At 39.4% G+C, this 69,476-nt stretch overlaps 3 protein-coding genes across 5 annotated transcripts in view; 2 read left to right on the forward strand and 1 right to left on the reverse strand.

Annotated features, from left to right (window-relative positions):
- UBE2Q2 (ubiquitin conjugating enzyme E2 Q2) overlaps nt 1-29,354 on the forward strand; it is a gene marked incomplete at both ends in the record, with an annotated part of 48,510 nt that extends 19,156 nt beyond the window's left edge. Inside the window, 12 exons of one of the 3 annotated variants that reach the window (XM_082005291.1) lie at nt 3,620-3,724; nt 5,382-5,438; nt 5,643-5,729; nt 7,533-7,673; nt 15,971-16,055; nt 21,255-21,315; nt 23,375-23,465; nt 23,820-23,878; nt 25,469-25,517; nt 26,373-26,468; nt 27,479-27,545; nt 29,323-29,354. In XM_082005291.1, coding sequence (XP_081861417.1) covers nt 3,620-3,724; nt 5,382-5,438; nt 5,643-5,729; nt 7,533-7,673; nt 15,971-16,055; nt 21,255-21,315; nt 23,375-23,465; nt 23,820-23,878; nt 25,469-25,517; nt 26,373-26,468; nt 27,479-27,545; nt 29,323-29,354 — 930 coding nt within the window. The remainder of the gene's footprint in view (nt 1-3,619; nt 3,725-5,381; nt 5,439-5,642; nt 5,730-7,532; nt 7,674-15,970; nt 16,056-21,254; nt 21,316-23,374; nt 23,466-23,819; nt 23,879-25,468; nt 25,518-26,372; nt 26,469-27,478; nt 27,546-29,322) is intronic. The other 2 variants (XM_082005292.1, XM_082005293.1) reach the window with 2 other exon arrangements.
- Nucleotides 29,355-31,253: 1,899 nt separating this feature from the next.
- On the forward strand, nt 31,254-36,524 carry FBXO22 (F-box protein 22; the record flags this gene model as incomplete). The annotated part of the gene is made up of 7 exons (XM_082005417.1): nt 31,254-31,357; nt 31,483-31,615; nt 31,803-31,890; nt 32,298-32,393; nt 33,407-33,571; nt 34,549-34,714; nt 35,962-36,524. The coding sequence occupies 7 exons, from the start codon at nt 31,254-31,256 to the stop codon at nt 36,389-36,391; spliced, it is 1,182 nt and encodes a 393-aa protein (XP_081861543.1). The 3' UTR covers nt 36,392-36,524.
- Nucleotides 36,525-45,710: 9,186 nt separating this feature from the next.
- Nucleotides 45,711-60,243, reverse strand: NRG4 (neuregulin 4; the record flags this gene model as incomplete). The annotated part of the gene is made up of 4 exons (XM_082005084.1): nt 45,711-45,804; nt 50,616-50,765; nt 58,688-58,781; nt 60,156-60,243. The coding sequence occupies 4 exons, from the start codon at nt 60,241-60,243 to the stop codon at nt 45,711-45,713; spliced, it is 426 nt and encodes a 141-aa protein (XP_081861210.1).
- Between the last annotated feature and the right edge of the window lie 9,233 nt (nt 60,244-69,476).

Here is a 69,476-nt window from a genome sequence, read left to right on the forward strand (position 1 = left end):
GTATGTGTATACTTCTTAAGTCCATGTGTCTTGGTAACCAGAAAACAAGGTCATTCATGGTGAATCCAGCAGTATATTAATATCATTAAAATTCTTAATGCTTTCATACTTCATTAGAAATATCTCTTTATGCGTCAAAAGACCTTCTCATGTAGGATAGGCTTCAGAAAAATGGTTCTAAACTGTTTTCAGATTTGTAAGATGTTAACACAGGAAATGAAAAATTGAGAGATGTTTTTGTTTTATAAAGCAGCATTATGGTGACCGTAAGAACTACCAACTTCTCAGAACTCCTGAAGCATTAAAAGTTATATTATAGATGTATACATTATATTTTTATATTTTGTTGTTACTTTAATATTAATTATAACAAATACCATTAAGTTATACATTTGTCATTGTATTTGGCCACTTGAGTGTTTACTTTATGCAGGCTATTTGCACTGGTCCTTTAATACCCTGTGGATCATGCATTCCCGTTGCTGCTTAGTTTCTGCTTTTTGTATTCCAGGGTAATTATTGATGTACCGATAGCCCACTTTTATTCAGTAGCAGCAAAGCGTGTGTTAAGCATTCATTTTACATTAGCCAGGCATGTGAAGTTAGCCTGGAAATACATTTAAATTATTAATATATGGCAGAAATCTGCTATCCCTTTTGATACAGTCTATTCATGTACCGTTAACACATGCCAAATCATGCTAGGCCCCCCTTAGAGCAGGGGATTGGATCAGATGACTTCCAGATGTGCTTTTCAGCCCAAATTATCCTATAATTTTTCATATGTTTGAGCAGAGCATAAACAATAACGGTGATGGTGATCCATGGCAGAAGGATCAAGGGTACGAAATGAATTCTTATGGAGGAAAAACGTAACAATAAGGAAGAAGGGTTGTAGAGACGGGACCAACTTCTTGCTCTGCCATCACCTTTGCAGATTGTAGAAACTCAGGTCAAGTCAAAACAACTTGGCTATAAAAATGAAGCTGCGGTTTGACAGTTGCATTAAGCGAACCTTGAATTGTAAACTGCTGCCAAGGAAGGGGGTCCCTGCTCTCAGCTGCACTGTCCTGCCTCCCCCTTTATGGTGAAATTGGTGCTTATGCGCTGAAGCACATTACAGCTTGTAAGCTGCTGCATGGTTGTGTGATCTCTGGTGCCCGTGCAAAGGAGAAGGTGAAAATGTGCTGCTGGAGGCAGGGAGACACCTCTTCGGGCACAGCCGCTGTGTAATGTGGTCCGAGTTGTGCCAGCAGTTTGTTGCTTTGGGAGTGCTTGTGTACCTCGCAGTGGTGCTGTGTTCCGAAGGAAGTGGGAGAAGCTTACAGTGCATGAAGTCCTGGCTGCAAAAGTTCCTTCTGAATGTCAATTCGGGTGGCTGGACTTCACGTGAAGAGGATGGGGAGTGGAGGAAGCAGGGCAGGAAGCAGTTCTTAACTTTTCTCAGCCCTTACTGTCTTTTTCTGTGGAGACACATCTAATACTGTGTTCATCTGCTCTTCCAAGCTTTGGACCAGCCATGTGCCGGTGGTGGTATTCTTCTTAGATTTTTTTTTTTTAATGCTTCACAACAGATGTAAACAAATTAATGGCTTGCTTAGCTTTATATAGCTATGTGAGAAAAATTACAGTTCCTGAAATTTTATAGTTTATGCTCCAGTTTTCCATGAGGCAGTGGTGTTTGTGCAGAGAAAAATTTTCTCACCAAAATGTGTAGCGGTGCAACTTTAAGCATCTTACACATACAAAGGATAGTTCTAAGACCTATGGTTCTATCTACCAACTGACTTTTTGCTTGATTAACCTGCTTTCTGTCTGCTAAAAGATATCCTGATGTTTCAGACATCCAGGAAGTTTTAAATGGGTGTAGAGTCTTAACACTGAGAAATTTGACTGTTACAGAAAGCTTCTGGCAACATAAACTGTCACATCTCATGTATATACTCACAAGAAATGTGTTGCTGATACATCAGTTCTTTTGGTGTCATCGCTTTATTTTTGACTTAAGGATGACTGTCATGAATGATGCAGAAACAGCGAACGTGGCATGATAGGAGAGAACATCGTAATTCTTGTAATGCAGGCTGGTATGTCAGTTCATGGCCTCTGATGAATAAATAACATTCCTATTAAACAGGAGCGTTGAATCCTACTGGAGAAGGGAAAAGCGCTGAAGCTTTCAGATAGCATAAGGGCAGCATTTGCTTATCACTGCTAGTGATTTGGGCTTGGAAATGAGTTCTTAACCCTGGAGAGGCTGAATTTTTCCCTTGCAGTAGGGTAAGGTAAGAGCATTTAAATTGGCTAATAGTAAGGTTTTAGACATGTGGTGTATTTTGGAGTGACTAGGTTTTTCTTGGATACCTTAATTTTTTGTATATTTTAAGAAATACAGTATACAAACACCGAATAGAGTTGCAAAGGTCTTGTTCTTTCAGGATAATACAGTCTATGCTGTACCTTGGGTGAGGCAACATTGCTTCACTCTCTCTCCTTTATGGAGAGATACTTTAAGGGGAGTGGGAGTTGCTGCTCTAAGCATAATTACTAGTAGCGCTGAAGGGTATGTGTACAGAAATTACTGTCTTGCACGCTGCCTTCTAGAAGTGGCAAGACAAACTCCATTTGGTATTTGCAAGAAAAATCCATAAATGAATGTATAATTTTTGCAAGCTTCATCTAGCATATTATTCTGCAAATAATGAAGTGTTGACCATTTTGCAAATATATTCTGCAGTCCTTTCTTTGCTTTTTCTGGCATAGCTATGCAAAGACCTCGAAAACTTAGGAAATGCAGTAGTACAGTCTCTTATGGTCTTGGCCTTAACTAGGAATCTGAGGTGGCCTAGAGAAAGCTAGCAGGAACTCCACATAATTAGCGTGCTGATCAAGAAGCAAACTTACTGTTTCTCTATTTTTGCAGAACTAAACTTATTTTCTGGGTAGCGTTGCAGTGGGTGAAAGGTGTTCCATATTTTGCAGCTAACAGAACACAGTCAATGTAATGCTGAAAGGTGGAAACAGAAATCAGTGATAGTAACAGCTTGTGCCTCAACCTGATACAAGATACGGCAGGCAGACTGCTTGGGCTGTAGCTTAGAGGTTGGCTGGTTTCTATGCCTTTTACAGGGTTTGTCTTGCTTCTAGTGCCTCGCTGGTGTGCCTTAGAAAGGGATTCAGGACGTGGAAAATCAAACTGTTTCTCCTTGGTTTTTTGAAGACAGGGTCTTTTAACCTAGGAAACTGGAATGGACCGTCTTGTCTCATGGAATATGACCATGATTATTCCCTAGTGATTTGTGACTGAGACACCTATGCCTAGAACGGATGATGCTGCCAGAGCAGATTATTCTTTTGCTCATGACTTTCTTCACATGACATGAGGACGTGAATGGGAGGCATCTATAACTTGCCATGGCCTTGATTTCCCATTGTGGGGATTTTATTACAATGACTGCAGAGAAAAAGAAGGTTCTTTAAACTTTATTCCAGTGTCTACAGTAGTTTTAAATACTGTACACTGACTGAAAGTTCAGTACCAACATGGGAAAAAAATTCAAAGTATGTTGTTCTGTGCTTTGGTTTAAATGGTCATTTCCACGTTTTCTTTTTTTTATAGCTTCTTCAACAGCTGAAGCGATTAATATGTGACCTCTGCAGATTATATAATCTTCCTCAGCATCCAGATGTTGAAATGCTAGATCAGCCATTACCAGCAGGACAGGTAAACTAAAAAGCTGTGGACACCTCCTTATGGCAATGAAGGAGTTGTTTTTTCCACTCCAAGAAACAAGATAGTGGGAACGATTAAACCTTGTGTAAGCCAGAACTGAGATATGAAGCACTGTTGCTTTATGGTGTCCTCAATCTGAATTTTGTTTGCAGAATCCTTTTAATAATGGTGTGATAATATTACACAATTTCCTTTGCAGTTTCTGTGTCATTGAGAGGTGTGTATATGATACCAGTTATGTCAGTTTAATTCCCTCCTAAATATTGTTCAAGCCAATCGCTGTGAATTCCTAGTGCTTCCCGAATTTACTTTTTTTGGAAATGTAAGTGTGATTAAACACTGTTTGCTTTTTCTTGAAGAGTATGTTTTACAGTGTGCACTTGGATGAATTACTATTGATGTTTTCCTTCCTCTTCAATCCCTTGCAGAGACATGGGATATCAAGACCATATGCTGCTTTGGGTAGGGAGTATCTGGGGTGCCTTGTTTACTTTTTGTGCACTTGACAAATTAAGAGTTGTGAAGGACTGTGAAATGTTCTGGTTAACTAAAATGTTTTGTCTTGTGCTGAAAACAGAACTGGTAATTGACAGTAACTGTTCTTTTTTGTATATTTAATAAGATCATGGTATCTTATTTTGCTTATACATGTTAAGATGACATGATTTCTAAAAACTCCTGTAGCGTAACAGATGGTTTTCCTGTGGTGACAGTACTATAGTAAATGACAAATAACTTGCTTAATTTTGGTCATGTGCCAAATTGTAATCCTATAGGTCTTTTCTCTCAGCCACCCACGTAAGAGTGGAACTATAAAGCAATAGGCTTGTAATATTAAGAAGTTGCTTCACTGAAGAGTCTTGCTTATGCTCTGAAACTCAGAACCAAACTCATGGAAGGTTTCTTAGCCAGAAATGTCAGATAATTTGTAAGTTAAATAAGAGTGGCCTTAGTAAGCCAGACCAAAGATCTGTCTAGTCCCTTGCATTGTCTACAGCAGTGGTGTCCGTTCTTGCCAAAGGAAGAGTAAGCAGAGCACAAGCATATCAGAATGCTCCTGAGTATTTCTGCAGCTCAAACTTCCTGAGCTTGAAGTGATATCCTGAAATGGAAAGCCATGAAAAATGAACTCAATGTATTGTTTTGGTATTTTACCAAATAATCTAATAACAATGGCTATATGATTATAGTAGCTGTTGCCTAGAAGTTCTAGGCCGTGACACAACAGTCCATTTAGTTTGAGAGCTCTAAAGTTTGTTGTTTTGGGGTCTAGAATGTATATGGATTCTAGTCAGAGCCATGATCTGATTTCATGGTTAAGAGACCATGAATCATAACCCGCTTAACTTAGTGCATTTGTCACTGTCTCAGAATAGGATATCCTTATCTGAATCTTAAGTTTCCACTTAGAACTTATGTGAAATTAATTGTGACATTCTGTTTGTCTTTGCTTCATGCAAACATCTTTTCACTCTCATACTCCAGGAAAGCATCTTTGTGTATCTTTCATGTTAAAGTTCAGTCCTTTGCAGACTTTGATAAGTGTAAATTTTGTATATACCGCTTTCTCTTTGATAGTAGACTTCCTGTTTTTGAAAGAAAGGAACATATGCACAATTTATGCAGAAACATCATTGTTGTATTGCAGAACGGAACAACAGAAGAAGTTACATCAGAGGAGGAGGAAGAAGAAGATATGGGTGAAGTATGTGTGTATATGAGATTGTTATCCTAACCTAGTAGAATTCTGGCATTTTGCTCTGCAGTGGCTGGGTAGTTATTGAGAAAAACTGTAAAATGTGATCTCCCTAGAGTTCAACAGAAAAGATAATTTAAAATTTGGATGTTTACCTTTATGACAGCTTTCACTTCAATCACAAAACTAGTGAAATTTTCTTCTTAAACCTAGATCTCAGCTGTGAGGTGCTTGGATACAGAGAATTGGACATCTGTTTGTGCTTTAGTCAAACAATGCATAACATTGTGTGCCAAATCAGTAAGTTTGCATTGTTAACTCCTATTTCAAGCAGCATATGAACTGGCTCTGATCCAGTTGAAAGTGTCTCCCAAATTGAAGCAGACTGGCTAAGAGTAGATTGGTTTGCAGATTTATTAAACAGGTGAGCTAGTTTTTAACTATAATACATTGATGGAAATAGAAGGACATCCAAAACAGGCATGCTAAACTTTAAGGGGTTTATGTCACTGTCTGGCAACACGGTGCTCCTTTTAATGAGCTTTTTACTCATTAAAAGTAAGGTGTGAGAACCACCCCTTTCAATTAGTTCTGCAACATGTTAGAATAGCCCCAAGATGCTTGCTTTTTAAACCACTATAAATAGCCTTATTATATGAGAACTGTTCTGACTACTTCAGATTAGATTTTTAATGAAGCAGGTGTGTAGTAAGAATGAACAACTCATTCTTTGAATAGAAGGTCTTCCTTTAGAACAGGTTTAAATGTTACCCATGTTCTGGAATTAATTTGAAGCAGCCTCTCTTATACCATATTTAGCCTGATCCAGACCACATTTGTTGGAGCCAGAGTTTCTGTAATGGTAGTATGGTATGTTCCCATATCCTGCTCCTTTTTGCTTGCAGATTTGCAAGTAGCCTTTTGCAGTCCGTTTGGTCTACTTTAGACAAAAAAATGGTCATGTCTGTCATTATTTATAAGCTGTCAGGTGGCACTCATATGTTCAATTTGTAATCTAGTCCAGTTTCTAAATTGAAAAGCAGCTTAGGGTTCCTAGGGCTGTATCATTATTTTGAGGAACATGAGCATTTTAAAGAATACTCAGTCTAAAATGTGTGTTACAGTTGGAGGAAGCAGGGTTGTCCAAAGCACCAGTTAGATGTGTTTCTTACTATGCAAGGCTTTCGTGAATTTGCATTTATGGCCGGGTTTTCCTGCCATGCAAACAGATGGTGCATAAAGAGTAGCCACAGGTATGGTGGAGCACTGCATATTGGAGCATATCTGATAGTTGTGTACTCATAGCTTGCTGGTGTGGCTGCTGTAGCGCTTCCTTTTTCATCTCAAGGTACTTGCATCCTTCCCTTCTCTCCGCAAATAGCACTTGAATCACCTTACAGGCAGTTAAGTTCAGAGTGCTTCTCTGCAACAGGACAGCCCTGTGTCAGAATAGAGGGGAAGATTTTTTCAGTGTCTTAGTCTAGAACTCAGAACTGAAATGTTGGCTCATGTGATCAGGATATTTGACCACATAATTTTGTCTCCTATCCTAATGCTGCATCTAATCTTCAGCTGAAATGTTCATTTTGGATAAAATATGTGCAGCTTTCTAATATTTAACTTTCTTGAAGGGTTGCTGTAGCCCTGCCAGGTATGTTAATCATTGTTTGCCAGAAATGTAATACAGTGAGGATTCTAACTGAAAGAGTCTGCTATTAGAAACGTCTTGGAGACACCCTAACTTTGGGTACTTTTGGATTCTCAAGCCCTGCTCAAAATGCCTTAACTTCCTGTTTTCTACCGACTTAATGGGCTAATTCACCACAATCTTAACTTCTTGCACAGGTTTTATTGTGCTTGTTTCTGTGACCAGAAACATATTGTGAATTTGGGTATCGTTTGTATTGTGAAGGCTCCCTACACTTCCAATGAATACTGTTGGCTGAGAGAGTAAAGCTGGAGCAGAATAGAAATGGCATCCAGCAATCATGAATACATAGTGCTGTGCAGTATGTGACTGTAACCCTAAATGCCCTTGGAGAAGCTTTTGTTGAACGAAGACGTAGTTAAGTTGTTTACAATGAATTTTCCTCTATCCTGTAGGACATTGAAGATCTGGATCACTATGATATGAAGGAGGAGGAACCAGTTGATGGGAAGAAATCTGAGGATGAAGGCATTGAAAAAGAGAACCTTGCAATCTTAGAGAAGATCAGAAAAAATCAAAGGCAAGATCACTTAAATGTGAGTTAATGACTTAGGTTTTTTCTTTGTAATACTTCTAGCTTTAACATAGAAACGATTTTCAGCAAATAAAGCCTACTGCTGTGCACTTATGCATAAATTCACCTGTAGCTGACTTCTAGCATTTATAGGACAAATGTCTCAAGTTACAGAACCTAAATAGCTCTTTTTAGAGAAGTTTGGATAGGCCAGCTAATATTCCAAGGTTGTTTAACAAATGGACTCATATTTCATCAAAATCCTTGGCACAGGAAGTTAGTTGCTGGTCCACATCCCACAGAGGCACAAAAACTACTTCAAAGCACTCTAATTCAGCCTGGGAGAGTGCTATCATAATTTCTTTTGTAAATTGGGTTAGGATATTCTTGGCATTTCGGATGAAGAAGCATCTTTCAGCTTTTCACTAGAGTCAGCTCTTGCATGTAGATCCAGGTTTCACACTTGTTAATGATATTTAACTGGTGGTCTGATTTCCAGGGGTATCTATTTGGTTGTCTTTTGCTTGATGCCTTTCTTACAAACAATAGTCCTCCTTGCAGAATCAGCAGAAGGCTGATCTAGATATTAAGCATGACTTTTGTTGCTGAGCCCTTATTAAAATAACGAAACCCTATATAAAATTGACTGTGTTAAGTCATAGGTGACTTAACATACTTAGTAAACCTAGGAATTTGTGCTTTAAATCCATTTTGTGCATGAGTTTGGTTTTTTAGTAATGTCTATGCTGCTTGGAAATTATTGAATTTTTTCTTTGACATACACAAAGCAAGGGGCCTTCAGCAGCTTTGCAGCTTTGTTATCACAATTTTCTGAGTGATCCTGCCAGTAGGCAGTTTTAAAAGCCTGTTTGTTCTCCAGAGGCTTAGAAATGTTTTGTCACAAGTGCCAAGTTCCAGAGAAGCTTCTGCTTCTCAAAGGTGCATGTAGGAGGGAATGATGATGTCATGCAACCTTAATTTTATTTAGCCTGGCTTTCAAAGAAGTTGAAACTTCTGTTTCACAGAGGCTTAAAATGTGTAATGGATGAAATTCAATACTTCTGTTCATGACCAATATCAACCAAAGGTAAGGGTTCTAAAATTTCCCTAAGTCACCTGTAGGCGAAGAAGGTGCTTAAATTGGTGCCCTTTAGTGTGTGAGCTCATAAGTTTTTATATGCTCTGTGGTAAGTCAGCAGATGTGTAGATCATGTCCAGAGACAAGATGCGCTATTTCTGTTTAGGATAATAGTTGAGGATGTGAGCAGTAGTTAGGTACAGGGGAGGGACCTGTAAGTATTTAGGGAAGGAATAAGGTTTAGGATTGGTATGTAGGGAATACCTGGCTTTTTGCCCAAGGAATCAGCTTTGTTCTATTTCTTATACTTGATGATTTTTCCAGTAAATATTTTCTAAGAAGCCTAAACTGCACTTAAATTATGTTAGAATCAAGAGAATTGCTATTGTAAACATCACTTCATTTGTAGTGAGAACTATATATATTCAAAGTGCTTGGCACTAGCCAAGCCAATCCACTTTTAATATTGGATGCACTCTTGATAGGTCTCGTTATCATAACAATTTAGGGAAGAAGCTCCTTTTGTTACCAGAATCTTGACTATGTCTTGTCATGAATTACTGGCCCTAAATAACCTTACCTAGTTTAGGAAAAAAACCTTCTTCCTCTTGATTGCTGACACTTCAATATGGAAAAGAGATTCAGGTTGTAGCCCACTGGTTTGCAAAGGAAATAAAATAGAAATGCTTCAATCGGAGTTCTTCAACTACAAGTCTTCTGCTCCTGTCCCAGTGCTGTTCTAATATGACTTCAGTGCAAACCTGTTAAAAATACCTTAGACTTATGTTCTGCTTCATAGGCAGCATGAGATAGCTGGCTAGAGGAGATTGCTTTTTGATTTGTGTATGAATTCAATAGTTCCCTTCAGACAACCTGATAGGTAAGTGTACAGCCACTGGTTCAAAAACAAACAAACAGCAAAAAACTCAACAAAACAAAAAACCAATCAACTGGAAAAAAAACCCCAAACAAAACCTGATCAGCATTTCAGTACTTAAAAGCAGGTCAACATAAGGTGCCAAACTGCTTTTGCTATATAGTCAAGTCTGTTTTAAGACTTGACTAACCATAAACACAATGGCCACTTACTGTTTTTTGGGTTTTTTAACTTAACTGTTTGTTCAGCGTTTGAGAAGATGCTTATTCAGATTCTGTACATCTCTGTACTTACAACTCAGACCTAATGGTAAAGACTTCTTAATTGTTAAATAAAATAAATCCACTTGCAGCCTGAAAGGCATGGTCTGCTTTACCATCATCTAAAAATTAGGTAGAACTGAAAAAAGGTGTTTATAGTGTCAACATTCTTCTCTGATGTGGAAAGCCTTTTAAAACTGCGGATTCTCTTCTGCTGTGTGTTCTTTCCCATTTGGCAAATACTGCCTTTCCTTTTGCTTTTTCCTTCCCCATCTAGTGGAGCTGAAATGAGCACTGCTGAGTGCTTTTTTTTTTGTTTGACAACAGCAGATTCAACTTACATAATAGCTGTTTCTCATGCCAAGACACTCTAGTTGATGCTGGTGCATAAACAAGGTCAGCTGAGTACAGGGAACAGGGTATTCAAGTGCTGCTGAGGAACTGTGGTATTTTTGTGGGTCACCAGAAATAGCTGTGCTGCTTAAATAATTTCTCGAAGGACCTGTGAAGGTTTACTCCTAAGTGCTTGAGAATTTAAAACTATAGCTGCACTACTAACCTGCAAAATAGCTAACCTAGTAGCACTTAAATGCTCCTTTTTGCTGCCAAAACAGCACGGGGGACTTGTAACAGAACATGTTAAACATGGTCTAAGATAGCAGAAGTTTGCTCAATATCCTAACATAAAGCAAAATTTAAATCTGTACAGTCCTTCACAGTGAGTTTTCTGCAAGGACAGCAGGAGTTTCATGAACTTAAATATAGTGGCTAAAAATAGTCAGGTTTTCACACAGCTCTTTTGGTCTACTTTATTTTGTCAGCAAAGTAAAACAAAGCTGTGCCATTTACATGCTTGTTGTTGGGAGAAGAGGGAACATGAAACCTAATGTAGGGTTTTGACTAGTGCCCAATGCAACCAGAAGACTTTCTGGTTTCTTTACATGTTCATTGGCCCAAATCCATGAGTCATGCTCTCTCCCCTTGGCTGAAACGTAGGTTGAAGATACGGATCATGCAAAAGGTTTTTCTGTAGGGAAGGAGTGCATGCAGTCCTGTTTTTGCGTACGCAGATTAAAGACTTTAACAGATTAAAGATTCTTTTTCTGCTGCTCAAGACTTTTGTCATAGGCGTTTTTAGGGTTTGTGTGTTTTATGCAAGTTAAGAATCTGTATCTACTAATTTTGTAAACTAGTTCTGCTCCTTGGCAGTATCCCTAATCCTCTTCTTGCTGGCATCAGGAAATAAACTTAAATTTGGCTTGCGGTACAGTATGTAACTTGGAGCAAGAATTAATCCTCCTCTTAACATTGTAATAACTTTAAAGAACCACTTGCTTACTGGGAATAAAAAACGGTCTTTGAACTGGAATCATTAACTTCAGATATTTAACGACTTGCTGCTGCTTGCTTTTCAGAGGTCTCTCCCCACATAGTCATTTTAGAGATTAACGCTTTTCTTATTTAGATAATGCTATTAGCCTTTTCCATTTCCTACTGAGGAGTTTATGCACTTTCCTTTAGAAGTCTCAAATGTTTCCACTTTCATCTTCAGATGTTATGAAGTCTAAGGCGTCATTTCCATTTTCAGTCTAATCTTTGAAGTAAGTATGAATCTACTTTAACTTCCAAGAATGAATGTACTTCTGCACCAATACTGAGAAAGTTCAGTGACAATAGAGCAAGCTTGTATTCTTTAGGTCTTTTGGGTCACTTCAGATTTTTATTTTATTATCTTGGAAGAGTTTCCATTTTTTGTGTTTTGTTTTAGCAGGCAATTTCTGGTCTTGTGGCTGAATTATCTGAAACGTGTTGTGAGGCGATTTATTGTACTGTTTCGCCATGTGACAGTATTTTTCTGATTGGACAGAAAACAAACAATCCAGTCTTTGGATTTAAAACTGCATCGAACTGCACCTCCTACCTCAGATAACTCATATAAAGAGCAGGCGGTGGTTGTGTTTAGAGGGATGGAAGAGGTAAAGGAAATGTCCAAAGGAGAAGGGCCGAGGCTGCAAAACCTTGTGTCTCTGGAGGCTTAGTGCAGCAGATGGCTGGGGCAGTGGCATGTGCTGCGCTGGTTTCTGCATGGTTAGGTGTGCCCTACTGACTTGGGAATGCAGAAGCTCGGTTCTGAACTGAGTTTTCTTGGAGGTTGCTTAACTGTTCTATAAAGTATTTTACTCAAACTTGTGCGTTCACACTAAAATACTAAATAAGGATAGAAATGCTTCTGAAAAACAGAATGCCTGTACTGACTGGAACCAAAGTTTCACGTTTCTGACAGTGGCAGAAGCATGTCCTTAGGGAGAAGAGTTTGAGAACAGGACAAGCTTGTAGTGATGCATCTCATCAATACTTTTCATGTCCAACAGTTTTGTTTCTGGGAATTCCTGCAGCAGATGTTTCTGTTGTTTGCAACTCTAAGCAAATGGCATGTTGTCCACATAAACGTTTACCTCCTGTAGCAGGGATTTCTCCAGCTTACCTGCTCATTGTTCTGGAGAACCACAGGTATGCTTGTTCATGAGGGGAGGAGACTTTTTGTGCCTATATGATTACTTATTAGGGAAAAAAGTCACTTGGGGCTTGTCTGGCAGCTTTTTTAACTGCTTCAGTTCACAGATCAAACAGTTATGCCTTTCAGCTCTTGGCATCAACCTCACATGACATGTAGCTGTCAGATCCCGTGATTGACCGGTTATTTCTAAGGCAGCTGCAATTATAAGTCTTGATTCCACAACAGGAGAAAGAGGAGCTTTATCTCCCTTGGAGTGGTAGGGCCTACTTTTCCAGAAGGATACTCAGATATTTATGTTTGAATTCAGTCTTTGAAATTATAACTTGTATATAGCGAGTTATTGAAAGTTAAAAAGGTTTTAATTTTAGTACCATTATAGTCAAAACTAAACTCGCTGCTCTGCTACATCATGCAGTGGTGTGATGCAAGTCGTACTCTCTTCTAAACTGCACTTTAACAGTAGTTATAAAAAAACAAGTGACACCAGAAAAAAGACTTCGTTTCAAAGCAGTGGTGTTTGGCATTAAGGTTACCATCAGGTACCGCAGTTAATCTCTGCGGGCTTCCTCTTCGGCTTCCTCCAAGGGTAGTTCCAAGCCTGTAAAGTAAGCTCCTGTGCTAAACTTCTTAGGTTAAGCTTACTAGCCTCTTTCCCTTGATCATAGATTACTGGTTTGCAGTCCACCACTTCTTCAGAGTAGCAAGTCTAACTATATTTAATGCTGCTATATAAGGAGTAGGCAGCGCAACTAGAAACTCCTAGGAAAAAGAGTGAAAAACACTGTCATAGACAAAGTCTACTGAGGCTACCTCACACACACTAAAATTAACCCCCCCTTTTTTTTTTTAAATACCACTTCAGTTTATCAGCAGTTGTAATGGCACTCCGGAGTGTGTGGGTGTGTGAAGTTTTGGGTTTTAAATTATTACAGTACAGAAGGTACTTAAATTTTCATTATGCAAAGGTGAGCTTCCAACATTATATACAGAAATTCAGTAGCTTAATTTGATGGAAATAAAGATGCAGTAAGGGAACTACGTTTTCCACAAGGATGCCTCTGAGAATCGAAGTTGGTTTTAAATTGCCTGTATTTAGAGGTTGATACTCTGTGAAAAACGTAAGAAAATGCCTTCTTCCCATAAGCAATACAGCAGATGAGGCAAGGATATTGCACAGCTCTGCACAGAAGAAAGCCGAAATCTTGACACTTCTCTATGAAGTTTCTTTCCTCAGGACTCAACACATTCATGACTCTCAACCTTAACACTCGCAGTACAGGTCTGAAAAAGCACAGCAATTTTACAGAGAATGGTGGTTTAAACTGAGTTGTGTTAACTCTTTAAGTGTAATGCTTGCCTTTTCAGCTAATCTGAAAATAGTGGGTATAAATAATAGTAATCTGCAAATAATGTACACAAACAACTTTTTTTCCCATAAAACATCATTTGCTTGCTGTTAAAGGAAGAACAATCCCTCTCCCCTGCTCTATAGACAGGGGCTTTGGTAAACTGAGAAATGACTTGTCTGGAGCCCTGTCTTTATCTAGCTTTTGTTTCATCAGATGAAAGGAGTTGCCTTTTATTTACATAGTTAATTACAAAGTTCATTCTACATACATAAGAAAAACTAGTGGAATTTCAGTAATCTGCATAATTACATCCAGTGGAATATGAAAAACCTAAAAGAATACTCTACCGATTATAGTGTGAAGCTAAGCATATTATATGATGCTACTGAACAGAGAAGACAAAGGACTATGTGGAGGCTTTAGCATCAAGTAACTATTACTGATATTTAATCCTCATTAAGAAATAATCTGATCCTACAATTAAGAACTGGTAGAATATATAGTGTTACTGTTTACTTCAGGCAAACAGGGCTGACATTTCAGGTATTAGACAATGGTCATAACTGCATCAGATTCCTCCAGAAATACTTCTCTGACACTTCTGTCCAAAAAGGATCTGTCTGTAGAAGTTCATAGTGTCTGAAAGGAAACTGAGGAAACAAATCTCTTCAAATTTTTAGATGCAGTAGAAAAACAGACACATAAACTAATCATTCAGTATTTCATATAGGGAATCTGAACTTAGCTTTATTCTAGGTGGGGGATTTTTTTTCAGGTTTTGATTGTTTTTTCTTTCCTGCTCCTGAAAGCATGATTATGAGACTCCTGTATTAGCCTGTATTTCAGTGGGAGTGACTGAAGTCCAAGCAGCAGCGGGGGACTGTGTGTGCCTCATGAAATAATCTACCTTTGGGAAACTGACTGCTTGTGAAAGCCAGAGTTTCACAGGGTCGGGGTTTGGGGTGGTAGCTACCTTACTGCATTTGGAGTCCTCATTCCTTTCCCATATTTTAAATCTTGTAACACTAATTTTTATTTCTCTGTGTTCCAAAAATCTTGACCGTGAAATGGTATTTTGTGGGGAATATATAAGCAGTGTAATCATGTAACATCTAAGGTTTAATATCAAAATTTGTCCTGCTATCTTCGGCGTTGAATTGGAGAGAGGAATCTAGGTACTTTTCTGTCATGGTGTTATTCTAAATAAGCACTTTGATTTTGTAAGAGGAGAAAGTTCTGTCCTCACTTAAAGCTCAGAAAAAATTATTACCAAGGTTGCAGAACTATGAGCGTTGGGGATGTGTGCAGAATACATCCCGTGCAGCAGTTGTTGACGTTAAGTAGACATCAGTTACTTGGTAACTGGTGTGTTGGTTAGTTGGTCAATAACTCGTGGTTTTTAGAGTGAAAAATTTTTTTTTTCTCTCTAACACTGTATCTCAGGCTGAAATAGCAGGTTCAGAAATTATATGCTATCACTTTGAGATACTGAGTAATACAGAACTGATCTCTGAAAGAATGAAAAGATTTCTGCCCAGGTTGCATAAACCGCAGGAACTATGACAAATCACAACAAAGTATTTGGTATTTTGAAGCTTACTTACCTTAGTCTTCCTCTGTGTAGTTGTTGGTGGTTTATTTATTTATTTATTCTATTGCAAATAACAGTGTTGCTTTGGTTCTGCATTTTCTAAATATATTGGTTGGTCTTACTTAATCCAGAAGCTGGTGTTCTATAGTGGATACTTCCCAACTCCTGTACCTTGTGTCCTAACCAAATAAAAATATACTTCTGACAAAACAGCAAAGCCTTGTGTGCAGAAGCTTGTTCTTAAGGGTAGTCTTGTTCTTCCTCCCAGTGCGTCAGAGCAGAAGGTAAAAGGAAATATCTCCCTATTAGAAGTGTACTGTGGATCCATCTTGGAAATCAAAATGCCAAAGAGAATTCAACTCCTTTAACAGAAAAATGTCTACTGTACCTTGATTAAAAGCTTGTCTCACCTATACCATGTAACAGTATATACTAGAGTGCTGCTTTAGAGGATGTGTCTTGTTTCTTTTGAGTAGTCTTGAATAGACTTACACTAGAATACGTAACTTTTCAAAAACCTAATCCTAATGCAAAATTTAATATATTCTTAATACCTTCTAGTTAGTGTACCTTTGTAATGGAAAGAAATCTGTTTGATGTAAGTATTCCTTTTCACTTACTTGGAGTCTTTTTTTGTTTGTTTCAGGGTGCAGTCTCTGGGTCAGTTCAGGCTTCAGATCGACTTATGAAAGAACTCAGGGATATATATAGATCACAGAGTTATAAAACAGGTAAAATGCTTCAGATTTCCCTTCTTAAAATACATTTTAAAAGAATTCTCTTAGCAAATACTTCCTGCTAATCCTTCTTTGTTTTGTTGTCATATGTGTGTGTATATATGTGTGCACATATATAGAAATACATAGATACATACATTGTATATAATCTCATTATATAAAATAGTGTATGTGGAGAAAAAGGAAGTCAGGATACACATTCTCAAAGTTCTTCCTTTTTCTTATGCAAAGCTTCATACAAGAATTAACAGGACTGGTGTAACTATGAGAATGCTCTTGGGGTGGATGACTACAAAGAACAACTCAAGATTACTCCTGCGGGACTTTTTGATTTTTCATAACTACCTGAAATTCAGCTCTCCAGGTATATAGGGCAAAAGCTTTGACTACTGCCAGTGGGTAGTACTGCTCACAAGAATACGCTTGCTGTAGGGGGATTTGTGTCCAGCAGCAGGTTTTGGTATTTTACAGGCTTTAGCCTTAATTACACTGCTGTTATTTTTCTTATTTTGTGATGGTCTTAATCTGATCCTGAGCTCCATGTATTCCTTGAAATAAGGATGTAGATGGCAATAGAAAACAAGCTTGTCTTTTGAATTTGTTTGAATAATAAACGCTGATTAGCTTTAGGTAGGTGGTTGGATGTTCCATTTGCTCCATATAACGGGTATCTAAACTAGCTCAGCAAAGGAATCGGTATATTGAATTGCCTGAGTGTTACCATACAAGAAATAGATATTGCATAGATTTCAGGCAAGATGTATTCCTGGAGGTAGCTGAGTAGACAGCTCCATCACTGCAGTTAGGTATGAGAACCTGGTGCAGGCCAGGATGGGAACAGGAGGAATGCCCGATTTAGAAAGTCAGTCTAAACTTTAATCCTCTGTGTTACTTTTCTCCCCTAGTTTATTTTTAGGGGGCTTAAATTTCACGTGGTGGCTATGGCATTTTAACTTGTGTGTAAAAGGACAGACTTGAAGAGGCAAGAGGCTCCTGGTTTGATTTGCCATATTTACCTTTTAGGTAAATAGCTTTACGTGCTGAAGTACTGTGGACAGTGGTAAAATGTGTGAACTATAAATTTGATTCAGTAACCTAGTGTTGATCTAAGGTAGCCTACTTCTTTTAGGCTTTATTGCAACTGAGTGCTTGCTAGTGTGCCCTAATCACCATCTATCTGGTAAAGAATGGATTAGTGGGTCTAAGGAAGAGCCTAGAAATGTATCTGTGTTAAGTCATGAGAGATGCTTTACTGCCCATGTATGATCTTCAGGGTTTGTTTTTGTGGTTAGAACAAAGATGGGGTATAACAAATCTGCTCAACTCTGAAGACTCTATGGTGCTTAATCACATAGCGGTACTGCTGGAGGCACAACCAGGAGTCCCTGTAATAGGTGTACTTTGAGGTGAGGATTTGAGTTGCTTAATAATGCCATTTCTTGGCTTTAGATTAGTAACAAGTCTTAACTAGATGCAAAAGACTGAACTCCTGATGTAGGAAAGCATACTCTAAGTGATGAGGAAAAGTAGATCTTGCTAAGCTGTAAAGGAAGTTGAGATACTAAAGGGTGGGTATAAGCTAATACTTTAGTAATTAATTTAATACTGTAGTATTAGCTTATGACTGAAGAATGTTTAAAAAGACAGCAGCTGGATGCCTCATTTTGATCTCTAAACACGTTAATGAAGTGAAGTGTCAAGTGGAGGCTGATGCTATAAAACTGATGGCAATCCTGCTTTGAAACACCATGCTATTGATACATTTATTAATTTTTGCCAGTAAACGATGCTGTTTATTATAAAACTTCCACAGATTCATTCCTTATGGCTTTGTTTAGTCTTAGGACTTGAGTGAATTTAAGTATCAGTTCCTCTCCTTTGCACAGAACTCCTGCTTTTATAGCCTAGTTCTGTCTTTTGATGTTAGATAACTGTCACCATGTGAGCAGGGGCATATTAGATAATTGACTTTTTTTAATGCTATCTTTGTTCTGAGTACTTGCTCCACAGTCCATTTTTCCCTTAATTTAATTTCTTACTGTTAACACACAAAGGGAACCATTGTGAAACTTAAAGGTTCTGGTAAACTGTTGCAAGGTAATTGAACACTGTTTTAATTTTTTGCAATGTAAGCCAGAAAATCTAAGGCTGCTTTTTAGTTGCATAAGAATCACTTTATTTAGTGTATGTGAGGTTACATGTTTTCAGGATTGACAATAGGACAACACTGGGACTTCTGACATTAATACCTGTAGTAATAGTGCTTTAAATTTTTTGTTTTCTCTTAAACCATTTTATAAAACAGTAGCATTAAAAATCACTGTCAGGACTTCAACTATGGGTGTATATTCGGTATTTATTTTAGAACTGAAGTTTCTTTAGTGATTGAAATACTGCTGTTGGAATTCAAGCAAAAGATGACTGCAAGATTGCTGTCAACAGGAAAGTTGCTTATCTGTCTGGAAAATGTAGGTGAAGAACTACCCTTAAAAACCAATAGAGAAACCATTTTCTTAGAAGCTAACAGAAGCAAAAAATAGCCAGCAAATTAAGATATTTTGCTATAAATTAGATGGAGTTTAATTAAACTGTTTTGATAATAGGAGTCACAAGTCCTCCAGACTAAGATGATCTCGTTTCCAAATACAAAGTTGGATATTTGGCTAGTTCATATGGAAGAATTCACAAAGGTCCTAAAATAATTTGAGGAGGGGCAGGGAAGGAGAAGGAGGAACAAAGAATTTGGGGATATTAAATGCAATCTTTTCCGTTCATATCTTTAGCAGCTGTGCTGTTCATATACAGTGACTTCAACTCACTGTTTTTATCCAAACACTCTGGGATTTACTTCTAGTTGTAGTAAAGTTGCTATTAAGTAAGACATTGCCTCTATTTTGGAAGGGCCTGTTTTTCTTTGTACCTTTTAATCTCTTAATGTTTTCCTTGCTTCATGGTTCTGTGTGCTTGCTTTTACTTCAACTCCATGGATGGCCTTTCAGAGGAAGAAAACAAAAAACCTCCTGTGTTTAAGTGAGGGGAACCTACCTTGATTCCCTTCCTTACCTTAAGGACCTCTCAGAAACTGGTACTAATCAGTTAAATTCTTCTGAACAGTAACTTTTTTCCTCTTATTGCCTAAATTAAGAAAAAAGTATATGAGCTTGTTCCAAACAACACCTCTTGCCTATTAAAAAAACCCGAACAACCCCCCTTCAGCGGTGGATAGTGGTGTTAAGAAGTTTGTATCAAGGCAGTGAGCAACGCTGCTGCTGCTCTTGAGGACATACAGATACTATTCAGCTCAAAATCTGGGTGCTTGAAAGGTTGATTAAGTAGCTTCCTGTTCTGCTAAGGTGCATTCTTGTCAGTCCTGAACGTGCGTATCTTTCTGAAGAACCCTTTTACAACTTCTGGTTTAGGTACAGTACAGCTCTTAAGACCAGCAAAAGTTGTTCCTTTGGGCAAGCTAGCAAAGCATGTGGACCTTGCTAACCCATGGAGCTGGAGGGCTGGTACGTGAATTCTGGGTAAGAGCAGGACTCTTAGGGTGGTGGAAGGAGTGCAGGAATAGGGGTAGAGGCTTAGCGAATAAACAAGCTGATGGAACTTCTCTTGTGATCTTCTATTACTTAGGATGGTGTCAGAATCCTTACTGCAACTTGTTCTGTGGTCTGTAACAAGTATTTTGGACTTGTGATAGGTGCCAGAGCCTTACTGAGTGGCTGCTTCTTCCAGTCTTCACTCCCTTTTGTATGTAGGTGGAGGAAGATAGCAGAGTTCTGAATGTCAACTCTTCTGGTGTTACATCAGAGCAGTACAAATTGAAATTCTTATACTTTGTGACTTCCACTTATACTAAGGGCAATTCAGAAAATAGTGTCCTTGGACCTGGGAAATTGGAAAAAGGCCGTAATAGCTCTTTCTGTTCATCCTCGAACAGAAAAGTGTGGCGTCTCTGAACTAGCTGCTGATTAAAAGGGACATTGAGAGCACCGTAAGTTTTCAGACCTACTTTGTTGTCCTAGACTTAGAAAAATTTGAAATCATGATCATGGCTGCAGTATCCACTTGTTTGTGGCACTGTGGTAAGGAGAAATAAGCATGATTTCTTTACCTTGTTTACTGAGTTTTGGAGTGCTTTAGAAATAAAGGTTACTGGAAATGTCATCTGCACTCCAAGTACTAATGCTTAAAAATTTCAACTGCAAGATAATGTATTCTAGAATAGTAAAACTCAGGAGTGAATACTGTAATTCCTTGGAGAGAATGTGGTGACTGCAGTCTATTGGTTGTACAGCCTTCAGAAATCCTAGGCAGATTCCCAGTTAGCATGTGTCTTCCAAATAGTTACGTCAGCAATAGATACTGTTAAATATTAGCCCAGGTAACAAGTTTAATCATAGCTGTTTAGTGTATATGCGTGAAGAGTCTGCCGGGGAGGAGATTAGACTTTGGAATGTAACTCATACCGTTTTCTAAATCCTGTCTGATGGTTAAAGAGCTATTGCTTTTTCCTGGGCTGCTTGTGAACTTCTGCAGAGAGGAAGCCTGAATATACAAGGAAATAGCAGATAACCTTTGATCCTTCCCTTTGAGTGAAATGCATAACTATTGTTTAATGTGCTTAAAACAAATGGACCACTGAAAATCACTAGCTGGCTTGCAGAGACAGCTGGGTTTTTTGATGCATCTTTCTGACTGCTTTGGTCAGCTGTTGGGAATGTGCTTCATCCAGTGCAGTATCTTCTTTTTATCTTTCTAGTCCATACACTGTTCGGTGTCCTGTCCTGGTCTGCCAATACTGATGAGAACCTGTGAAATACAATGCTGCATACTCAGACTGTGATCAATTTTTTTTAAATGTGTTGGTCAGATACTGGGTATAAAATATACTGAGTACTAAGCAAGCTGGAGTTGTTGCTGTGGAAAGTTTGAAGAGGAAGTGGTTAGGTGTCAGAAAAGCATTTTGATTCATGTAGAATTTTTTTAATGGAAACGAAAGAACTTTTTTTTCCTTGTAGTTGCTCCAAAATGCTTCTGCTGTTGGAGGATGGATGTGCCTCGGTATCAGTATCTTATCTGTTGCTTATGTCTACTGACAGTGTTTGTACTTAAAAGCAAAGAACGTTTTTGTTTAAAATTTACCTTGTTAAACTCTTAGTGCATAATTAATTCTATCTAATATTTCTACAGGGATATATTCAGTGGAACTGGTAAATGACAGCTTGTATGAATGGCACGTTAAGCTTCTAAAGTAAGTTGTTAAAGTTTTTTCATGTTCTGAAGAATCCTTTTTATTATTGCTGCAGAGAGTCTTACTTTTGATAAATCAGAATCTCTAGCCAGAGCATATAAAATAGTGCGTGGTGGCTACAATTCTGGTATACAGAAATGTGTACAGAGATTGAACTGTAGTAACTGAGCTGGCAAAAAAACAAACCCTCGTTGCACAGCCAACACAGTGTGTGTCACTAACTTTCATGAGTGTTCAGTTCTCTTTCCAAAAGTAGTTCAAAATATGATGCCTTAAATGATGACATTTTTTGTCTAGAGTTTTTCTGGGTGGTTCTAGTTTGGGTTTTTTTGTTTTAAATTCAAGAAAATGCAACTTCTTATTTTTTCCAAGATGTAAGAAGCAACACAACTGCCTTAGTGTCATTAGTTCTTTATTTCTAGTTGAGCAAACACATAGGACTAAAAATTTAGGTATAACATAATTATGACTTAGATAATTATATACCTTGTTTTCTCTTATGTACCGCTTTTCACTGCGTGTACTAGATGATAAGTCATCTTGTTGTGTCCATATTCCAGTAACTTTAATTCTAGGGGTAGTATATTGAAATTATTCCTGGGAATGGGATCATCTGCCATCATCCTACAAGATAACATATAGGAAGGAAAAGCCTATCCAGACTAGGCTGGGTGGCTGCAAAAGACGGCAAGAGATGAAAGAACTTCCATCAGTTCAGATATGTCATGGTGAATAAGTATAAGGACATAAGCTGTTTTGGCACAATACTTCATCTGCCAGTAGGAATTGTTGCCTTGTCCTGGTGGTAAGACTTGTACGACTACGTCTCCAGCTGCTGAAACACGGTTTTGCTTCCTCCTTAGTGTAATTGTAGGCATGTGAACGTTTTGAAGCTGAAAATGGCAGGAATGACATCTGGCAGAAAATCTATGCCGTATTACAGGAGGCCTTGTCTATAGAGTGCTTCTGTAACAGAGTGCTTAAACTACTGTGCAGTGATTTGAAACCTCTTTTCAAGTGCTGTGAACAGGCCTGATTTTCTGCCTTCAAGAAGGAGAAAATGGAGTGCATGCAGCAAATGGCTTCCAGAATGACTAAGAGAAGATAAGAAGTATTGTGTTTGTTTATCCCAGCAAAAAGTGTCTGAAAACAAATGAACTGCACGCAGGCTAGTTGAGGGGGTAAATGTCAGAGAGAAAAGAGCCTATTTGCCTAAGGAACAGTGTTGCTACGAGAACAAGTAACTCTGAGCTGGCCTAGTGCAAGCGAGGCTGGAAGTGATAGGTTTCGAAGCATTGGGAGATTTTCTTCTGAAACAGCTTCCTGTTGGTAGAATGGGGACAAACTACCCAAATAATTCTGAAATGAGATCTAATAAGTTTCACCTGTAGCAGAGGATTGGATTTAATAGCCCATCATTTTGTTTAACATCTGCATTTGGCTTGCTGCAGGCATTTTTTGGCTAGTCTCTCTTAAAAGCTGGTGGGGTGTCAGAGCCAGGGTGGGATTAACCCCGTAGCATTTGAATTAATGTCTAGGCTGCTCACCCCGAGCATTTTGCAACAAACAATTGTTGAAATTCTGCTGAGCAGAAGCTGCTGGCTTTAGTGCTTCTGCTGATGCAGATTACTTTTAACAGCTGATACAGAACTGTGATCACATATTCCATAAAGGATTCACTAACTGTGCTGAAAACTAGATTGCTACAGTTTTCCTGTTAAAACATAGCTCTCCGCACCGCCCCTCCCTCCCCCCTTGAGACATACATTTCCAGGAAACTAAAAAGAATTAAAATTGCTGTTTTAAAATAAACAGGTGGTTTTGTGCTATCTATGTTCAAGTAACACTTGATAGCATTGGGAATGTAGTGCGTTGCAGCAAGCTTTCATGCTGATCTCATGACAAAGCGTTTACTTTGTAAAAGGAGTTTTCTCAAGTTCACTTCAAATTACAGTTTGTAAATTACAAATACATAAAGGAACTCTTTAAGGGTAATTACTGTTTACAGGTGGTGAAAATTGAAACTTCATTCAGGATCTCCCCCCTGCTTCTTTTATAGAGTTGATCCTGATAGCCCACTGCATAGTGATCTTCAGGTCTTAAAAGAAAAAGAAGGTGTAGAATACATTTTACTCAACTTCTCTTTTAAGGTATGTGTCTATGGGAAGAAATGCTGGGGTAAAGTTTGTTGCTTACTGTAGGAAGTGACTGAAATGACCTGGCTGTTAACTTTGGTAAAGATAAGAGGTGTAGCATTTTTTTAAAAAAAAAAAAAAAAAAAAAGCGCAACTTTAAGCGTGACACTAAAGCTTCCCAAAGATTGATATTTAGCCAGTACTGTAGAAATGTGATTTTTACAGAACTGAAAATTGTTACTACTTTTTGATTTTTTTTTTTTTTTTTATTTAAATCAATTTGCCAAGTAAGGCTATTGAAATACGTTTTGGTCAGGAAAACACTGTCACAGTATAGTTCTTAACCTGTTTTTTTGTTATGCTTTTCAGGATAACTTCCCTTTTGATCCTCCTTTTGTGCGAGTGGTATCTCCTGTGCTCACAGGAGGGTAGGTTTGAATTGCTTTATAGAAATTTTACTTTGTGGTGAAAACGTTACAACTTGAGATTGGTTGACTGAGTTTGCAGGGAGCATTTTCAGACTACCATGTATGTGGACTTCAAGAAGTTTCCCCTAAATGTGTATTTATGAGCTGCTGTAGACCTTGAGTTTGAAGAGCTCGAAGTGTGATATGGAGACTTGCTGCTTAAGCTTCACAAACTAATAGGAGCCGAACAGCTGGGTGCATATTCCATCCAGATGTATTTCCTCTTTGAATTGCTAAGCTTGTGTCTTTCAGCTTTGAAAGACTCTGTGCCTGCCATAATGTTTAAGAACTGGCCTCTCTGTGGATGGTTAACATCGCTGTTACTTCTCCTATTGTTCAGAATACTAGGGTGTTTTGACTTAGTGCTTTCAAGGGGTCTTGATCCCTGTGTTGCCTTAAACTTGCTGTACGATCTTAACCGAGTCTCTTTTGCTGGTAACACTGCTATAAAGTTTGTCTAAAATTTCCTCAAATGCTAATCCAAAGGTACTAAGTTTAATTGATGCTGTGCTCCAAAAGTCATCTAAAACATGTTTGAAGTGCTGTCTGTGGAGTGGAAACTTGTGTATATCCAAAGGAGAGAAGGTTAAATTCACCTTCCAAGGCTTTTATGCACCTCCTGCTGACAGGGAATTATACATGCACATTTGAAAATGCAGTCTGTAATAGCTGGTGCTGATTCTGATTTGATTTTAATTGCTGCGTGTCTTTTTTGCATTCAAGAAATGGTTAGTGCAGTTAAATAGCATTCATGAGATTGCTGCTACCAAAAAAGTAAACAAGCTGTGCCGGACACCAGAAAACTCATTTGGATTCTGGTTTTGTTGTGCTTGGACTTCTTTGTAGAATGAAAGAAAGAATGGCCCAGGTGTGGATTTCAGTGATCGTTTGCTTGTGAATGTCATACAGATCTACATTGTTTGAACATCTTGATCATAGGGGAGACTACATTTTTGGAAGGGTAAATTCTAGTCCTTCAGTCCAGGTTTTGTGCTGACTGCCGAGTCCCAATCGGTACGATGTATGAGGAAGTGTTACGGAAATTAGAACGTGGTTTCTAGGAAAAGAGCAAGTGAAGATCTGCTCTCATTTGTCTACATCTTTGATTTATAGGTGCACCTACATTGTATGGAATTATGTTAAATTTCTTTGCAGAAGTGAATTTTTGTTTGTGTGTTTTTATAACAACGTATCAATACTACATATAGACAGTGCAGCCATAAAAAGCAACTTTCCTTTTTTTCATGGTCTGTGTACAGTTGTGTAAGCAGTTGTACAGACTAGCTCAGTCACTGATTTTAACTAAATGTATTTAGCAAAGGAAGGGCTTTTTGGCTTTTTTTTTTGGGGGGAGTGTCTTACAATGCTAATCTTCTTTGCATAAGTATAATATGGCTAACTAGTTACAATGTGTTACTGGTTAAAGTGCATTTCAGCTTTATGTGAACAAAAAATTTAAACTAGACTGCAAAAGCTTAAAGTGCTCTGAGCAGTTTCATCTTCTGACTAACTGATGATGTCAAATACATTTTCTTTCACATTTGTCTCTAGGTATGTCCTAGGTGGAGGTGCATTATGCATGGAACTTCTTACTAAACAGGTGAACACAGACTCTTGTTATCTGGATAATAACAAAGCATGTGTTAAAATACTGAAAACAGGTGTTTCCCCTGAGTTGAAGAATCCCTGTGTGGAATAAATTACATGCTCCAAAGGGAACATGGTGGAATAAACCTCAGTTCCACCAGGATTTGCCTTGCTGATCTTGTGTAAGATTGTCTTTTCTGCCTTGGATGGCTTACGAGAGGTCTGAGGAAGAGGCAAGAAGTGAGAGCGTATCAGTTTTGATTTCTTAGACTTTCTGTGAGGAAGCCAGTGTAAAGAGTGAGTTCTGAGGAGCAAGACACATTGTTTTCTTTTCCAGCTTTCATGCTGCTGCATGAAGCCAGCTCTGGAGAAGTGTGGATCGCAGAAAGTTCTAGGCATAGATGACTTGTATAGACAGGGTGATCGATCTTCTCTGTAAAGTAATGCCACAGAGAAGCAGTAATTTTCATGGGAGCAAAATTGTCATAGCTCACTCAATGGCTTCATTAGATAGCAGACTTTTCTGCTTCTTACAACAAGAAGTTTTAATTTCTGTTGTGACGTTGCTGAAAATGTGTAAATGCTACAATAACAGAGCTGCTCTTGGTTTTGTCTTGCTGTATTTTGGAAATGTGATTTCAGCCTTTCCATTTCTGTTACAGGCTCTTAGTGCTAATATTGTATATCACTTTCCAGATTTTCTCTGGACAACAAAAGTTGTTAACTGAAAATGAGTAGTTAAAACTAAAACTGGTGTGTGTGTGTCGGGGAAGGGGGGAATCCCAAAGCACACCTTCCAAAATAGATTTGCAATGTGAGCACAAGAAGCAAGTACATGTTATATAAAAATATTTTCTCCCTCCTCCAGGGCTGGAGCAGTGCCTATTCAATAGAATCAGTCATCATGCAGATCAATGCCACTTTAGTGAAAGGAAAAGCCAGAGTACAGTTTGGAGCCAATAAGGTAAATGCACTGTAATATCAATTTCAGAGATTACTGTTAGACTTCCATTTCTTTGCTGACTTGCATAGAAGATGCTGAATGACAGAATTGTCATTGCAAATATATTTGCAGGTTGACTTATCTTGATGTCTGGTGCATGTATGAGTATTTTATTGGCAGTTAACTATGAGTTTGTTAAGAAGCAATGAATGTATGAGGAGGATAAAACCTTGGGAAGGGCAGGGTGTGTAAGTATTTGGACTTGTCCTATCCCCATGTTGGCAAGGAGGGAGGGAAGGACGATTCAGAATTGGGAGTCGGTAGGATTTGGAAATTCCGGCTCTGACGAGGGCTGTATATGACAGCCTGACTGCCAGGTTCGCATACACTGATGCGGATTAAGAAATTCTCCTCCTTTTACTGGACTAGACACCTGCAAAGTTTCGTGAGATGGTGAGAAATAATACCATGCAAATACTTCTGAACTAGCTATTCAGTAGTAATTGAAATCGTAATTCAGTTCAAGTGTGCATGCTGGTAATGGACTGTAACTTAAGACTTTAAAGTAGTAAATGCTGTTTTCAAAGGATGTTTAAATACTTAAGTCAATGAAATTGTCACTTGGATGCCAGTTTCTAAGTACCGAGTCAAGGATAGTGAACTAGATAAGATGTAAAAATGTATGATCGCAATCCTGTCTAACAGAGTAACTCTTCAATTGAGCAAGACAGAGTTACGGTGGGGATTGCTGGAAGCCCGCCGTTCCGGTTGCACACACTTCTGACTTACCTCAGGTGCTGAACCCTCCAAATAGAGGGCCCTTTCCAGCAGCAAGGGTGTGCAAATTATTGTCATTATGATGGAGGAGAAATGAGGAAATAGGGTATTTGACTTGAAAATCTTGTACTGTACTTTAAAGCCAGGTATGTTGTAACATTGTGCATGGTTTTTCTTTGTAAGCCCGCTGTAGTGTTTCTTCGTAAAACTGTGTTTACACACAGATTTTTTATGTTAGCTTTTTCTCCTTTCAGAATCAATATAATCTAGCAAGAGCACAGCAGTCCTATAAGTCACTAGTACAAATACATGAGAAAAATGGTATGTATATTCTTGTGACTTTATTCTTGTCTGCACAGCAACCTGGGAATTGGTATTTGGCTGCAGTAAAACTTGAAGTGCCAAAGGGTCTTATGTTGGCTTGGGAAGACTATAAAAGGTGTTTCCTTTTTACCATCTTGCACTGGGAAGACGATAGTGCTTAAAGTAACTTGCCTAACAATCACTGCAACTTCTCCAGCTTACATGAATGTTCCATGTGTCTTTGAAAGGTAGTTCAATCTCATTTTCAGCCAGTTGATCTAGTAACCCTATTGTTACTGTAGCTTTTGAAGTGTCTTATTTTTCCCTGAAAGGCTTTGTTTCAGTGTGGCAGGACCTTAGGAGTAGTAATCATGAAGGAAGAGATAAAGTGGAAAGACCACCCAGAGACTGAAAAATAGAAAAAGTCCAAGTGAAGTGCGCTGGCTGGAAAAGTGTGCAATAGAAATGGAACGCGGATTTTTTTTACCCTATTTAAAGCCAGTTAATGGTCTCTCAGCTGCGTACTTGTTTTAACAACTATTCTAGTGCTTTAGGTATAATGGCATTTGTTGTGCCAGGAGGAGGAGAGACAGCAAATGACCTGAGGCTTTAAAAGGTTTAAGTGACTGATATGTTATGTAAAAAAGTAGTCAGCAGAGTCAGTACCCTGGTCTTGTGATGAGGGAGTTAGGCCCAGTTAGCACTTCCGTGGTATTCCTTTGATCCAAGTTGGACACAGTGTCCTCTGGGAATTCATGTTGTGGTGAACATGAGAGCGTATTTCAGTGTGACTGTAGTGAGCATCTCGGTTTCCCTACCTCTAAAACTGAACATAATGCCTTCTCTACTGCTGGAAGATCAAGGATAACAAGTTTAAAATGCTTTCCGCTTTAATGATATTTTGATCTTGCCATTAAAAGTCTTTTGCTTTTTTAGTTTGCCACAAAAGCCAGCACGGCTGGCTGTTTACTTCTAGCTATGTGCTAGCCTTGACTACAGTGATTACTGCTGTGTCAGGAGCCGTACGGAAAGCATTCACAGCATTTATTGCTGCTGTGGAAGGTGTCTTTAACTTAGAGCTGCTACCTGCTCAGTGGGACAACAAAAATAGGCCCTGTGCAAAAACTTAGAGGATTTTTTTTACAATAGTGGCTGGGAGAATTAAGATTGGGGATCTGGAGGTGGCTAGGAAAAACTACGCACACTTGATCAGGTATGAGTCAGCTGCTAAACATGCCAAATCCTACCGGGAGGCAAGTTATTCAGCTGATGCTTCTGAGACCTTTTTCCTACAGCAAGATTTGCGGAAGTAGGATAAACCATTCAAATGCCTCTGCGCGCCTAACTCCAGTACGCAAGGTGGGATTTATGTACAAGTATCCTGGTGTAGTCAAGTTCCGATGTCTGTACATTAAGTGGCTTGAAGGCTTGGGGGTTTTACCTATGTTCCGTTTGGTTTTGTTACAGCAGTGTTCTTCCAGCAGCTTCCTCTGTTGCTGTCCAAGCTTGTCCAACTCGGGATAGCTGCTGCCACCAAAAAAAGAAAAGAACAAACTTGGAGGTGCTTAAATTTTCATGCCTGTATACTGGATCTGATCCTGGAACATGCCACATGCTTTATCTGCCACTGCAGACCGCTAGCATTTAGGGCCCTGGGTCCCGCTGAGCTGGCCTACTTTAAGAGGGAAGGAAGGAGTCAGATGAGGCTTCCATCTCCCATAGGTTCAGAACAAGACGGTAAGATCATCTTGATGTAGCAGTGTCGGTACCTAACACAATTCTCTGTTCTCCATAGGCTGGTACACTCCTCCGAAAGAAGATGGCTAATACAGAGGACTGTTGCATACCTGGACCAATGTCAACAAAACAAGCTCTTTTTTATGTTTTCCAACACACAGACTCAAGCTATGAGTGCCCCTATAACAGCTGTACTGAAGACTTTAGCTATTAGATAAATTAGTGGATAATCTGTCAACTGACACGTAAAGTATAAGTTACAGCCTTACCATTCCACTCTTAGGTATCTGGACTGAGCAGTTTGGGCCTTTACCGTATTTGTTCTTCTGGATTAAGCATATTTGGGCCATGCCCTCCCTTTCCCCGCCCCCTTTTTTTTTTATTTGAAAGCGTGAGCTCCCTACAGCAGGCTATCGAGTTACTAAAGATCATTCAATAGGAGTGAGTTGTTCACACACTTTTGTGTATTTCTTACCTTTTGCAAAATGCAGACTGCAGAGACTTGCGTTGTATCGTTTCATTTAAAGCCAAGAAGTTTAATACATTGTTTAATACTGTTTTAGGAAATGTCAGGTCTTGCAAATCACAGTAGTTTTTCTGGTCTAAAATGACAGCATTTGTAGTATTTCCAAATTAATGATATAGGAAAAACACATGTATGTTAAGTCATTAAACATTTTTCATGGCTGTATGAGAATATGAACTGTTTCTTGGAAAAGATGCTCTTTGTTTAGATTCTGTTAATTTTTTGTTTTCTTTTTTGTTTGTTTTTTTTTGTTGTTGTTTTTTAAGCAGAGCAAGGCTGTGCCAATAAAAAAACTTGCAACTAGTCACTTCCACTGGGGCATCAGAACTTGCTGGGCTGTTCCTGCTACTTGTTGGCTCAACCTCCTTAACAAGAAGAGCCACAGTATGAAGCTTGAAGTTATTTAAAATACTAAAAACCTTTTTAGGTGTTCCATTTTATTAACGGGTTGTTGCAATCATTTGTAAACTAATGAACTTATAAAGTGATTGGCACAAATCAAGATGAAAGTCCTTGAATGAAAAATTTTTATATAAAAGCTACAATAAAGAACAAAAACTCGTCATCTGATTCAGAGGTTTAAGAAATGTTGCCATAGTCACGACGGTGGTTTTGTTATTGAGAGACTAATGGGAACTGTTCTTTCTTTGTTAGGAAATGAATCTGGGTCTGTATAATTACACTATATTTCATTGCCTTACCTAAATCAATTCTATTTTGTTGTAGTACTTGGCATTAGGCCTTTGCACCCCTCTGGGGCCAAGCTAAGGGTGCGCACCATGGATTAAGCACTTTTTAGAAGCGCAGAAGCATGTTTTTGTTACCGTTTTTCAGTTGACTATCAAATTTGTGCTCTTTTCTCTGTTAGGCACCCACGGGTCCTTGTGCGTTTGCTTCTAGATCAGTTTTTAGCTCAGAAGAAACGATTGGAGAGGTTTGGCGCTACATCCAATAACGTATTGTTTCAAATGTATGGTGGGTGACTCCCCAGCCTTTCTGCTTGCGTGGTTCTACCAGTATTTGTATAAACCCTGGTCGCCAGGCGCCGAGGGGAGCGGCAGCCTGTGGCAGCGGCTCTCTGGGGCTGCCGCTTGCCAGCGCAGCGCGGGCAGACCCCGCACCTCCGGCGCACGCTTTGGTTTGGGTTCCATTTCTCATTGCAGAGCTACTTGGCAATGTACAGTAATTTGTAAACTTGCATCAAGTTTATGAATAAAAACCCATTTTAAGAAGTGCGCTGTGTTCGTCCTGGGGTCCGGGCCTGGGGTGGTGGGGGGCTCGGGAGCGGGGCGGGTCCTCCCGGCCGGCAGGCGGCGGAAGCGTGCCTGCCTTGCTGTCCCCGCCCCCGCGCGACCGGAACTCTGCCCTAGGAGCGCCGGCGCGCGGCTGACGCAGAGCGCCGTCGGCGCGGCGGGGACGGGAGGCCGCGGAGGAAGGGGCGGCTCGGCGGTGGTGCCGGTGCCATGGAGGCCACCGCCAAGGGCGCCTTCGTCCTCAGCAACCTGGCCGAGGTGGTGGAGCGCGTCCTCGGCTTCCTGCCCACTAAAGCGCTGCTGCGCGCTGCCTGGTAAGGGGCGGGGGCCGCGGGGGCGGGCGCCGCCGTAGCGCTTGGCTCCGGTGCCGAGGTGGCAGCGGGGCCGGGGCGCTCCCAGGGCGGCCCGGCCGACGCGGTGTGTCCATGGTGTATTGCAGCGTGTGCCGGCTGTGGAGGGAATGCGCCCGGCGCATCCTGCGGGCGCGGCAGCGCGTCGCCTGGGTGTCGGCGCTGGAGCCGGGCCCCGCCGAGAGCCACGCGCTGGTGCGCGCGCTGGCCCGCGAGCTGGAGGTGGGTGCGCGCGGGGGCCTCGCGCCCGGCGGCGTTGGCGTGAGGGAGAGCCCTTCGCGAGACGGGCGGCCGCGCGAGGGCGGAGCGGGAAACGGTTTCCCTCAGCTTCTGCTTCGGGAGCCGCCCGCGGAACCGGGCCCCGCGCGCACAGCCCTGCCTCCCCTCCCTCCTCCTCTTCTTCTTGCAGCAGGTGCACGTGCTGCCCCAGACCGTGCTCTACGTAGCCGACGCGGAAACGTTCAGCGGGCACGAGGAGTGTCACGAGCAAAAGAAAGGTAAACCTTGCAGTAAGGCGCCTCAGCAAGCCCTCGGGATGGGAGCACTGCGCGCAGGGGAGGGGCAGCCGAGCGGGCGTTCTCTGGATTGGAATTTCCAGGGAAAGCAAACCTTTCGCAGAAAACGTGACCGGGTAGTTACACGCCTGCGGTGCGAAGCACAGCTGGTACGTGCCTGTTCTTTCATGTGGACGAGCTCCTTGGCCGTTCTCTAGGGGTTATGGATTCCGTTTGCGTGCTGGTAGCCCTGAGATCTTATGGATGAGTACAGATTTGCCACGTTGTTAAGAGGGCAGCCACTGATGGGTTAAAAAGGATGGATCTGACTGCAAAGTCTTGTTCCAGTACCGGTCAGAACAACGAATCTTTACTTCCTTCAACTTTTTTGCTGCTTTTTTTTTTAACAGCCAGGAAAAGAAACAGTAAAGAAACAGCAATTGCACTCGAAAAACTGCTGCCAAAGCGATGTCAGGTTCTTGGACTCGTCACCCCAGGCATTGTAGGTAGGAGGAAAACGTGATTTTTGTGAGAGATCAGCTTGAAGGTGTGCAGTGTATCGCGTGGCTATTCTGGTTCTTGTTTATTGCAATTTCGTTCGTTTGTGAAGGCATAATCCTGCAGACTGATGGGATAGTTCTCACAGCGATTACTATGTTCTCCCTCCTGGTTCAGCAAGGAGTTTACAGTGTTGCTGCTAAGTTATGTGCAGCTTAAATTCTTCATGGGATGCAGTTGTAATTAAAAGGGTTGATTTAATTGAGCGGGCAGCTTATTGCAGTTTTTCCTGGTACCTTAATGTAATTATTGAATGTTTTTTGGGTTTATCTATATTTTTCAGAGTCACATTGTGACTAATTGTACAGGATGTTCTCAGTATGTACATGTCATGGTCTAGTAGGAGGCATACACAACAACTGTCGAAAAGTCACAGCCTCTTTTGGCAGTCTTTTTCTAATGCTTCACTTTTTCTATCATTAGAACGTTTTTTCCTAGTTTCTCGCCTTAAATTCTCTTCCCACAGCACCAGTAAGGTGTTTGATTGTTGTCACTAGCATAAGTCAATAATACAATCCCGATATTTGAGTCAGTTTGCGTTATACTGTCATCACATGCTTGTGTAACGCCTTTCCCTCTTTGACTTGTGGTCCCTAAAAATGTGAGCATGTTTGCGTACCCGCAGAAGTTGGCAGGAAGGCTTGAGACAGCCGTATTGCCCAGTACTTGTTTTCCAACTGATTTGTATGCGGTGTGGCTGGGGGGAAATGTCAAGCTATATCCACGTCTCCTTGTCCAAAGTGACTTCACCACGGTCTGTAGCCAGCAGGATTCCTACATGCTTCCATTACCGAAACACGAACAGAATTCACACCAGTTGTCAATTAAATATGTTGTTATGGAAATGAACTGTCACGATTTATATTGTCTAAGCTGTTCTGCCTCTTTTAATCTGTGTTCCAGTGTAGATGAAAGTATTAGAACCACGGAACACAAAATGTCTGGTTTTGTATCTTTGTAGTTACCCCTATGGGTTCAAGCAGCAACCAACCTCAAGAAATTGAAGAGGGCGAAGCTGGGTTTGCTCTGTTGTTTCCCAAAATCGATGGAGTGAAAATTCATACCTTCCATTTTTCAAAAGACGTGAAGAACAGGGTCTTCGATGAAAGTAAATTTGCTGAAGCAGGTATGTCCTTGTTCTTCCTCTGTTTGGGGTTTTATGAGGTGTTGTATTGCTCTTTTAGGCGTCAGTGCGGAAGCAACAGCTTCTGTGCTAACTCCATTCGTAGAGCACACAGTGGCTCTCTAGGGCTGCAGCTGGTAATGATACATCTCTTCCCATACTTGATATTAAGGTTAAGTTACCCTGAGTGTAGACCTCAGACTACCTCAGTTCCAAGTGGAGCTGTTCAGAGGGAGCCGTTAGGTTTTGAGCATTCTCTAATTGGTTGAAAATAACTATAAATGAATTTGTGCCATTGGGAATAATTCCCATCACCACAGTGTAGAAACGAGTAGGGATGAGCTGCTGCTTTTCTTCTCCAAAAGAATTTTGCATTTAGATCCTAAGTCAGGTGTTGTAGCAAGGAAAGGTAGAACAGCAGGCAGCACGTTTCAATAAGTACAAGTTTACCTTCCTCACGTTGTGTCCTCAGCAGGGTAGATAATTTATGAAGAGTAATACAGTGAGGGTTTCTTGAGTCTTCCAGAAACCTGTGAGTTTCTGCCTTGCGATAAGTAACTGGCTGATGTATGTAATGCATTTAATTGGCAGGTGAAGCTATTTACTGCATTGTGCTTCTTGTTGAATAACCTATACACTCAGTTCTTGTCTGTGAAAGGATGATGAAGGTTGCTAATTAAAGAGCTGTGCCTTCAGAAGCTGTGGTAAAACTCGAATGCTCTGCTAAAGAAGTTTAAAGCTGGGGGAAGCAGATGCCGTTGTCTTTTCCTTGCCAGGTTCTTTTCAGAAGTCCTCACTTACGTGGGGAATGCAGCCCAGCTCCTGAATGCCCAGGCAACTTGTGTCTTGTTTTCCCAATTGCAGCAATGGAAAGCCATTACTAAAGATGTGATATATTATTTGAGGAGAGACTAGGATGGTTGGACTTCAGGGATCAGATTTAAAAATAAGAGGAATGGTGTTTCTGTTTTTTTTGATAGGTCTGAAGAATAACCCAGATCTCCGGGTGGTTCTTCTGTTTGGCTACAACTCCTGGAAGTCTGGAGCAACTCGATTCCTTCATCAAATAGTCAATCCTTTGAATGAGAAAAGTATCATCCTGGCTGGGGGACAAGTGGAGAGTTTTACATCACTGACCTCTGAGAAGTAGGTATCTTTTTTGAGGTAAATGGTAAAGAAGATTAAAAATGGGAGAAACACTGCAGAAACCATAGCCTTTCCGTTATGTCATATTAGAAATGCCCATTTAACAGTAGTAAAACGACAGTTGATTTTTTGTTTTTTTAAGAGAGACTGAAGTCCAACTGCTACACTGTGATCTAGCCAGAAAAGCTGGAAGCTTTGTATGACAACTGGTTACAAATTGGGTTCTGGTAACCCAGCTAGGAGAAACCCACTGCAAAGGAGATTTCCAGCTTTGGATACCCTGTGTGTGTTTATTGCAGTATGTGTTTACTCTCTGGCTAGCAGATAAATTACCAGTTATTGTGACAGAGACCATTTATGTGAACGTTTTGTTGCTATATTGGCCTCGTTTTGGTTCATGTTACGGAGCAGTAGCTTTTGGTTCATGTTACGGAGCAGTAGCTGAACACAAAAACACGACTGTGCCCCGAGAGCATACCTAATATGCTGCTGCTGCTGAAGGACGTGGCACTCACAGGAACAGGCTAGATCTCATCTAGCCTAAACGCCTTCCCTCTGCCAGGATCCCTGCAGGGCAGATTTGGGCTCCAGCTGCTCTGCTGCACAGGGAGGGCCCGTTGTGCTGCCTGACTGGCAGCTGCTGGTGCGTCTTCACTGGATGGTGCATCCTGTGCAGACCTTGCCACGGGCTCCTCATGCCAGCGTAGGTCTGGACTCCATAGTAAACACCAACATGTTTCTTGCATCTGATGTATGCCAGCTGCACCATTACTCTAGATAAGAGAGCTGACCATATATTAAATTATTGCTAATAAAGCATAAGCAGGTAAGTACTAAACCCAGTGTGTCCTGGCCAGCCAGGGAGACTTAAAGCAACATGAATCTGAAGCTGTTGTTGACAGCTGCCCTAGTTTGATATGTAAATGCTGAGTATGCTTGCTTAAGTTCAGCATTGGAGTTACAGAGCTGTGGCATACACAAACTGCTGAATTTGGCACATATTCGGCGGGTAGGCTTATGCTTAATCCCTCGTAATGGATGTGAAAGTTTTCTCTCATGAAAGGTTGCTATAAAAGAAAAGGTTGCTAAAATTTGAAGGCTTTTGTTTGTTTTTTAACTTTGGTTGTCTTTCAAAATCACTCGGATGTTGTCTGCTTTGAAATCTACTTGTGCCACAGCAGCGGTTTGTTCAGGTTGGAGGTGGTCTCTCTGGAACGTTCTCTAACTCAGTGCCTGTTGCCTTTCAGTAACAATGCCCAGCCCGGCGATGCCTGCGGCGTGGTTGGGCTGGCTTTCAGCGGTCCCCAGATCCAGAGTGCCACTGTTTTGTTAGACCAGGATGTAGCTGATGAGAGGACAGCAGAAGCCGCGATGCAGCGTCTCAAAGCAGCAAACATCCCTGAGCGTAACACCATTGGCTTCATGTTTGCATGTGTTGGCAGAGGATACCGGCATTATAAAACCAAAAGGAATATGGAAGCAGATGCATTTAGGAAGTTTTTTCCAAACGTTCCCCTCTTTGGCTTTTTTGGACACGGGGAAATAGGATGTGATCGAATAGTTACGGGGAATTTCGTATTAAGAGAATGTAATGACATAAAGGATGACCTGCTTCATGGTTATACTACTGTTATGACTCTTATTCATCTTGGTTCAACTAAGGCAAACCAAGTGTAAATATGTTCTTAATGCTTCAGTGAGCTGTTTGTTTCATTCCAGAAAGCTGCGAAGTCTGGAAGAGTGGACATCTTGCAACCAAAGCCCCTTCCCAAACATAAACATCACTTTGGTAATATTATCGAACCTTGTAGTTGGGATAGAGTTTACTATAATAGCTGCGAGAAAGCTTTGCATTTTGTGTAATCCCCTGTCCACATCAGAATTGCAGGTAAATGATATTTGATGGAATTCTGCAACTGAAGAAAGCCTCTTTCTTCCAAAATGAGAATGGTTTGCACCAGTGCCAGTTGGAGTTCAAGTATAAACATGTAGAAAGAAACAGTACTTTGATGTGCTCTATTTATGTATGTAGAATGGTCTAGAAAAACTACTGATGCATATTGAAATCCTGATGCGTAAAATCCACTATTTCTTGGATTTTATCTCAAGAGAGATGCACAACCTGCCCAGACTTGAGTCCTATTTACAGAACTGGATGGTTTTACTAGATAAAATAAATGAAAATCTTTAGAGAAAAAATAACGAAGTGCTCATTAAATAAAGATGAAAATACGTAAAAGTACCTTGCCTTCTATTCTTAGAGAAAAAGCTCTGATTTAAAGAGGTGTTGTCCAGTGTAAGTTCAACTTATCTCACCGGCTTGAACTGAATTTCCGTTGTCTTAAATATCTGGTTTATAATCTTTTCTGGTACTTGATGTGCGCCAGCGATTTCAGTCTTAGTGTATTTAAGTTTACACAATCAAAACGCACTGGTTCCTTTCTTTTAGATTCTCTTGTAGCATGATGCTCTCTATTATAAACCTTTAAATCTAGAGGGCTAAAAATCAAGACTACCTGGTATCTTTAGGTTCCTTTAAAAAGTTTTTTTGCTTTTTAATTTGAAATTGTGGGCATGCTATGTTCTATTTATATGGAGCCTTTAAACAAGACTTGTGCTTTTGCCTGGTTTTCCCATGCTTTTACTTCAGTCACCCATTTTGCTGCAGCTGGAATGCAGTATTGCAAAGTTCAAGTAAGTAAATCCAGCATAGTCTCAGTATAGCTAATAATATATTTTCTTCCTTTTAAATTATTTCCTCCTTTTTACTTTCATTTAGTAATAGAACGACAAGAAAGTAAGATTAGTTTTGCACCATTTCACTGCACTTAGCTGGCCCGTTTCCAGTGTAGTAAAAATACTTACCTGTATGTTGTGCAACCAAGTAATGATATTTTGCTTGAAATGTACTAATGAAGACTATATTTGCCAGCTTTTTGCCTGTGCGTAGTTAAAACTTTTCCTGAACTTGGCCTACCAAGGTAATGTATAGGCATATCTGTCCTGAGAGTTAACTGTTGGTTTCAGCGGGTGCTGTGCACAGACGGCACTTTCCCATGGCTGTGTTGATGATTTTTTTTTTTTTTTTTTTTTTTTTTTAATTAGAAGACAGAGGATGAGCTGTGAACTCTCAGTGGCCTTCCAGGGATAGGAGATGAGTAAGTGTAGGTGTGCCTTGGGAAATGTTTAGTTACTGCATTTAGAAGGAAAGGTATTTGGAAATGGAGCATGCCTGAATTTTAAGAGAAGCCTCCCAGTGGGGAGTGGATACGTGTTTTCTCTTTTCAGCATAACTGGAATGCCCTGTTTGGACCTTTGTGTCTGCATAAGCTACATGTTCAACAGAGGGCAAAGAAGTTTCACTTCTGTAATACTGACCGGATTGCTGTAGCTGTTAGCCTGAGTTAGGGCATTGCTGCTAGCATAAGCCCATGAACTTGAACTTTTTTCTGCAGTAGAAGTAGATGAAGTATGATCAACCATGTGTTGTGAACTACAGTGCAGACGTGTCCAGAAGCGTCCGAAGAAGCAGATGGTGAGCTCTAACATTGGCGCAGCAAAACAGAAAGCGAGAGTGTGGTTTGAAGGGGCTAATCGTCAGCGAGGTCCTGTAGTTTCCCAGTCCTCTAGCTGTGGACACTTAGGAGGTAAACGTACAGAAAAGGTGCTGGGGGGGAGCCCCAAGAGCCTGCACTAGAGTGCAGGATCATCTCTCCAACCTCGGGGAGTGGACATGAGCCCAGGGGACCCCAGAACCATGCACTGCATGGCTGGAACGCCTACACTGTCTCTCCCAGAGCGCATCGGGTCTTTCAAGTGAGAGGGAAGTGAGGTAACTGATAAAATTGCAACACCCGTGATTAAAGTGTTGTGCTACCCAAATTCATTTTGCCTCCACGCTGTCATTTGCTCTTCAACCACAACAACTCCTGAGCAAAACTAAAATATGTTTGCATGTACCAAAAGGCAGTGCTGTAATTTATACCTCTGTCACTCTGAAGATAACCAGGAGGTTTTAAAGTAGGCAAAGTTAGTTAAATGGATATTTAGCATTTGAGGCAAATGTGAATAGCAGGACTGCTCTAAAGATAATTATCTGCAGTTTCAGTGCTGGTGGTTGTGTGTTTCCAGCAAGAGAGTATAGTCCCCAAGTGACCACAACTGGATTTTGTTTTTGTTAAGAAAGAAAAACCACCTTCAAAGTCACAAGACCAGCAGGGAAGGAGTGATGGTTTTGCTGATGAAAGGTAAAAGATTTCTTTTTCTCCATGTTCTGAATACGAATAATGTTGTCGCACATTTTTTCTCAATGCACCTTTCATTTAAGTGAACTTAAGTTTCAAAATTACAAAAAATTTTGGCAAGTGGTGTGATATAACCTCGTACTTGCACAACCAAAACAGCAATTACCAAACTAGTAGTATAATCTTTATTTTAAAATTACTAATTTTAAAATTACTAATCCAAACTCCTCTCATTATAGGATGTTTCTATAACGTGCAGTTCTAAGAAAGCAAGAATAATTTCATAAAGACGAGCCAAATTATGCTAAGTTGTCACAACTGGACTGCCGGAAAGCAATTTCAGTTAGAAATTGCAGTTAACTGCAAAAGATAGTGAACTTGGGTTTTGTTACTCTCTGTGTCAGATTTGTTTTGGCCCAATTTCATATTGGAACAAGCCTTATTTTAACAGATGAATGAGTCAGACTGAATCATGTCCCCTTGGCAGGGAACAGTAAGCCAAGATATGTCAATATGTAAATGATGCAGCCAAACTTTGACTTTCAGCGTGCAGCGGAGAAGGCTGATGAGAATGTTACACCTACAACTAAATTTTGAAAACACAAGTGGTTACATGTGATTCTTAATTAATTTTTAGTTAAAAGTCTACCTCAAAACTCACTCAGTGTCATTACCCCTTCTTAGTTTATTTTTGTCTTTCGAACTCTGTGGTGGTGCTCATTAGCTTTTATATAAGACACTAAGTGGGGTATTGAGCTAAGTTTTCTGAACCCCTAGCATCTGGCCCAATGAGAGGACAAGTTAAAGAACATTTTCCATTCAGATGCCTGCTTCTGTTTTACTCAACAGAATGATATAGGAAAATAAAGTTTGCGGTCTGGAAGTTTGCATTAGTTAGAAGTTACAAAGATAGTAAACATGTAAATTTAAATAGTCTTTTATATTATAATCTCTGAGCACTCTGCAACCATTAAGAAAATAATTATTTCCCCTGCTGTCTGATAATTTTTATTATTGTATTGTGGGGCAGATTTTTTTTTTTTACTGTACAAGTCTGTTGGATCTCTCAAATGTATTCTTAATACAGCAGTTATATTTTGTGCACAGAAAAGCAGATAAGATGAATGTTAGACTCTAATTGTGAATTTTTTCCTGTTCCTAAGCCCATTTCTCAGGCAGACGCAGGTTCCAGAAGAGGCTGTTGTTTTCGAGGGGCTCGGACTGGCCTTCAGGGTGTTCCACGTAGCAGTGTGTCTCCTGAACTACAGGCTCAAAGATGTGGAGCGAGGTAAACTGAGCTCACTTCTGGTGGTGGTAGTAGTGTGCCTTGGTCCTGTATTACAGCTTGAGGTCAAACAAATACGAGTTCAAGCTTTGTAGGACCCTTGGGCTGATTATTTTATGCCTACCAGCACTTTGGAACAATGCAGGGCATTTTTCTAAACAGATAACATATAGCTACAGTGGAAAACTGGAAACTGTTTTTTCAAAGGAAAGGCATAAGATAACGTTTGGATTATTTGGAAATGATACTACCTGGATACTTGTGTTAGAATTCTTAGCAGAGAAATAGCTAATTAAATTTTTTCTCAAGTGCTTTGATGATTCAGGAGCAAAAATTTTATTCCCAAATCAATGGGATTTGTACTTCTAAATGTTACTAAAAAACAATTTATAAATTGCTATCATTACATTTCACAGCTAGAACCTCACTGAGATTAGCAGGTAGCACAAACTTTTCAAAATGAATGTTTCACGGTGATTCATACCACTGAATCAGTGTCAGTCATGTCACCTTTTCAAGACAAATTTTCACAGCTGTAGGAGTCAGAAACAGCTTTTTAAAAATAAGCTTGCCTTAGCTGAGTTATCAGTATGACGATAGTGAGAGAATCGCTAATCCCCTCAAAACAGGTACTCTCATAGAACCTCCAGAACTGGTGAAAATGACTGAATAGTATGAAACAGCAGCAAATTCTGCAATGGAGAATGCACAACATAGATTCAAACTACAGAGCCCTGTTAAAAAATGCCACCAGTTGATGCTCAGCTACATTTTTACAGCCCATCATTTGCCTGTACAAAAACTGTAGTCAAAACATCATTACTCACACTCAGAGGATCATTTGAAAACAGTCTCTTGTAATGCACACTGGAAAAGAACATTCAAATGTTACACAAACTGACACAGAGATGCATTTAGAAGTGTTAGAAATAGGCTGTAGTTCTAATTTGGGGGATGAAAACAGCAGTATCTTCTTGTTATTTCAGGTCCTACAGCTGCAGGTTTGGTTTACATGCCCTTAGCTAGCTGTAGAAATAATTCCCAGTGAAAGGTTTTGTGGAGTATCAGTCCCAAACATGGAACCACGTGCCAACCTGCCTGTTGGTATTTTACAAAATTTGTGTTTGGTGCTTTGCTATCAAGAAACTGCTCGCTCTCATTACATACAGTTTATGTTGAACAGGTTGCAATCACAAGAAAAGCAAGAACAGACTTTGGATAAGCACAAGTAGATAATGTTACATACGGTAATGAAAACGTTTTTGGGTTTTTTAAACATCTTTAGGCATGCACATGTTTGGGTTTTTTTGTTTGCTCATTTTCCCCCAAAGTGCAGGAAATATTGCAGTACTTCCTTGAAAGAAGCACACTGTTCACTAATCTTAACCACAAAAAGCCAGTAATTTATGTCTGGATTCTTTTGATTATTCCATATAATCTGAGATACAGGAATATTCCATCTCTTTATTTGATGTCAACAAAAGGCATTATATCTGAGAGAGGTACAGTGAATACATGCATCATGGTCATCTAAATAACATTGCCAGAGAATCGTAACACAATTTAGTGCTACTTTTTTTCTCAAATTTACACAGAGGACTCTTCATTAATGTCCCTGGGTTTGAATATGGTCATAGTGCAAGTGAAAACTCTTATCCAAACTAATCCAGTCTTTTCAGTTTAGCTTGAGGTCCTTTAAATCTGAAAGGATGCTAAATACCGAAGGAACATAAGTGAGGGGTTGGGTTTGGTTTTTAATGTAGAAGAGTTGGGTGTCCCACGTTAAATCCATAACCACCTTTGGCTAAAGCTCTGTCTCTCTGAGCCGTCCCTTCTAGGTACATACCTCCCGATACAGAATTTGCTGAACACGTAAGAGGAATTTGTAGCCTTTTAGGTGACCTCAGTGCTTTCCCTTTCTGCCTGGACTGTGGTCAGTTCAGTAGCTCCTAGCCAGAACACTCTCGACAGAAAGCAGTGGCACAGACACCATTTCTATTGTGGTAAGTTCTATTCCTCATTTCTTCTCTGTTTTCCATTTTCAAATAACCGAGTCACACTACCAGGGCCCCACTACTGCTCTTTAAAAATGTAGGGCCAGGAGAAAAATAATTTTTTTTGGTGCAGTAAATTGTGAAGGGGTAGCACAACATTAAAGTTACCCTTTCAAATGGGAAGTGCTACCAAATGGACTTCCCGTTGGTCATCTTCCCGCTTCATATTTAACAATATAAATCAAAAGACTGTGCAGCATAGAGAAATCCTCGTTTTCTTTGAACAGCCATTTCTCCTCTTTTCAGTGTACTTTGCCCCAGTGTTTGTTTGGGCTACTAATGGAAAAAAAAAATATATTTTGAGTAACATATAAGCAACCTCTTATGTAGGTCTATAAAGAGATTTCCTGGTAATGGCTGGCATTTTGTTCTGCAAGTGATCAAAAGGTTTGTGCAACACATTATGAAGGGACCTTTACTACAAGATTCTGGAAGGAAAACATCATCCTCAGGTAGAAAAGAATTTCTGCCATAACAACACAATAAATTGTTGTGTAATCGTATTAGTGGAGGTTCCTAGGAAATTAGTCTTCTCTCCTTTTCTTGCCTCCATAAGCTTTCAACTGGTGGAGGTGTAATTTTAAAGTCATGAGATCTTACGTTTCATGAAAACAGGAGTCAAGCGGAGAAAGAGAGACCTTGTTACTCATCCCTGCATCTACACTTAACACTTTTTTAGATATCAGTGACTCCAACCATAAGATCTGATCCACTGGAACCTGTGTTTCCTTAGCTTTATTGCTCACAGGACTACTTGCTTAATTTTGTAAGCAAGCGTTGCTAGTGTGTTGTACTATTTTATTAATTTACATATAATGTTGGCTAACCTGTACTTTCTGTGGCATTTGACCACCTTAAAATGAATTTGTAGCCTGATCTCATTTTGACCTGCATGTCAAATTCACAAAGCTTGTGAATTGAAATAATTAATTTTAGAAGCTGAAATGTTCTCAAATGCAGTGGGTTTGAAGCAGTCTGAATTGCTAATAGGATTTCATTCAAAGATAACATTGCTTCATAAATCCACTTGTTTGCATTTAAACATGGTTTTGGTTTATTCATCCTCACTTTTTGTACAAATTGTTTCCTGAATAATGCAAACAAGGTTGGTAACAGTGAACAACTATTCCATGTCTGTCTAGAAAGCTGAGAGGGTTCTAAGAGTCTGCAGAGTTCAACATCAGTCCCTTTATTTCTTACATCTTCTATTAATATCTCCTTCTTCAATTTCCACTGAAGATGACCACAAGGCTTTTCTTTCTTCAGTGAAAATAGTATACCAAACTTTAACATTATTAAGTCTGAGTGTCTCATGATCAGTAACACATGGAAGTTATCTAACAGATGTTGTCTCTGACTAATTTTCACTGAGGTGATGCAAAGTACTTTAGGTAATACTGATTCTGATGTAGCTGTCCGTACTGCTACAAATCTCCTACATTCTGTATTTAACAGTGGCATGTCCCTACGTGATGAAAAATCACTTTTACCTTTCCTAGCCTTTAAAACAATATTATCATCTTCCTTCAGAGTATCTGCTAGAGGCTTGAAGTGTAGAAAATAACATATAGGTTCAGTTAATTTGTGAAGAAAGTAATCTTCTCGTGCTTTATATAACTTAATCAGGAGCTTCTCTGGATCGGGTCCTCTACTTGATTTGGTGTCCTCAGATTCTCCCTTCAGATGCTGAGCTTTGACATGGACTCTAACGTCTCTGACATGACTCCTCAGAAGGCAATGTATTTTTCTGTTTTGTCTTCTAACGGCTATTATAATATAGTTTTCTCTTTGACTTCGTACTTTATACACTCTAACAGCATATCTTTTCTTCTCTATCTTGCTGTACTTTGGTCTACATTGATATAAAATACAGACTGTTTTTTCTGACACTAGAGCATGTAGTAGACACCCTAGGAATAGAAGCTCATTCAACATTTTCTTTGCACCTGTATTTTTATACACCTCAAGGTTTTTTATTTCAGAGAAAAGAAATCTGCATTGTGCATTTTCTTCCCTTTCGATTGCTGAAGTTTTCTCAATTAACTTTCTTTTCAATACAACTTTATAAATCCCATATAATGAGCTGCTAGGTAATGTGCCATTATGGAAACATATCTGGTGTTTGCTGGTTTCAACCTCCAGTGCTAGAAATGAGTTGAGAAGAAAATTGTTCAGTTCACATTTTCTGTGCCTCTGACTAACCAGACAGTCTCTTTGTGTTGTCAAGGCAGAAAGAGAGATGGACCATGTCATTTGGCCTCTCTTTGTCTGAGTAAGAAAATACTGGAAGGAACTAGACAGTGATATGTAATACACTGGTGTGATCAACAAATGGTTATGTGAATAAAACAAATAAATCTTTAGAGAGGGCAGCACTTGTTCAGCCAACACACCTAGCTGGATAGTATTTTGTGTCAGGGACGGAGCTGATGAATAGAACTCCTGACTTCCATTATCAACTGGAAAATTTAAGGTAAGGCTTAAATCTCCCTCGGTAGTGAGATTTTCAGAAGGTGGCAAGACAAAAATAAAACCATCAAGGAAGGTGTCTTGCTTAATATTAGGGATGTATACCAGACAAAGGGTAAATACTCTGCCTAGTACATTTCTTTTAACCATTCCCAATCTCTTCTTAATATTTTCTCCTAATTTGAATTACAATCTTGTGCCAGGAAGCTGGCCAATACACTAGCAGTGGTATCTCATCCTCATGTGTCTTACTATTAAAAAAAAAAAAAAGTCAGTATTAGCTCGAGAAAGGTACATTTTTTCCCTAACATCTGGTAAGTGTATCGGAAACAAGCCAAATTCTGTACATGTATCACAGGTATTAATTTTGAAACTATTGAATCAAGACAGTCCTTGACTCCTCTGGGGAAATCCTGTGAAAAAGGACACTCGTATCAAAAATTCATAGTATTGCCTCATGCTAAAAACACTGTGATTATCTCATATTCTCTGGGCAGTGGAAAAAAAATGATTTCATATTTCTCATGCAGTAAAAATCAAAATTATCTCATGCTTCTACCTGTGCATTATTGAAAACAGTAACTTGTCATGAAAAATCTGACAAAATTCAAACATAAGTTACAGTGATTATAGTGATTTCTGTATAATTGGATATACCTTTAAAAATACATAGAAACTCTGTTTCTCTTTATGTCTTAGTTGCAGTCTTCTCCAACACTTAAGTAAGCCTCCTATTTCAGTCTGCTTTCTTCTCTCATCTTGCTTACCACATCATCCTCTACAACTATTGTATTTTTAGGGTTGCTCTGCATGTTGTTTTCCCATCATTCTTCCACTCTAATGCTTTACTCTGTTATTATTTCTGAAAAATAAATGAAACACATGCTTTTAGTTAACGAAAACTTCCTCCCCTGCCTTCCTTAATGGAGTCAAATCATTTTACTTCAAATGTACTCACTGTTGCAGCCATTGCTGCTTGTAGTCTCAACCAGGTTGGCACCACACTCTGAAGAACTTGTCCTTGGAAGGGAAGCTTTCCTGACCATAAGAAACAAGAAAAAGACAACAGGGAGAAAAAACAAACAAACCACAGAGTGAAAAAAGTTACCAGTAAAAGAAGTTCTTAGAAGAGACAAATTAATTGAATGGTGCTTCCACTGAAAAAAGTGACGTGGATCTTCTGCAATTACTTTATAATTAATACTTAACATTTTTCAGAAGCACCTATCTGAGGGAGAATAGCAGAGATCAGAGGCAGGAACAGCACTCAGAACTACATGGCTTCTCTCCTGAAGTTAATGTTCCTGTTTGTCTTGTTTCTCAGGTCTTTATTTAAGCAATTAGTGGGTATCACAAAATTATTTTATTTCCTGTTAACTCTCAGCATTTGGAAGTGAAATATCAATAATGCAATATTTTCCACACTTTCTTGAGGATAAGCAGATCTTTTACAACAGAGATGATCTCTTCCTGTCTCTTTCCCTTTCTTTTAATAGTAATTAGACATCTGCTCACTTGAGAAGAGTCATGAGCTATTCTCCTTTCTGTCCAGTTTGTGTCCTGTGGTGATGTAACTCCTCCACAAAGTCTGTTGTCTTGGACAGCTGAAATGGCTTTATTCCTAGACCCTGTTGTTCTGGCTGGCTGAGTTCCTGTTCATCAATACACACTTATCTTACAGGTAATTTGGCGTTATAATAAAGTATAGAAATTAACTGCAGACTTATTTTAGTTTTCCCTAGGGTCTTCTCTATTCTTCTAAGCTGTGTGTGTGGCATTCGGGCCTCTATATTGTTTTTAAATAAAAGCTGGCTTCTGTAGAATCTGTACTAATCAGCTACCTTTCTTATTCTTCTTCCAGTAACCCTTGTACAATATGTTTCTGGAGAGAGAAGGCCAGATGGACCTGTACTGACAGGTGAACTGGTTGTAGTAAAACATGCCATTTGTTACCTCAGGAACAATGTAATAGCAAGGATTTCTGCACACTTTCTTCTTTTCCCCAGGTCAAAGCAATAGGCTTTATCAGTACCGTTTGTTGGCGGGGGGGGGTGCGTGTGTGTTTCACGGCAGAGGGTGGCTAGATTTGGATTTGCCCTACCTCCATACACTCAACTCTGCTAGCAGCTCCTGGGCCTAAAGCTGCACAGAAGCCTACTCCAGGACTTTTTTTCAGAATTAAATAGCAAATCACTTTCATAAAGCTAGTTCTGATCTAAAAACATACATACGGATAAGTTTTATATTTACAAAGTCAATATTTTATTATCTTTGCTAAAATGCAATTCTTGGCATCTAGTGAATCCCAATAGTTAGAAATAGCAACAGTTTTATGCACTGAGCTTTTACAGGATTGTAGCAAACAGAACTGAGCATGCCTTTTAAAGATCATGATGCCCCCTTTGACAGAGAAGCGACATTTATTGCCTATGAAACAACACAGTCCTGGAGAAAACTGGATAAAATAACATAGGAAGCTACTGTACTGAACTGGTTTTCAGATTAATTTTGGGTGTGGACAGTACTGTTCTTAGGAATTCCTACAAAATGATATAAAATTTGTTTGCAATACTCCTCTTTGAGGAGATATAAAAGCATAGTCTGTTCTTTGCCACAACGTTCCTCATCACTTTTTCAGAAAGTAAATTAAAGGTACTCACTTTACTACCTAAATAATCACATTCTATCAATCTGAGACCACTAAGATAGCTAGTGGTCTCAGCAGCCTTTCTTTCAGCATGTTCCAGCAACAGTGGGAGGCTTAACCCTAGACTACTGCTTATCTTGTCCAGTTCTGAGGTGCTTTTTTCATCACCAGTGCTTGACCACTTCTCCCTCTTCCCTCCTTCCATTCTCTGCTGTTCCTTTCCGCTATCTTTATTTTGTTCTACTTTCCATCATTCCCACCCTCTAGCCATTTCCAATACTGTCTGTTTCTTCATTATCTTTGATTCTCTCTCCTCCTTCTCCTTGTAGGTTTGCTTTCCCCAGCCATACCATCTTCATGAATCCTAGTACGTAATCAAATACAGCATGAAATCAGCTTAACAGCAGATTTTTGGCAGACTGGAAAAAGTAAATCCTCAGCTGATAAAAATGTGATGACTCAACTAAATATAAAGGGATAATTATTTCTCACTGTTCACCCAGAGCTTTCCCTATGCAGCCCTTTTCTTTTATGGTTTACTTTCACCATTACTTATGATTTGGTTTAATAAGCAGAGCAATGAAATCCTTTCTCTCCACCCTTGTATGCTGAATGGATTTGTTGATAGGGAGCATTAAATGCATCTGCACATGCCTGGTCCTGAAGTCTGCCCCAAGCAGCCTGAGAGAAACAAAACTTGGAAAGGAAAGGGGGTACAAGTGATGACAGGGATAAGAAAATAGAGCACTGATTTCCTAAATTCTAAAAGATCTGATGTATAATTTTACGCATTTAATTTCTGTATCCTAAATTGCAGTTAATGTCTCCTGTATCACTCCAGATTGCATTACTGTTTATATGAAAACCAGACTAGAACCCTTTGCTGAAAGAGTCACAGAAATTCTTACTAACACACAATAAGGGGGGGAAAAACTCTCTGCTTTCTGATTCTGCATCAAACATACTTGTTAATCAAGTGTAATAGTGGAAATGTGATTAGCACAAGATTTCTCTTAACATTTTAACATATCCCGTCAAGAGAACAAGTCAAGGATGCTGCAAACTCTCAGCTAACCCTTACAAGCCCAAGTTCCACCCTGTTCCAGAATGTTAATGATACAGGTGGTAGATCAGATTTGGAAAAAAAAAAATTATAATAATATAAATGACAGCTGCTAGCAATAATCCTTGTTTATACAGCTGAAAAGAGGGGAGTAAATTAAAGTATCCACTTGACAGTCCTCTTATATGTTGGTCACTTCAGTCAAGATATAAGGACTTTTAGATGTCAAGTGTTTCTTTTGTAGATAAGTTCTCTAGCAGAAGATGATTGTGCTACATCAACCTCTGAAGTGTAAAGGTAAGACAATTTTTAGCCAGTTACATTCTTTTCTTTATACTGAAGAACTTGATCATGATTTTATGAGATTTCCCACGGTAGTCTGGTATGTAAGTTAGGTGTAAGGGCAACTATGTTAAGACTGAGTGGCTGCCCTTGTTATTTTTCTAATAAAGAGGCCCTACTACTTGTTCTGCCAGTTAGGTAAAGGTTGAGCAAACTGATTTCCTATAAAAAAATAGAGTAGTTGAGGTTCATCTTCCAGTTGTCTGATAAAAGACTTGCACAGACCTGGCATTGCTGTTATTCTAAGCTTCTGTACTTTGCAACGCAGGGCTCTGACCATAAAACCAAGTAGATTGTGTCTGCAGCCTTCCCCTAATTTTACTGTATGCAACAGGAAAGGGATCTTTTAATGGATTACTCTGAATTCTCTGTTCTCTGAACACTTTTTTCCCCTCTTTTTGGAGACAAGCTTTACTTCTAAAGAAATACTCTCCGTACCTCTATGAGACTTGAATGAATTTTTCTTTAGTTAGTTAAAACTCTGTTCTATTCTGATAGCTTTATAGTAATCTGCAAATGTTCTTCAGTGAACTGTTGTGGTATTGCATTTCTAAGACAGGACTGATTTAACTAAAATGATTAAGGTTGGGGCGTATCCTCTACAACAAGGTTTTTTTAATATAAACTGTTTTATCGAATGCTCTCTATCTCTTCTAAATATATTCAGCTATGGGAAAAACTGGCATTCAGTGGGTTTCCATGACAGCAGCTGAGGTAAAACTAGACCAGCTATTCCAAAGGTCGCTCATTGAAAGGCACTGATCAGAGAGGTTGATTTGGCAACGTGATTATGGGAGAGCAAAGAACAGAATTGCAGGAAAACCTTAGGTCATCACAACCAAGGAGAAATGCAGCATAGGAGTAAAAGGAAGAAGCTGCAAGTCTGTGATGGCTAAGGAGGGCTAGTAAGTTGTGTTATAAAGGCATAAATACATATTAACAGTATATGACAAGATGAGCTCTTATAGGTAAGTGCTGTACTGTAAAAACAAGAATGTACATAGGAGGTTGACTTGTACATAAATGCAGAGAGTAAGTGAAGACAGTAAGTTTGTTTGGGTTTGGTATAAGTGTACTGGTATATGTATTTGGTGTTACAGCATGAGATAGATTGGTTTACTTAATCCCAATAACTACTTACATTGTTTTCATTCAAAGTCCTGATATGCCTAAAATGCTACTAAAACCAAACCTGCAGCGTTTGCTGTCTAGCACTGACATTTTCATGCTACTCAAACATGGATCATCCTGGATAAATGAGTTAGCGCTCTGATTTGTTGTAGATGTTAGTTAATAAAGGTCTACCTGGGGTTATTCTTGAATTTTATTAATTCCTTAGTTTTCCTTTGTAAACCAGGAGTTGTAAAGGAATTGGGAGCTAACGGCACCAGTTGGTTTGGCTGCCAATTCATTGCGGTGGAACAGTTTCTGATCCCTAAGCACTTTGGTAATTTGCTTCTACTTCTCAGTCTTTGGACAACATAAGGGTTGACTCATGTTTTAAAATGTTAGCACTAACTCTAGGTAGACTCTCAGAAATGGGTGTACTGCTTTTTTTTTTTTTTTTTTACAAAGCAACTATAAGTAATAGCTTAGAAAAGACATGGAGAAAACTATAAGCCAGGAAGTAAAATATTACAAGCAACAAGTTGAGACAGGCACATTAATTATGCTGAATAACCATACAAACCTTATGGATAATTCATTACATAATTTTACATTCAAATAATTAGTACATGATTACCAGAAGAAATCTCGACTTGATTAAATAGCTTCAGCACTCTGAAGCGCTTTTACCTGCAAAGGAAGTAGAATGCTCCAATTACAAGAACTCCTAGAAGAAGCAGTGAAGCCAAGAAAGCTGCAAACAGGTCACCTTTTGTTTGGGACTTGATGCTGGGCAGCAAAACTTCCTCACAACGGGCTCCTGTGTAATTCTCAATACACCTGGGAATCCAAGTTTTATTCAGATTAGATAGTAACTTGTCATCTAATAGGAAAAGCACACAGCCTTCTTTTGGTCTTAAGTGGGGAGAGAATTTGTTATGGCATAATTCAGGGTTTATGTTTGCTTCATAGAAAGTTTTCTTACAGAATTTCCACTCACCTCCTATTTCTGGAACAGAGGGAATTTGGCATGTTGGGCATCAGGCTTATATTCTGATCCATACTGCTTTTCTACATAAACCTTATCTTTCTTAATACATTCAGTGGATTAGTAATATACTTGAGAATGGTGTGCTTTGCAGTTAAATATGCCTCCTCCACCAGCAGATTTAATTAATTAAATCCACCTCTTTAGTGTTAACTGTGTCATCCCACTGGTTCTCATCCTACACACAGTAGTCATGCTTTCTTCCCCCGTTTCATGAAACTTTCTAGCTTTCTTAGCTGATAGTACTAGCTCTTCAACAAAGTAAATCAAGGAAATGGGAATTCATTGAGACACAGTACACCTTAAATAGCAAAAGTACTTTATGCAGTGTAATAATTCATGCCAGAACATGTTACATGCTTGGTGAATGACCCTCTGTTCGACAGACATAGCTAAAAGTCTTCTCTTCTATGCTTACTTTATGTAACTGAGCTTCTGAAAACTTCTGAAGAAAGGATTAAAATGAATATGGTATTTTACCATGGTAAAATAGTATGATTTTTTTTTTTTAAATGAATGGCTTAGTAATTCATACAGAGTCAAAAATAGACAGGTTGAAGCTAAACTAACCTTAATTTGTCTTACATTTTCACTTATTCTGCTAAGTTTCTTGAGGAACTTACTGCGTTACAGAAAATGGAAAGCACTTCATTCAATAACTGCATTCTGCATGCATCTTTTATGTATGTAAATTTGCTTCTCTCTATTTGTACTACTAAGGATCTTGCTCCTTCTTGCTATTTCTGGCACTGAAGTCGTAATAATCTGTGACATAAGCAATTTCAGGCTCCAGCTGAGAAAAATGGGCTGAACTCCATAGCATACTTGAAGTTCTCAACGGCCATTGGCAGCTGCAAGGTATAATTTCAGATGAGGGATAAGAAGGTGGAGTGGGGAGGAACTGCCAAAAAAGAAAGATGTCTAGCCTATCTAAGACAAATGGATCACTGTGAGTATACCACCATGCACGCCTGATGTGATGCCCAGCACTGCCGTCTGTAGACTATGGACCACTATTTCAGTACTACTGGTCTAAACTATTACACAAAGAATTACTACCGTTCCTTTTAATTTTTTGCCTGTGGAAATAAAATAGAAGATTTAGACGCTAGAAAAAAATTTAATTATCATCATATATTAAAGCTGTGCAACTGATGAAACAGCCACCGTTTCCCAAGTACAGCGTGAGACTTTGTAAAGTTACTATATTTGACTGCCAGGAGAAGGCAGGGTAGGCAGACTGCTCTGATTGCTTCAGATAATGTTCCAGATATTTACTGTAAGTAGAGTGGCATTTCAGTGGCCTACTTCTGAAATACTGTAGAATCCTTTAAGAATAGAAGTGTAGTTTGAGTGGGGCATTGTTCTCTAGCAAGTGAGAGAGAAATGCTTTGGAGAGCTGAATAGAGTAACAGGGATAGAAAATGGAATATAAAATTCATGTAAGTATTTTTGAATACCAGTGAAAACTGGAGAATAATGCAAGGCTAAAATGATACAGGAGGAAAAATTAAATAGGTTTTGGCATCAAATTAAGGCTCATGGAAAAGTTCTAGAGAATGAGTGTAAAGGGATTAAGTCAGTAGCCTAAAGAGAAAAATGAAGCAGGAGGAAGAAAAGACAGTCCTTTTAGCTGAAGAGATTTGCATATAGGATTAGGTAAAAGGCTAGGGTTAGAGAACTGCTGCGGTACTGTGGAGTGAGTTGGCATGAACGGTGCATGGAAGCCGTATTCATGTTCTTCCAAAGACCCTGGGAAGAAAATTCGGAATGTGATGACATTGTAGCAAACTCATGAGATGGTAGCCATTTTCTACTAAGTCAAAAACAGAACCAGATGCTTAAGGTGGTGGTAAATCTTCAAGAGGGAAAGGAGCCAGAAGGCCTAAGACTGTCAGGGGAAAACTATAGCCAATATGAACCCAAGGTTATAGCAAAGGGAGGAAGACCTACACTAAAAAAGCACATACAAAACTTAAACATCCTGGATGCTGAACCTATTAATTCTTCCTGGATGTACCAAAACCAAGTTTTAGAAACATGTTTTCCATGACTTGCCAGTTTGATAGTATCTGTTTAACTGTATGCCATGGATTAGGGATTACAAAGCTACCCATCCACTTTCTTTAGGCTGACCTGTTGACACGCTGGCTGAAAGTGATTCCATGCTATGTAGAAAATACTGTCATATAACCTAAAAACAATGGAGGTTTTCACAGGAACAGGAAAATTAAGATGGAGGTATCTCTTGGTTACATTTAAATAAGCAAAATTACAGCTAATGTGACCCTACTAACAGGCTCTGCTACAGTTAGGGCATTTCTGAAAATACAGATGTTCAAATATTGGCTTGCACAAGCTTTTATGAAGTCATCAGTGCTGATGTGCAAATAGGTGAAGGACTATGTTAAATATAGAAGCAACTAATGCTTTAAGACAACCAAAAGAGGGCAAGGTTTCTACTGGAGGTCCTTTCCTAAAATTGGTGGGAAAGAAACTAAGCAGATTTCAGTCATTAGCAGTGAAACTCAGAAGATCTGCTTATTAGCAGAGTTCTAGCAATTTCAGTGGAGTTACATACACAGTGACTGCAACCAAGACAGAAAAGTAGTCTCTAACAAGCACGTGGGCTAAGAACATAATGCAGACTGGTAGTATCTGTATAGTGTCTCCTAGATGTAGTCAGTCTCACTATACACATCTTAGAAGTCAGTAGCAGCTCTTAGTTTATCTTGTTTATATTGGATGCCTAAAAGCAGAGCACACATTAAGCACGACACACTTGCAGTTGGTAGTATGGCAGGCAGCTGTGCTTCTGCACTTCAATGAATGAGCGCAAAAGAGAGAAAAGCCTGCTTCTAGGCTGTAGTAAGAGGGAGTGATGCTAATTAAGTCTTGTGGTCACTAGGCCAGGTGTTGCTGTTGAACAACATCATCTGTGTGCTGTTAGCCTGCTGTTTCAGCACATGCTGTCGTTGGCTTTGAATGGTCCTACTGTGTAGCATTCCAAAGTTGATTTTTAAAACAGAAAAAAGATCTTTCCTCCTCTAAGAAATTAGAATTTCTAATTCAATCAGAGTTGAAAGACAACAGCCTTCAAGTGTTTGAGGAAAAGCTGTGAGACTAGCAACTCCCATTTTCAGATAGCATCCAGATTTCTGCTTTCCTGGATGCCTGCACACGCAGGCAGACTCGCCCACACCTCTTGTCAGATACAATGCACCAGCCTTAACTGTTGTATACACACTTACTACAGGAGCTGTGCTGGAGACAAAGCACTAACATAGTGTATGTAGAAATCCAGAGAATCTTTCAACATAGGCTGTTAATCAAAAGTACCAATATCAGCATCAGTACAAGGTGGAAGGAAATAGACTGCACTGGGTAAGATGTCAGGACATGACCAGAGGGTCTGCGATTATATTGGGTCTGCGATTATATTGATCCTTTGCAATGTGATCAGTAACTGAAATATAAGTGTAACAGCCCTCCGAAAACACAAGGCATCGCTGCTGTCTCGTTTGCAGGTGCAGTTCATGAGACAGTGCAAGTGATCCACTGCCTGTCTGATTTAGGTACGAAGGTAAGGTTTCTTTTTCTTCCAGACTCTTAAGGTGGGCGACATAAGCAAGCCTCTGACAGACTGTAAAAATGGAAGTAGGATTTGAGTCAAATATGCACAGACTCCCATTGTCTAGTATTATACTTTAAGAGTCTTGACTTTAGTTTTCCTTTAGTGAGGAAAAACCTGAATGGTATAAAAATGACTTGCATGTAAATGCAAAGCTCTAAGCAGAAAAAGACAGCTGAAACATTATCTGCTTGTCAATGCAATTCAGGTTACGTGGCTGACAGCTTCAAAATCACCATAATCTTCAGCCTGTAGCAGGCTCCTAAAAGTTGTCCTAACCCATACACTATAAGGGCATCTAGTAAATATGAAAAAGAATTTAAAGCCAAAGTGAATAAGCAATGGCAAAGTTAATTGGAAGCCCTAAGCAGCTTTTTAAAAAGTTTTGTGTTCAGAGGAGTTTCAACACTGTTACTCTGAAGCTGTATTCATACACACAGGGAGTAAAACCCTTGCTGCTACTGGAGAGAGGTTGAAAGAATGGGTCATTTTCCCCTAGAACTCCCTTAGCTATGTGTTTATATGGCAAGCTTTACCACATCTGGCTGCGATATTAATTCTGATCACTAATGCTTTTCAAACAAGTAAGATAATGCTGTATTTTATATTTTATGTCCCATTAAACATAAATTTAATTATTGACTTTTTTGGACTATACTTTTCGTGTATATTCTAACTTTAGTTCCTACCTTTCAAGCTAACAGCAGGATTGAAAAATACTAACTGGACACTTTGTTTTCAGAAGAGCCTGGGGTATGTGAAAGTGTAGTTTTGGAGGCGGAGAAAGAAGAAAAGCTCAGGTGCGTGGGAAGCCAGCCCTTCAGTGGCAACTTGCAGTGTGTACACTCAGAAGGCTTACGGCGCAGCAAGTGTATCACTCATGGGGACAATTGAAAAAGAGAATGAAGGTCTCATCTCAGAGAAGGAGCCAGACAAGGATGTGGTATACAGAAGGTGGTAGAAGGAATTTGCACGGGACTTGTTGGATTAGTATAGGAAAGGTGGGAGAGCGATTGGATTAGGGTAGAAGCAAAGGAAGGGGAAAGTAGAGGCATCCTTTAACCATAGGAACTTCAGGGAGGAGATTTCTAAGGTCTGCCACTGTCCCGTGCAGTACCTGGCCTGAACGCGCTGCCCACCGCGGAGTACAATCCCTTCCTCAAAAGGAGAGCGTTCACTACTAATTTCCGTGTGTAGTGCCCACAGAAGCAGAGGAGCTGCGTGTGGTCTTATGCCATCTGTGTTTTGTCTGACATGCAGAAAAAAGCCTCTCAGAAATCTGCTATGCGTAAGATAAAACGGAAATACCAGAGCTTCCCCTTAGACAAGAAAATCTTAACTTAATTTTGCACTGCATTAATTAATGATTATGGGACAGCTGCACATCAGGTGCTGAGGCAAATGGCTTTCAGCCTCATGTTGTATGATACACCTGAGGCAGCTGCTTTTCCATCCTTCTCCGTCCAGCTGCATGTTTGTTTAGGGCATTTGAGCATTCCTGAGTTTGAAGCTTATCTTGTTTATGGTGACAGGTGTGCCTTGTGCTGCTGAGAACATTAACTCATTGTTAGGAAAGAAATGAGGGAAGATGGCAGCTGAGCAACTTCATGTTTTGACACGCATCAGCTGTATTTAAAATCTGTGAACGTGGCACAGGGGAGGGGGGCCAACGAATGTTTTGTTTCTATTAAGTCTCTACCTTGTATATATATCCACTTCTGAATGGTAAAAATAACAGAAATTCTGAAAGTAAACAGTGGCTCTTAGTTCAGCCTACAAAATACGTATTTCTAAAGAATGATGCAATTTTCCTAGATACATTGTGAAATTACTTCCAACAATGTTGCATCAGGTAGTCTGGACTACGTTTAGCACAACACATTTGTGTAAATAAGCAGCATATCAAGGCAAATGTGTTTTAAGGTATTTTTACCATTTGTTAGTCTGTTCTTGCTCCATTTCCCCCTTTTAATTGGTGCTGTACTAGCGATCGTTCAGCCTTTGATTCTAAAATTGATTCAGTTTTTCTATTTGTGGGAGATGATCATTTGAGAACACTTGGAAGCTTTACGTGGGATTTGGCAGAAACCTGCATCAAAGAAACTTTGCGCAACTGTGTGATGATGCCGGTCTTGAAGTTCTAAAGCACCAAGTATTTTTCTGAATTCTGCTGAATAGTGATGCATTTTTTCTGTTGTTTCTATTCACATCACTGCTGATTACTGAGATATCTATGTGTAAACAAAACCTTCCTCATCTATAATTAGCCTTCTCTGACTGATGAAGGAACATGCTTAGAATAAGGACATGCTTAAATAGAATGCTTCTATTTAAACCCGTATAACTTCATAATCAACCACTAGATACAGAAGCAAAATACTTGATCATTTAAATGCTATAAGATTGCCTGAGTATAACAGAAATGTTCTTAAGATGTTACTTTTCTGCTTCAGCAGATTATAGAATCATCTAGTACCTGAATTACAATTGACTTCATCTGGAGCCCTTCTAAAGTGGAAATTATCTATGCTGACTAGCTTGTGCTCCTGAAGAATGAGTTGTTCTGAGTATTTGTTACTTCGTATTTACAGTTATTGCATCAAATACACCTTCCTCATTGCAGAGTCTAGCAATATTTAAGAGGGTGCTTGGAAATTGTGTAAATGATGCTGTTTAGTCTAACGATTCTTTTTTGATTTAAGTATTTTAACATCGGTAATATGGGATTCCTTCTAGAAAAAAATCGTGCGCATCTCCACATGGTTTACTTTTTGTGTGTATAGTATTCATTTTACATCACATAAGCTTGCAAGGTTTAGCAGTTAAAATAAATCATCATACAGTGCTTACGAGCTTTATCCTTACTTCTGGATCTGATTCATTGTATGATATTGAACAACATGCTTAATGACAGTGATATGCTGTGTGTATTTTTCAATCAGCATTTACCACAAAATTGCCTCTTTTTCTCCTCATCTACCAGATGAGTTTACATACTTGAGTTTAAATGTTTAAATTGAACTGTCCCAAAGAAAAGAAATACTTTAATTAGGAAACTTAGAAAAAAACTTGTTTCCTCCTTCAACTGTTTCATACAGTTATTGTCAGTTATAGCTCAAGACTGAAGAGGGAGCAGACACTGCCACGGAAGAAAAAAAGGTAATACCCTTAAGTGTATGTAATAGGTGTTTGAACGCTTATTACTATATTAAGTAAACCCATTAAATTAACCGTAGTTTGTTTTGACCAACGATAGCTCAGAATTAGTAAATGCAGAACCATGAAAAATTAGAATTTTATTTGTCATCATCTTATGTCTTGGTAAATGAGAAAATAAAAGGATAGGGCTGTATTATGCAGGAAACATATCCACATGCAAAACCAGGAAGTGCTTCTTTTCCAGTGTGCTACATGGGCTTCAAAAAGGAGAATGGTCCCATAAATGAATGGTGTAAGAAGTACCTATATTTGCTGCCTTGACGTTTCTTTATCAAGTGGTCTTTGGCTGTCACTGTAAAGCTGCCCTTCGAGTATTTCAGTGAGACTGAGAGAACATAGTAAGTCTTGAATTATGCTCTTTTTTCCTCCTTAAAAGATTATATTCTTTTGTGCGCCGCCTCATTTTGTTCAGGTCAGGCCATTTTATGTTACCAGAACTTTTGCAATATAATTCATCTGGAAGAAAAACTGGGAATGTCTTTGCTTTTCTGCATGCCTTTCCTACAGTCTACACTCCATGAGGCAAAGGGTATTTTTTTCCTTTCTGTACTGTAATGAAGGGAGGAAATATGGCTCTAAATATAGATATAATCCTGAATGCATATGTAACTGAGTACTGTTGCTCCTGTCAAACAAGTTATACACCAAGTATACACGTATATTTTTCTCATATTGTCATGTCTCTGCAAGCTAGATAAGTAATTTGAGCATGAATTACTGAATTTGGAATAGCCATAGGTAATAAGTGTTTTCTTTTATGTAACATTTTAACAGTAATTTCTTAAAGAAGCAACATGGAGAAATAGTCTTTAGACTATTAGCTACTGTCCAATACTTAAACACACCAACTTTAGTTTCACTGACCTGCAGAATGGACTGGATACAGTAGGAATCATATAACAAATCCCTCCATTTAGACAAAAAGATCCATAACTGGTGCCACAGAGTTCTTCATGATCTTAAAAATAAAACCAAAACAAACACAGAAAAATAAGAGACTTCTGTATTTTTATCAATAAAAAGAGATCTTAATTATACTTTTGGGGAGTGGGGGTAGCTTCCTTAAAAAAAAAAAAACACCCCCCCCCCCCCCAAAAAACCCAAACCCCCAAAAAACCACAAAACCACCCACAAACAAAACCACCTCATGAACAAATAAGGTATCAGTCTTGCCTTCTAGGCAGCAACATATAGCACTGTCTATCTTGCAGAATTGTTTCATGTAACAATATGCAAAAAGATCGTCAATTTATCAACATATCAGATGTAAAGCACCTAAACCATATGAATAAATGCAAAATTGCTCTTGCAGGGAGGAAATTCTGAGTTCTCTGTTAGTTCACTTGCCTTTCACGACCACAAACCGTACTGAGTACAGTGATTCGCATGATGACCTGTACGAAGTCTGGTTTGTCCTGTCCCAGTGGCACAAACTATCTGTAGCTTAACTAGCTTCTGTGAGAGAATCGGAGTCAGTACAGATAAACCCAGAATAGTCTCAGGTGTGGACCAGAACACTCTGAGACTGCTTCAGGCTGTATTCAGAGCAGAATCATAGCGCAGCTGGACACCGCCAGGTTTTCCCACCCCAATTTTTAACAACCAGTGGAGGAGCAACCTATGAGGCATCTCTTCTCTAGAAGACTGCCTGTTACAATGTGATTTCCACAGATCTCAAAAAGGCTTTTTTCTAACTCAGTAGGCTTCTTATATGAATTATTAGTGTTTTAAACGCAATTAGGCATTCTAATAAAACCTCAAATACAGGATACTAATGTTGGCACTCATAGCAGCAGTTGTCTATTTTATGCCTAAATAGAGTATCTAACTGTACCATTGACTGCTTTCTTTTTGAAAGCAGTCTAACTTTGGAAGTTGGACTGCATATATTTATGATGCATCAGTAACTATCTGCATATATATTTTTATATCTCTCTTCAATCTTATGAAATCACAATATCTCAATAAAAAAAAAAAAAAGAGCAGTCTTCTGACATCACGAGTGTGAGAATCCTGTGTTACCTCACACTTTAGGTGTTGTTTTTCCTGTTACTTCTCCCAGAAGTTCTGAAAATAAGAATTCTGCTGTCTCACCATTTATGTATAGAAGATGTGTTCTATACAAGATTTAGTGTTGTTTAAGAGGAGTCAAGATTTTAATTTTCTTGTGTGACCTTTAGGAAAAAGAGTTAGGGTTCCCCTTTATTCCTGCAGAAAAAAAGTGAGAAGTGTGGCCCTAAGACGTTCTACCCTAAGGGGAGATTTTACAGCTTTGTGTATAAAATAAACCTGACTTTATTAAGAGTAGCAGGAAAGCGTAGCTACTTCTAACGCTGTGCAACAAAAACATTGTGCATCCTGCTGTCTTCCAGACCCTCTCTAGTAATTCCACTCTCTCCAATCTTCATATGTTCTTCCATTTCTATGACGGCATATTGACGTAGGAGTGCGAGTAAGTTATTTTAAGACGAAGGCAGTTATACCACAGAGCTCAACAGGAGTTCAGTTTCATGTTTGTGTTGCCAAAGTGCTAGGATCCAAATGGTAACTGGACTCTTTTTGCAGGTGTGCAGATAAATTAGGGAGCTGGAGAAGGGGGGAGGTAAGGCTGGAAAGATTGTTCATGTTTGACCTTCTTGTGTTGGCTCAGGATGGGGCATAACAGAAACATGTGTTCTGCCCTACCTTGTTAGAAGATGAATGGAAACTTGTTTTAACTCTGAAGCTTTCTGTGCTTGTCTACTGGCAATTCATTTACTGCAAGTTCACTGTTAAAAGACCTTCAAAATTATTTTACATGGGTGACAGTATAATTGCAATAGGAATAAAATGGTGACAGAAAAAACCCAAGCAGGTTTTTAAACAAGAGCTACGAATTATTTGATTTTAGTCTATTCAAACACAACAGTGGAACTTCTGTGACTGTAATTAAATTGAAGGCTACATCCTTCCTTAAATGAAGAGAGGATATTGATTACATGAACAGTGTATCAGGATATCTACACAATTCTAAGAATCAAGAGGGGAAAAAGCAAAACTCTTGACGCTGACCTGCTCTCAACTCTATTAAGTATCTGAGGGAGTTAAGTGTTGTTGAAATTCTACCAGATGGAAAAGTGAAATGATAGAAAGTAGGGCCCACAGAAAAATCCCTTTAGACAGCTCATGGAAAGCCTTCAAAGAAATTCTCATGAGAATTAAGGAGAACTTGTTAACCTCCTTAAAATCCTCCCTTATGGTTCTATTTCTTCGTCTTTATGCGGAAATAGGCCTGTCTCACACTGGCATAGTGGTAGAGCACTGAAGAAAACGAAATACCTCAAGTCATTAAGGTCTCAGAACATTTGGGAGAATGATTCTGTTACGGTGTGATCTGTGTATTAAGGACCAGCTCTGCAGCCCAACTAGACATTTCTGTTCTAGCAAAATACCTCAGGCACTCTGTCTGAGGCCTATTAGAGGAAAAGTGAGAGAGGTGCAGAGAGAGAACAAAAAGTGCCTAGGAAGCCTCTGAAACCTTTTTGATTGTAATTATGGACAATTTCTCTATAGGTTATTTCTTTCTAGAGCGAGACTTCTTTCCAGTGCTAAGGGAAAAATGGTAACCTTAATTTTACCGGTGATGAGATACTTGAAGAAACCTCTATGTCCATGTAGATCAGATGCCCCATTTTCCATCCAATTGTACTCTTCATTAATTCCATTACTTTTGTGTATTAATACTTTGCTGCTACTTACTATATTACTCTGGTACTTTTAGTATAAAGTAGATGACAGAATTATGAAAGAGAATAAAAGAAAATTCAGGATGCTTTAACACCAAAAAAAATATTACTTACTAGTAGTAGTGGGCTTTGCTACAATACAAAAACTACTTACATTACCGTACTCTGTACCCCTGAAATGCACTAGCTTGGATCAAATTTGAAAGCTCTGTATTTGTACTTTCAGGAAAGCATGAAAGCAACAGTTTATCCCTTTACATTTATAGTCAGTGATGCAGAAGAGTATACTGGAGAATCAGAAGGGGTTCCCATATGAGCCAAAACCCAATTACATCAGCACTGGTGAATGTGTTATGATTTTTCATGAGGCAAGTCAATACATTATATTAATCTGAAGATGCAAATTGTATGCTTTGGAAGTCAAATGTATGCTACATTCAGACTACCATAATCGAGATAGAAAAGCTTAATAAGTAAAGTGACAATGGGCAATTAAAAAAAAATACAAAAGATTTAGCTTTTTAATTAATACAACTGTAGAAACTCTGTCAGTGTATGTTCTACATTTTATATATGTATATATACGTACTTTGCTATATCCTTCTATGTGAGAGACTAAATACAGAAGAGGGAAACATAAGTTACTTTTAAAATAAGTCAGGTTTTGGTGGGAGGAAAAGTGAAGAGGAATGAAAGGAGATTGCTCTTTCTGACGTTAGACTCTGAATAATTAAAACTGGCAGAGGTAATAGCAGCCTCTAAATACACGGATTCTCAATTATTCTTTTTGAGGACATGCATGAAAACCTGTCCCTAAACTATCTTGTCTGTTTGCATTTAAACTTTTGTAACCTGACTGTCCTATCTATTAAAAAGAAAAACAAATAAAGGCTCAACACCACCTTAACCCCCAAAGAACCAAGCCAGCCTTGCTAATCCACATGTTGACTCAGCTGTCTTGCCTAGTGCAGAGGCTAAAATACTACAGACCGTCTAATCCTGAAGTCTGCTAAAACAAAAAAGGGAAGGGGGAGGAGTGGGAAATGTTGACTGAAGATAAAGGGGCTGATGCATGCTTCCTCACTTATGAGCAACTTGGGACTGTATGCTAATCGATCACAAACTGTGAAATATTAGGGCTGATCAAAGCAAACATCTCCTTAGAGAATGTGTACCACTACTGGTGAACTTTAGTTCGCTGACTAGTAAGTGAAGACAGCCCTATGGAGCAGTTGTGACAATCCCAATGGCAGCTGTCAAAACCAATGCAATTTTAATGAATTCAAATAATATAGGTATACATATCCAAGTAAAGACTTGGAAGAAACTACCTGTTCGCATATTATTCCGACAACAATTTTTATTCTTGGTCAGAGGCTATTCTTCTAAAACGGCACCTAAAGACAAACATGTAAATTTAGCATGTCATTTTTAATCCCAGTGACTTTTTTTCCCTGAAGAAATAGCTATTGGACTGCATCTTTCAGTGTTGCTGTGCGAAGACATTTGTTGTACGTTGACAGTAGTATACTGTTATATTATACAGAGGTTCCATTAATTCAGAGTTAACGCCAAACATTAAAGTGTACTGTCAAGTTCAGTGAACTCCTAAGGGCAGTACTACAGAGTAAAACCAAATTCACACTAAAGCACGTTTAAACAATGAACACTTTTTTCAAACTGCCATGCTTATTCAGAATTGTAATACTTAATGCTTTTAGGCAATCTGAGTTATTGTTTCTGGCTAGCAAATTAAATTGTCATTTGTACCTTGAAAGCCAGTGCATATAATTGAAGCAGTCTTCAGACTGATAATTATTCCATCAGGTAATATCTTGGTGGTGGAATTCTTGCATTTTGCAAACAAGAACTTCCCAATTTATAATTTCCCAGAGAGAATGTGTGTGTTTGACTTTAGTGTTTCTCACGTCTGGATGTCAGGTGAAATTAGTAGTATAGGCCGCGAATTTAGCAGAACTCAGCAAGGTCAAGACTTGTGCAATTATTTTTAAAATATGGAATAGAAACTCTCTGCCTGGACAGAAACCAATCTTCACTTGACATTGCTAAAAAGAAACTTACTCTGTAGACATGCCAACTCTATAAACATCTAACGTTGCCATATGCTGTTTTCTTGTAAGGTATAGTCAAGTTTTGTCATACCAAATAGGTTACTAAACAAGCCTAGCATGATAGATCTTATTTTTTAATGTTGGGTCTTTTTTTTCCCTTAATGATACTTTAAAGTGTACATAAAGTAACTATTTAAGCATACTGTCCTATATTGGAAGGAAGATTATCCCCGCCCCCCCCCAAATGATAAAATAAAATAAAATAATCAACTTTACCAGAAATAATTGCCGGCTTTTAGTACTAGAAAGGCAACTTTCTGTAGAGGCCCATTTCAAAACGTATAATGCATTTGTACTTACCGTATAAGCAGATGGTTCTGTTTTTCATGGGACCTCAAATGGCTTAGCTCTTGAAGTGTCCTGTCCATACAAGAAAATCTGAAATGGCAGTTCCCTGTGATACTGGGCTGTACCAGCAAGGTCCCCACCCAAAGGCTGTCCCCTTGGGCTGTCTCACAGATACACAACTTTGCTTCCTTTGTGTACACAACCAAGTACAATTAACATAGCATGTGGCACAAAGAAACAAACACGATTCACTTCAGAACTAAAATCCTGCTTTTGAAATAAATAATCCTGGAAATGGTTATTTTTAGCAGTCAAGATCTGGATTCTCTATGTGCTGTTAAAAAGGCTTCACATTTACCTATAGTGCAATGTGGGTGAGGTTACAACAAAGGCAAACAAAGCAGCCAAGTACAGAATAGGGTAACACCCCGTTATGCTCACAGAATCACTTGCATGATTTTCTAGGGTTACCAGTACTACAATTTATTGCTGAATTCAAAACATTCACATAATATAGCATATATAAATTGCATCATAAAAATATAACATGCAGCAGTAAAAAATCTCATTTAAATTAGTATTTTATTGGAGCAAGCAGTCCTTTTTAATTTACTTCCCCTTTTTTCAGTATGTGCCAAAAAACTCTGTAATATCCAATTGCTCTCACAACAGAAAATATAAATAGGATATATAACCTAAATTTCAAACTAGCTCCTTTACCAGATTTAATTAGGATATGGGTCCTTGAACAGTCAAAGTAACTTGAATTTGCTACTGCAAAAAGGAGATCTCGCATCTTTCCTTCATCTTATTGTCAGTATGCATCTCACTGTCTCTCTGGTGCTGCTACAGGTACAAACGGAACTTTTTCAGGAGATGCTTAAATCCAATGATCCAGCAGAAAATTCCTTAGAGGAGGCTGACAGTTTTCTGCTGCATCTGTGTGTTAAATGGATGTGCTATGCACCTCATCAGCTGTTTGGACTAGGACTAATTGTTTATAAACTGACTGCAGAGAACAAGACAGTTTGAAGAAGGCTATGGGACTACTAATTGTTTATTTTCAAACTTTGTTGCCTGCATAATCAAGGGAACGGAGTGGCGAAGGAAGGGGTGAAAATATTTCCTAAACAATCCAAGAGGATGTGTGTGTGTATGCATAATTAAATTCTTTAAATTCTGAAAATAAGTATCACAATTTAGGTCTAAAGGTCATTTTCAAAAGAGATGTTACTGACAGCATTCACAGTCATGACTTTTTTTTTAAGACTGAAAAGTAAATCTGTAGGTAGTCATGTATTTATATGTCTCTGGAGTGTTTGTTGCACTCTTAACAGACGTTTAAGTATGTGTCAGCATCCTAAAAAGAATAAATTGGACTATCTCATTAGAAAAGTAAGCTGATATACTGGAAGGAAAATGAAATGCTGTAGCAGAAATTGTTGCTAAACTCGATTCTAGCTTGCTTCTAACTTGCTTACATCTATCTGTGAACTGAACTGGTACTAGAAACACAAGAGATCATTTGTGCATTTACCTAACATTTACCTTTCCAAATTCAACGTCGTCTTTTAAGACACAGCTGTAGCCTATGCTCACAGAAACTAAGAATCCAATTCTGTGAATGCTGACATGTTTATCTTGCATGCATCTTGGGAGTTCGTGAAAAATGACTCTGCGTATCAGGTTAGAGTATTTTAATCTGTAATTTAAAATATAGCCTGTTTTGTTCTGTGCCAGCTTGTTGAAAAAACTCCAGATCAATTCTACCCTTTTCCCCACATCTTTGTCATAACAATACATTGTTTGAAAGACTACAGTTTATACACTAAAGTTAGGTCACCTGTGTATACGGATATATACTGATGTTATTGCAGCCTCTTCAATTACTTGAAAGTCCTGTGCATCTTTATTTTCATAGTCTGAATCTGTTAACAGGGGCTTCTGTTAAGGAAAGGATTTAAATCACATGATTAGAGTTAACCATATCCTAAATCACTAAGTTAAAGCATGTTCAAGTACTTTGCTGAATGAAGCATGAGCTCTGTGTGTATGTATGTGTCACACTGAATGCTGCAAATGCAATGGAAATACTGGGTTACTATTCTGTAGCTGAGAAACCACAGATTAAAGTGAGCCACACAGGAAAATTCATACACCCTCGTGTTTCTTGGGCACTAAAACTCTAGAGGAAAGAATAGTTTTTTTCTTTTTTTGGGAACTCCCATTGGATTTCTGGGCAAATTGAGCACTCGGACACTAAACTGCAATGGGTTCAGCTCTTGAGCAAAAATATGCGGGAGTATCTGGCCATACTGGAGGCTGGCTGGAACAAGTCTTTTGAACTCATTAGATTTGTCTTGAAATGAACCTGCATGCTTTATGCCACGTATACTTAAAACAGAATCCTTAGTGCTGCTTATTTTTGTGTACTTTTAATTGCTAACTATTCTAAGCATCCATGAGATGCTTAGAATATCTCGGATGCTTGAGTATCCCCAAAGATGAGAACTGGAAGTCTTAATGAGCAGTCAGATAAAAAGAAAGCACTGAATACTGATTTGGGTTTTCTTTTATGGTTCTTTGCTATTCAAACATTCTTAAAATTAATATCTATATAAACTTTCCCCCAAATTAAAGATCATTTCAGTCACATGGCTATTTCAAATCTGCATTGTTTGTTCATTTAGATTAAGTTGCACCTTACAGCTGTCTTCAAGAATGGGATTTTACTGCATTATGTGTTCTTTTTTAAAATCCAAAAGAGGTAAAATCTCATGCTGTCCCAATACTGAGCTCAAATATTTGTGTTGTGAAAACAATGAAGGGAAAAAATGTTAACAATTTGCACTATCTGCTTAGCAGGTTAACTAAACATAAATTTCCTTCTGACATGTGTCCTTGGTATCTATCAAGCAGTCAGTAGTGTATGCCTCTTATTTTATTCAAGAGCCAAGGAACTGTCGTGAAGTCTTGTTAAAAGGAGTCTGTTTATTTTCTTATCTAGGTGATAACTTCTATTACCCTTACCATATGAAGCTCATAACTGATTTTAGCACAGAAAATCATCAGGCGTCAGAAAAAAAAAAATCCATCAAACTGCCTGAAACAAATGGAGATCTCGATAAGGAAAAATTCAAGATGAGATATTACAGCAAATTTGTATAAGGACAATGTGTTACTCAAATTTGCACCCTGAAATTTTCTTTTAAGATGGGATAGCCACAACGTGAAGGAGCTCTAACAAAAGACAGAAGCAAAGGCAGATACCAAACAGCTCACAAGTCTTAACGTGCTTGTGATTGACAGGTGATTTTTTTAATACAGTTGTTCAAAATTCTTTCCATTACAGTTTTCTGAAATGACAACAAATGAAAGAGTTATCTTAGGAACACCTACAGAAAAACTTTGTTTACATGTTTATTTTGTCTGCTGAAGTATGTCTAGGATTAATTATATACTAGAACAGCTGGTAAAACTATTGTAATGAAGTTGAAATCACAGTTTGAGACTTTAGGAATGTAAAATTTTCCCTTAAATTTACCATGAAATTTCATAAGTAGGTTGCAACCAACTGCGAATTCTCACCTGAAACCCCCGAGTTCTACTGTATGAGATATTCATACTGAAGTTGGCAAAGCTACATTTCAGTCGAGGCTTCTGTCAAATGTAACTACTGTAGTCATACTGCATATTTGTAATTTTGAGATAGAGATTCCAGTCTTGAGCTTATGTGTGCTTATGTAGGGGGAATTAATAAATTTTTGAAGATGCTTCCATTAAAAAAATCACTATCAAGCTTGGAAAAAAACCCCAAACACAATGCTATTCTTTCATTCTGTGGGCTTACTGATTTCTTCTATAGCACTTTCGCTCCCAAGTTTCACCCCTAAACTTCTGTAAGAACTCAAATTGAATGTAATACCACTTAAAGGTTCTCACTGCATGATTAATGTATCTGTATCTCAGGGGTAGATAGTATCCATCAGAATGTCGGTGCTCAAATGTCAGTGATCTCTGATCTAAAAATTGTAACTCAAAAAATCTGTATTACAAACTGGCATAGAAGGAGACAGTTTAGCACATAGACATTTAATAAAATAGACCAATGCCACTTAAATAATTTTGAGATACTAAGATATATATGTATCATAAGAGTTTATGATATTGACTTTTACATAGTAGTCATTAGGAAGCTAATGTAACTAGTCTTCATAATACTGATTTTGATTTTTTTTTTTAAGCTAAACATCATCCCGACAGTCATAACCGATTGCTGCCAATGCCAGCTATTCCACAGCAACTCAGCCTATGGGAGAGAACTGGTAAAACTTGATTTTTTTTTTTTTGTCCATTTAAAGCACATTCTTAACCCTGGGTTTTTTTGCTTTCGGGGTTTTTTTTTTGCATTTAATTTTGCATTGAGTTAATTTGTTCTACTTAAACGACAGCTTACCACAGCAAATGGGTATTCTTAACTCTGCCGGTGTAATCTTTTTCAGACATGCATTGGACAATCTGCTGAATCAACGTAATCTCTAATCTGCATCGTGGAAGCGCGCAGCTGCTGTCTCCGTCCGCCGTTATGTAATGCTGGTGCCTACGAAAGCAAAACAAAACACACCGAGAACAGGCACAACTTTTAGAATAACGTTGTAAAAGCCCCCGTGCGCTTCACGGGGCAGCCGCCCCGGTGAAAACCAGTTTCTGCCACCCCCGGGCTGGAGCGGCCCCTCACCCAGGTGCCCCCTCACCCCGGGGCTCCCACCTGCCCACCCTCGTCCCGGGGGTCGGCGATCGCGACACGGCGCTTCCTGCGCTGCGGGGACCTACCGGGGCGGGGGGGTGGTGGCTGCGGCGGGGGAAGCCGCCCCGCCCCGCCCTCTCGTGCCTCACCTTCCCCAGCCCGTAGTACTACGGCGCTCGCCGTCCGCCGCCACTATTGGGCCGGCGAAGCCCACGTGACGCGGGGCGAGCACGCGCGCGCGCCCCCTTTAAACCGCCCCCCCTTCCCTGCCGCTCACCGACCTGAGCGACGGCCCGTTGTTTCCTAGGCGACCCGGGAGAAAGGGAGGGCACGAGCGGGCTCGCGCGCAGGCACCTCCTCCCGCCCTCCAGCAGCCGGCTCCGCGCGAGGCGCGCGCCGGACCGTTGGCGGAGCGGGGCTACGCGGGTGCCGCCGTCGCGGGCAGCAGGTATGTGCCGTGCCTCGGCGCGGCCGTGCGCGGCGCTCGGGACCCCCCCCCGCCTCCCCGGCGTCGCCGCACGCCCTGCCGCCGCGGCGAGCCGCCCCCGGGGGCGGGCAGGGCGGCCCAGCAGGGTCCCAGCGCCGCGCTGGCGGGGCCGCGCCAGCGGACGGGGAGCGGGGAGCCCCTCTGCGGCCGAGAAAGTTTGGCAGTGGGTGCCGCCTCCCGCCAACTTCCCGGCGGCGGGGCCGGGGTGGCGGTCGCGGGGCCGAAGCACCCCCCCGCGGGGGTCTGTCAGGCTGGGGCGGGGGCGATGTGTGCG

The sequence above is a fragment of the Phaethon aethereus genome (genome assembly GCF_964289735.1).
Source record: "Phaethon aethereus genome assembly, chromosome: 12".
Lineage (NCBI taxonomy): Eukaryota > Metazoa > Chordata > Aves > Phaethontiformes > Phaethontidae > Phaethon > Phaethon aethereus.